Source organism: Monopterus albus, unplaced genomic scaffold (genome assembly GCF_001952655.1).
Source record: "Monopterus albus unplaced genomic scaffold, M_albus_1.0 scaffold76.1, whole genome shotgun sequence".
In the NCBI taxonomy this organism is placed as follows: Eukaryota; Metazoa; Chordata; class Actinopteri; order Synbranchiformes; family Synbranchidae; genus Monopterus; species Monopterus albus.
In genome coordinates this window covers 364,710-434,495 of record NW_018127956.1, presented here as the reverse complement: position 1 = coordinate 434,495, position 69,786 = coordinate 364,710, and the positions used below count along the sequence as shown (strand labels likewise).

Genomic DNA, 69,786 nt, shown 5'->3' with positions numbered 1-69,786 from the left:
TCCTTTTTGTCCAACACCTCATATTCCTCTACCTCTCATATTGTTATCCATAGTTGATGGATGTACCTGTGCCATCTGTGCACTTTGAACTGGCTTATGATTTGTACCTTCTCATCACATAATTAGAAACAAGTGTGAACAATTTTGAATCGTTGTGTGTAAACGATGACAACTGTGCTTTAGTTGTGTTTAGGTTCTGCTGTCCTCTGTTTAGTGTTTTGCGACATCACAGTGTGAATTGTGTTTTAGTGAGTGAGAATGTGTTTAGAGTTTAGCAAAAAGAGTGCATGAGATTTGCTAACAGAGTCTAAGTGCCTGAACTTGTTTAAGGTTTTACAGAAAGAGTGATTTATTCAACAAATTGGTTTAGGCTATTGAGAATTTGGTTCAGAGAATGGGGTTTATTGTTTTAGCAATTGTGAAAAACTGTATAATGTCCCATAGCAGGTAACTACTCTCCTAAAAATATGGGAGTCTCAGCTGTGGTAAATTAGAGCTTGTAAGGCTTCACAATTGTCCGTTTCTGCCCCACAGTGGTGTCACAGCTGTGCAGTCAAACTGTTAAAGGCTATTTCATTTTTGTTAGACCTCATTACAGGTGCAGTGCCATATTTAACCAGACTAACTGACCTTCAGCAGCTGTTTCATACATTTGGTTAAACTCACCGAACACTTGGAAAGATGTGCAAAATGACAGTGAGTGCTGTTGTGAGGAGTGAGGGAATCCTTGTTTGTCTTTGTTCTGTAGAGAAAGCGCCATAAAACTAGAGAGGGGACCTCTACAAACATTGTTATACTGATGTGAGTCTGTGGGGGGAGACAAAGACGGGTATTTTTACCCACAGGGTGAGTTTGGCTTATATCTCAACCAGCTGATAGACTGCTGTGGCTATAGTCATAGCAGCAAACAATCAAATGCCATTTTTGCAGAAGGTAGAATGAGTCATGAGATTGAAAAACTATTTTATACAGTTATTTTAACATGTTTTTTTTTTGTTTTTGCTGTTTTGTTGTGAAGTGTTTAATAGGGTTAAAGTCATTGTATATAGTGTGATAAAGTGTTGTATGTACACAGTAAGAAGTCATGGCTGACTGTTCTGACAAAATGATATGTGTGGGCAGGTAGTAGTTAATATCTTCTGCAAAACTCTCACCTGTTGAAGAAATCAATTTGTTTGCTGTTGGTAAAGTGATAAAAATCATAAATTGCACATTATTAGAGTCACTTTCAGACTGCCATCATGACACGTTGGAGCATAATGAAGAAGTGCTTTTGACTGGAGACAGGTTACCTGCTCAGTGAGTGTAAATTGTGTTTGCATTCCAGATCTAAAAAAGTTTCAGTACGTCCTCTGTCCCCTGTGCAATTCAGTTGTCCCCCCACAGATCCTGTCAGTCTATCATAATAAACAAATCAGTTTTGTCACACTAATAAACTTGAGTGCAGTCCTGCATCTTCTGTTTATTTCATAAACTCCTCTCCTTCATCCATGCTCCTTCATTGTCCCTATTTGTGTGCTCACATGTGACTTTGCTTATTGCTTTCTAGGATCAGCTTTCATGTCACCAGTCTAAACCTCTGACGCGCTTCATAGTGTCTTTAACAGTGGAAGGTGAAGAATGAAAGAGCAGCTCAAGCTGAAGTATGGTTTGAATGATTTATATGACATTGATGAATCTTTTATGCTATAAGCTGGTATTTATAAAACATGATTTATCGCCAGATGGTGCCACAAAGCAATGCTGCTCTGCAGAACTTTTTTTTATTTGTTCTCACTTAAATATATTTAGCATGCAAACTAGCATGGCTGTTTAGCAAGATGAAACTTGATCTGTTTCTTTTGCACGCAAAGGTCTTGATATATTTGGGATATTGCAGTTAGTTCTCAAGTGTCTCTGCACTGTGGAAAGCAGAGGGGGTTTGTAGATGTTGAAGTAGTTTCAATTTTAAGGGGCATGCGATAAATTGCAAAGATAATTAACGTATTTTCATCTTTAAAATATTCAAATAAGTTTATAAATTGGTTCCAGTGAGGTTCCGCAGGGTACACAGAACATAATTAATTGCGATGAAAGTTTCTGTAATTAATTATCAATCAATTATTTAATTGTTTCTGTAATAAGCAAGCAACACTACATTAACATATCTTTCCTCTGTGATACTATGAATTAAAACAAAAGCAAGACCACTGACATCTTTATTTTAATTAACTTCTATTAAAGGTTTTTTTTATTCATGCTGGCATTAAAACAAGATATAATTATATTGAAAGGATGTCACACAAAATTATATTTATTTAAAATGTGCACTTATTTTGCCAAAATATTCAGCACACAATGCTACTATTGCTTTTATATATGTCACCACTAATCACTATTCAGCACTGAGGGACTGATTTACTAAGAAAATGGTTTGGCGCAACTGTGCGCTGCGGTTTCCACTGACTTCGTGGCACAGTCTGAATGTATTCAGTGTCTGATTTATTGAGACAGCAGCTCATTACGCAGTCAGCTCCCGCACTGCGTCTGGAAGTGAATGAGAGCTGCACACTTAAAAGGTGGCATGTTAATATGATCACTAAGCTCAGAATAGTTGTCTGGATTAGAACATATTTACTTTGGCTGCGGTTCAACTCCACCTGAGAAAAACTGCTACTCAATATTAGGCCATTAATAAAATTACATTATAATATTTATTTGAAAAGCACTTGGAGGTAAATATTTTTAAAGTTAAAAAAGAGTTGATATATGGCAAATTGAAGACTCGTGAAGATACACAACAAAGATCATACAATCACAAGACGGACAAGGAGAGATTTCTGTGTGCAGTGATTGTATGTTGATTGTTAAAATCCAATTCAGGTTTGATGTACTCAAACCACAAATGCCCGTCCACTGTCCTTTTGTGTTCCAATAATTAGACATAGTGTTCATTAATAGTCTAATGGCTTAATTTGTGGTTGTAATAATAGGGGTTTGTAGTCCCATCTGGGCCGTGTTTAACCTACACCTCCTTTCACAATTGACCTCCAGCGGAATGTATAATCATCTACTAACTAGTATCCTATTATTTGCGTGGCCCTTCCTTAAATGCAATACACACTATGTGATGAGTGAGATGCAAACTGTGTTTGCTGCGACTGTTTTATATTGTACAGCTCATGTGTTTGGGGCAGAATATAGCCTTAGTAAATCTGGTCCCTCATTTTTGACAAAATAAACATATGCATACAAAAATAGCAGCTTCCAAAGATATACATTTCTATATAAACTACACGGATTCTTCAGATGTGACTTTAGAATAGAAATGTAAGAAAATGGAACTGAAAAACAAGCATAGGCCACTCTTTACCTTACTCCTGTTTAACTAACATGCATGATGACTTTTCTCCTACCCAGAAACCTGGCAACATTCTCCCCCTTAAAGGTCTTTTGTTGTGCTGCAGCAGTGTGACCTCCTTTCTGCTTTCACTCCCTTCACCATCCTTCACTTCTTCAACTCCATAAAAATTGATGACACCAGCAGGATGGTCTAGATACACACCTAGAGTAGTGCACTGAGGAATATTGCGAATTTTTGTGTTAATGCCATTGAACCACGCCTGGTAGTAGGATCCACCCCACCCAAGACCCCAGGACAGCTCGTTCTCTCCCAGTCCACAGGGCCCATCACATCCCTTCCTCCCTGCCTCTTCATCAGTGACTCCGACAGTCACCCAGCCAGAATATTTCACTTCCCAGTAAGCTCGGAAGCCTAGAATACCTTCTTTACAAAGAACCTCAAAAAAGAAGAGAAATTATATACAATATAAATAATATTATAAATTAAGCATAAATATTAAAATGCAGCCTCTAGATTTGTGATTTAAGTTTTAAACCTACCTGTGGGGAAAACTCGTATCTCTCTGGCCTGTCCAGGACAGGACAAGTGACATCATCAGTCATGTGCGATACCTTGGATTCATCCTCTGTGATCCACAGCATCTTATTGGCTGTCTTCTCATCCAGGGAAAGGTTAATCCAGTCTGCAGCATGTGAAAGTGAAAGAGTAGAGTTACAAGAAAGGAAATTTGAGGCACCATCATACAAGGCAATATAGATTGATGTTACTGTACATTTTAGAAGGTCAGCTCTGCATGTAGGCTCAGGGATGTTGGGCTCATAGTCCGGGATATTTTCTGAAAGATGAGAAAAGTCCTGTTAAAGAACGGTGGTGGTGATACACTGATGACATGCAACAGCACTGAAAATAGAAAGGTAAACTCTCAGAGGTCTGACAAAACTGCAGCATTACACATTAGCACAAGTTATTTGATTTTCTCACCGTGTCCACTGGTTGCAGGTATGATTCTTGTACTGGGAGCACTGGTTGGCATCTTTATCACTTCTTGCCTTGTTGAAGTTTCCTGAATTTTGGTGCCCATCAGCAGCATACTGCTGCGATGATGCAAATAACTTCTTTATATACCCCCAGGAAAGAGAGGGTATTAAAAGTTTTGGAAGGGCCCTTGGGGCTCCATAAGAGAATTTTTTTGGTAAGGTATGCAGAGATTATGGGCTCACTAGTCAGCCACAGAGCCTGCCAAACCAAGATATGGATGTCAGTGTCAACACCTGACCTGCTGACCGGTATGGATCTGGGTACTCTAGTAATGAATTTGTTTTTCCAATTACCCTGTCATATCTCTGATCCCATCTCAGGACTGTGGGCATACTGCACAGAACAGAGGGGTTGCATAAAAGTGGAAAAACAGAACTTAACTGTACTTTCAAACCCTTAAGAAATAGTAATGAAAAAAAAAAGAGAAACCAGTTTCAGTGGGGTTTCATTTGGAACAGACTTCAGTGAAACCGTGCATGTTTAAACATTACTTGAAGGCAAATATAGAACATTTTAAGGTTATACCAAATTTTCTCATGTCCTTTATCTCTTCTATTCTTACGGTAGACTTAAGTTTACACACTAAAGTACAGGATTGACATGCTGCTATCCAGGGGCGCCGCTAGCAGTTTTGGGCCCTATGAAAAAATTTGAAGTTGGGCCCTCTACCTCACCCATCTGTGGGCCCCCAAAGTTTGTGGGCCCTTAGAATCATCCTAACTTCCCCCCCTAACGGCACCCGTGCTGCTATCATTCCATGTAGTCTCTTTATATATTAATATACTGCATTTATGTACAGTATAGGCCTTCCCTGTGATTATAACAGTTGATCAGTGATTTATTAAAAACCAGTCAGTGGTTATTATTTGGTGACCAGTCAAGTTGCAGTTTATACACGTCTGTCCAGACTCGTATAATATATATAGTGAAGATTTTGAAGGAATATACAATATTGTTCAAAATAATAGCAGTACACTGTGACTAACCAGAATAATCCAGGTTTTTAGTATATTTTTTATTGCTACATGGCAAACAAGTTACCAGTAGGTGCAGTAGATTCTCAGAAAGCAAACAAGACCCAGCATTCATGATATGCACGCTCTTAAGGCTGTGCAACTGGGCAATTAGTTGAAAGGGGTGTGTTCAAAAAAATAGCAGTGTCTGCCGTTGACTGTACAAACACAAAACTATGTTGTACAAACGTTTTTGTTTCTAGGATTTAGCAATCCTGTGAATCACTAAACTAATATTTAGTTGTATGACCACAGTTTGTTATAACTGCTTCACATCTGTGTGGCATGGAGTCAACCAACTTGTGGCACCTTTCAGCTGTTATTACACTCCATGATTCTTTAACAACATTCCACAATTCATTTACATTTCTTGGTTTTGCTTCAGAAACAGCATTTTTGATATCACCCCACAAGTTCTCGATTGGATTAAGGTCCGGGGATTGGGCTGGCCACTCCATAACATTAATTTTGTTGGTTTGGAACCAACACTTTGCTCGTTTACTAGTGTGTTTGGGGTCATTGTCTTGTTGAAACAACCATTTCAAGGGCATGTCCTCTTCAGCATAAGGCAACATGACCTCTTCAAGTATTTTGACATATGCAAACTGATCCATGATCCCTGGTATGCGATAAATAGGCCCAACACCATAGTAGGAGAAACATGCCCATATCATGATGCTTGCACCACCATGCTTCACTGTCTTCACTGTGTACTGTGGCTTGAATTCAGAGTTTGGGGGTCATCTCACAAACTGTCTGTGGCCCTTGGACCCAAAAAGAACAATTTTACTCTCATCAGTCCACAAAATGTTCCTCCATTTCTCTTTAGGCCAGTTGATGTGTTCTTTGGCAAATTGTAACCTCTTCTGCACATGCCTTTTTTTTGCCCAATCCCCGGACCTTAATCCAATCGAGGACTTGTGGGGTGATATCAAAAATGCTGTTTCTGAAGCAAAACCAAGAAATGTAAATGAATTGTGGAATGTTGTTAAAGAATCATGGAGTGTAATAACAGCTGAAAGGTGCCACAAGTTGGTTGACTCCATGCCACACAGATGTGAAGCAGTTATAACAAACTGTGGTCATACAACTAAATATTAGTTTAGTGATTCACAGGATTGCTAAATCCTAGAAACAAAAACGTTTGTACAACATAGTTTTGTGTTTGTACAGTCAACGGCAGACACTGCTATTTTTTTGAACACACCCCTTTCAACTAATTGCCCAATTGCACAGCCTTAAGAGCGTGCATATCATGAATGCTGGGTCTTGTTTGCTTTCTGAGAATCTACTGCACCTACTGGTAACTTGTTTGCCATGTAGCAATAAAAAATATACTAAAAACCTGGATTATTGTGGTTAGTCACAGTGTACTGCTATTATTTTGAACAATACTGTAATAAAAGCAAAATGGAGGTTATCAATATATTGACATGTATGATTCTAGAAAATGATTTTCACTCAGAAATGTGCTGTCTTCACTGAGAGGCTATTTTTTACAGAGGGGTGCAGAGGATTGATAGAAAGCTTTGTCATATTATCCTTGAGTCCAAGTGGACATGTCTAGCTTAAAGAAGCTTGAGTCTCCTCAAGGCATTCCGGATATATCGTGTTAACAAGAATAGGATGGATAGATGGACAACCCAAAAACATAATTCAGCTGACCACGACTGTCGCCTGCACAGTGGCTTAAAAGAAACTTCCCCCTCACTGTAAAGTATTCTATAGACACTCTGAAGGGTTAAAAAGTGAAGTAATGTCCTTGGTCACCCAGAGCAACCACTGAACGTGGCCACAGCTGGGTTTTTGGCAGATATCACTTGTCTGTCAACAGTGTTTTAAAAGCCTGGTGCCGCTGGCTTATGACCAGCCTATGAGAGGACACCTTTTGGATCCCAGCCACATGCAAACCCCTTATCCACACTCCTCTCTTTTATTTCCAATAAATGCCATTGAGAGCAGTCTGGTAAAACACTATAGCTCCTGGTATGTACTGTTCAGTATGTCAGTTGCAGTGCCGTCAGTTTCAGTCATCTGTTTGGACAGTCATAAACTCAAGAAGGATAGGACTCCCTTGACTAGACATTTGACAGGTTTCCCAAAACAGTACGCCCCTTAGACATACAGCCTGCAGTGGAAAAGATACCACAAGAAAGGCTTTAGTATCAGTGACATGATGTTCTTTAACTCAGGCCTTGTGCAACAAGACATTTGTTACGGTATACGGTTGTTGTGATCTCAGTAGCATAACTGAACCTGGTGATGAAGCAAGGAAACTTTGGTCAAATGACTCATTGTCATCTAAGAGGCTTACTTATACATGGGGCTTTATATGGGTTTATTGTACACAGCAACCTCAGGAAGAAGGAATATGAGAATCTGGAGACCAAAATGGTCCCAGTGGTGGTATGAGCACTCAGGTCTCACTCCATAAGGGTGAGAAGGGAATTTCATATATGTCTATATACAGTATATGGAAACCCTCAATTTCCTTTTCAGTGTATGATTATTAGATGTTATAGAATATCATGTACTCAAGTGACAATCGATGTCCTGTTTGTTCTAATGGTTTTACATCACTAGATTCAAGTTAACTGTGTTTTGTATATACACAAATATGCTCTTCATTTATTGTGCAATTTGTTTAAATACTGCAAATTTAGCTAATAAAATTAAGCAAATTAAACTGTAGATGTGTAGACAGATTTTACTGTACTGCATGTGTGATCATTTAAATAATAGGTACCGGTAATGATTTCATGTTTCATTTCATGCTGTTTATTGTAAGACACACACTTTTCTTGATGGAATAATTAAGTATTTCAGTGTTCATATGTTCTTAGCTTAAAATATTTATAAGGCTGTGTCAGTGAAGAACAGGATAGGCTTTATACTGTAAATGTTTCAGCAAGAGAAATACTTCACTTTGATCATTTCTTTAATAGGGAGTGTATTTAGATATTTTACACTTTTAAAGAGTGAATGAAGTTTCATAATTATAGAATGTTATTGCACCTGTTGAACCTCATACTGCTTGACATCTAAAACCTGGAACTGTCCCGAGAAGATTTACAGCTTTGCAGCTGTGTGTATGTGTGTTTATACCATTCATCTCCTCTACCACCAATACCTCAGTGTTGTCACCGCAATGTGTCGAGATTGGTTGTAGAGAAAGGAGGGGGGTGGTTTAAGATAGGTAATAGGAGGTGTCCAACAAACATCTGAGCATCCAGCCAACCTTTTTAAGGAAAAGCATAGATACGCAGCTCCATCTACAAGCCTCCGGACTCCTCCCGTCCTATCAGTAGGTTTTATTTCATGTTCGCACTCTCTGACTCCTTTGCCTTAGTCCTGCATTAAAGGTGTATAGGAACTGCATTAAGTTGTCACACAGTGAAGCCAACGGACACTCATCATACTCAGAGAGATCAGTGACATCAGGTGGAGACGGGGTCGCCACAGGAACAGATACCAGCTCTTCGACCTCAAGCTGGTATCGCAATGCCTACTACAACAGGAAGTATTTCTGACACCTGGAAGTCAGATAAAGGTGAGCTTTAGTTTCTACATTTCACACAAATTAGAATCACCGATTACTGAAATGTAATACCTAAGTTATGTCCTGTATAATCTCATACATTTTTTAACAACTCTGACATAATTAGATTTTACAATTGTCCAGCTCTTGTGTGAAATTTTAAATAATATTGGAGCATATTAATTGGTGCAACTAATTGTATAACAACAATGCTTTCAATTTACTGATTTAATAGTGAGGTAAATCCTAAGTGCATGGGTCACTAGGGTTTATGTGTGTGTGTGTAAGAAAAATGTTATAATTCAACCCACTGATTTCATGCTTGTCCTTATGAGAGATGTTTTATTTTCTGGGAGCAAGGGTCTGTAAGTGTCGGCATGAAAAACGATTTAACACGCTGTACTGTGTGTTTAACATGCTGTATCATGCTGATTTTGGCATGCAGCTGTGTGCTACTGTGTCAGCGTGTTAAAAACCTGTACTGTTGCCATCTACAATCTTGCAACCACCATGCAATTGCTGCTGTAGAGATTTTCAGTATAGCTGTTTGCTTTTTAATAGTTATCCAGCACACTGTGGTACAAAGGACTGAGTGTCACACACTTCAAGTTTTTTGTTACTACTATTGAAACATGCAGTATGGAGTTCATCGTCCACAGTGAAAACACTCAAATCCAGTCAGAGTTTGACTTACTAGCCTGGGGCAGATTGCTACAGAGGGACTGTGGCTGTGTTCATAGCTTTACAGCCCTCTTTTAACAACAAGTGCACAGCAGTAGATTTTGGCACATGGACTATATGGATGGCTCCAAGCGAATGTGATAGTTAAGTGTAGGAACACAATGTGCAAAAAAGCTGGCTGAAGTGAAATAATAAAACTGAGGGTGTGGTTATTAATAAACTAATAGGCTACTTAGTAAGCCACGTCGCTGGACCCATGGTTCTAATGCTGCTGGTTACTGTGAGGCATGACAATAAGAACTCAACAAATTGCCTTTACTAGAAATTGCACTGTTGACTGGGTGGTGCAAAGTAGCATGACCTGGACACACAGCACCTCAAATCTGCAGTCAAAGGCAGATATATTACTATGAGATTAGAATTCTGTTCTGAAGACATATGTTTAACCAAAATACCAACAACTTCCTCTGCCCTATCACAAATTTATTAACCTGTTTGCACCTCTCCTCCAACCGAATGCACTGCGTGCTCGTGCCTGGCACCAAAATACAGACAGGCAAATCGGATTTCAAGATCAGGAATTAACCATACTGCCCAACTGCAGCTTGCACTGGTCGCAGCACAAAAATAGGGCCTTAAATGTTTTGTTATGTTGCCAGGTTGTAATGAGGCCAGAGGAAGCAGGTAGTTTCATTTCCTTGAAGATTACTATATCCAGACAGATGGTGTAATGTTCGCGCACGGACTTTTTCAGCATCCAGTCTGCAGAGACACAAAAATCAGTTCATTAAGATGTGACTTGCATGATAAAAAGAACCTTTAAGTTAAGAAAAATATGGTTATGATGACTGGTGGGTTTAAAGTGCTCTGAGCTTGATGTCTGTCTCAGAGCCTACAATGCCATATAAAACCAACTTTAATTGATTTGATTAGGATTCATGCAGTGTCAAATTTCATTCCTGTTCTCAGCTGGTTTTCTAGGTGTGAATGGAATATCTAGTTTATTTTAGAGGTGACATTGCCTGTCGATATAAATAAAACACATTACTTACTGTATGTTAGTACACACTGGCATCTTAATGCAGTGGGGATTAGGTGTCTCCTCTTCTTAATCTCTGTCCTTAGCAAATAACTGGAGATGACATGCTTTCACTTGACACCAAAGCATTCCATATGAAAAGGGCAGTAGGTTTAAGCCTTTTATGTAATCATAACTTATCAATTAATACTTCAAGGTAAATTATAACATAATGCTGCTGCCTGAAATCAAGTTGGAATCTAAATGCTGGTAGACTTTTAATTAGTCTGTATTCCTATAAGCACCTTTTATTAAAACACGTCGCCTATGCTATTCATTTTTGAAATAGAGTCACATGTGTTACATTTCATCATGTTCACATAAGTTCTGTTGTAGCACAGCTACATTTGCTTTGAGATCAGTTTTAAATTGTAATCTTACTTTTTGGATGACTCCCCTGGTTGTATTTTACATTACTAAAATAATGTTGGATCTTCTAACTTGTGCAAGCAATTCATGTCCTTCTTCTTATGCGCTAAAGTGCTCTGAGCTTCATGCTGTGTTCTTGCATGGCTGAACCCAAGCCTGCAGCATGTGAGGTGGCTTGGTAATTTCAACCATCAGGCATGAATCAACCACTGGCTCCAAAAAGCATGTGATGATCTGACAGAGGCAGATGGTTCTAAGTATACATAGTTTTACTGAGTCTCACTTTATCACCTGTTCAGACACACCTAACACATACAGTACTATATAGAGTAACTTACAAAATGTATAACTGCCACATATGTTTATCTTACCTTTTACTTTGCTATATGAAAACACAGTTTTGTTTTTCTTGTAGCAAAAACAGTCAAAATGGAAAACACACCCGCAGGTAAGAGAGTCATTTTACCACAAGCTTGATTACAGTATTTGGATTAAATATATTTTGTGCTATGGATTCTGCTCCAGCTATGGCTCTCCTGACCTGAAATTTGACTGTTACTTTACTCAGAGAACACTCCAGCCTATGAACCAGATATCCCTGAGCCCAGATTCAGAGCTGATCTCCTCAAATGTAAGAACAGCTCTTAACTTTTTTTTTACACATTTTCTCTTTTTTTATCCTCTAACAATTCAGTTCAAACATGACTTTTCATTAAATCATTGTTTCTTCTTGTTTTTTCAGACTGGATAAACCTTTCCTTGGATCACAACACAGCCAACAGGACACTGTGGCTGTCAAGAGACGGTGATAAAGTGGCCCGTAAAACTGATGATATCACTTGTCCTGTCCTGGATAGAGCAGAGAGATATGAGTATTTGCCACAGGTCTGAAATTACAGTATTTAAAATGTATTTCAGTTTCAAGATCGATGGTGTAAAATAATACGAGTGCCATGAGCTTGTCATCACCATGCTATAACCGGTGGAGTTTGATGTCACTGTAAGACACAGAACATAGTGTTATGATCCAGAGGGCTGAGCCAACTAGTGTGGAAAGACAGACTGATCTAATGTTTCCTCAGTAGCAGCTATATTATATCAAAGTTTATCTTAGATTACTGCTAACTTATTGCGTGCTGTTATTCTCATCCTTGTTCCCCAAGGTTCTTTGCAAACAAGGCATCCTGGGCTTTCGAGGCTACTGGGAGGTAAAAGTTTCTGGATGGGTTGTGGTCGGGGTCGCATACGAAGGGTCAGGAAGGAAGACCAGGGATGGACCCATCGGCCTGGGAGAGAATGAGGAGTCCTGGAGTTTTGGCTGGAGTGGCTCCAGCTATCATGCCTGGCACAAAGGCCGTGTAATGGAGATCAAGGGGATTCCCAAGTGCTCTAGAATTGGCGTATATCTTGATCAGCCTGCTGGTATTCTTAATTACTATGCTGTGGAGGAGGCTACTGAGGGTGCAGGAGTAAAGGAGGTCACACTTTTGAAGCAGTTTAAGAGCACTTTTACTGAGAAGATGGTGCCAGGGTTTTGGGTGGGGATACAATCTGAATGTGTGATTGTAAAGAAGGAGGAATAAACAATGGAATCCACATTATAAAATATGAAGGTCAGTGATCAAGAGCTGAACTCTGGCTGAGGGATGATTAAAATTGCTCTCATCCTATTATATTAAACTGGACAAAACCAGCATGTTATCATTTGTCAGGGATGTCAGAGGAATATTTACACATAACATAAACATATTTAAATCATTTGGACAATGCATGACAAATCATAACATTGGTGCACAGATTCATTACATCCAGTATCTCTACGATAGATATACAGTTGATAGTTTAGTACATCTCAATAAAGGGAGCAAAGTACAATCAGTAGGGTTTCAGTTGTTTTTCACATTTTATATATTTATATGTATTTTTATTCCTCCATTGTTATTGTTTGCTAAGAATGTATATGGTTGGCTAGTATGGTATAAATATATGTAGAATGTTATGTACACAAATGTTTAAATAAATAATAAAGCACTGAATAAGATATATTTTGTCCTTTTTTTATCTGAATAATACAGTAACATAAGAGTGACAGTAAAAATATGCAACCGATGATATAATACTGTAACCGACCAAATCAAACCTACACTAAGTCATACTATTGCTCACATGTTCTTCCTTCCTGCTACAGACTTGGAGTCAATTTTCTAGCCAAGCACCTGTTTACCCTTTTGGATCTCCCTACTAGTACGAGCTAAAGGGCTCCAAATGCACTGTAAAATAATTTCACAGTGTATTTTTGTAATTTTATTACCACTTCCTTGTATGTTGGAAATACAGGAACATTTGCCAAATAAACAGGAAGTCTGTAAAATAAACAGGAAAATTCTGTAAAATGATGAAATTTTTACAGTGTGATTTTGGTGATTTTTATGTTTAACTTGAGGACAAATGTGGAAGATGTTACAATAAACAATCTTATCTATTCTAATATGATTTTGTCCTTGAACAAAGGCTTGGTAACCTGGTGTTGGAACTAAACAATGGATGGACATTGTGGACCATAGATACCACATAGTTTACCACCTTCTTTGTTCAGCTTGATCAAGGTGATTATACGGTATGACCTGCATCAATGGCAAGACACCTGATTACACCTGATTACACATTCCTGATTCTACTTTCAGCTATGTTTCCAACCATCTTCTTGCTCTTTTGAACAGATTCCCAAGGTTTCATGAGCATCAGATGTCTATGTTAGCTTCACTCCAATCCATATGTCAAAGTCAAGTTCATACAAAGCCATAAGCCCCTACTGAGAACCCGTTCCCCTTACCCCAACACCTCCTCCAGACCAGACACTCCCTGCCTCATCTTTACTGAGGCTATACAAGCCAAGTTGAAGACGAAGACTGTAACTTTTCCATGGATGCATTAAAGATTTTTTTCTGGGCCTGGATTATTAGCACAGAACCTCAAGATGTCCACTAGACCCAACTCTACAATAATCCCCCCAGAGACCAGCAACTCAGGTACAATGCTAGGAATACAAAGTAATGGTAAGCCATTACAGTAAACATTAAAACATTAATGAATTTGCATTGTAACAAAGTGTAAGCCTCTTTTCTTAGGAGCATATTCTCTTCTCCTAAAACAGTTATTGCCAGCTGTGGCAGGTATTAATTTGTGCTTAGAATCAACAAATGTTTCCGTTTGTTCGCCTTATTATACTTTTAGAAACATGACTTTAAATGTATTTCTCTCTCATTTAATTGCATTGCATTGTATAATACTGTATTTCAGATTCTGCCAACTTGTGTTTTCATGAGGACTAGCAATCTTTTGTCATATATAATAAGACAATGAAAGGTATAATTGTAAGTGGTGGCATCCATGCAAAATACCAAACATATTATGAGAAGCATTTTTAAACCTTTATGTATTTATTGAATCTCTTTTAAAATGTCATATCATGGATTGAATCAATGAATCTTACACATTTCTACTTCATTATGTGTTGTATATTTTACAACAGTGAAAATGCATGACAGAGACCAAGCTGTTGTGATTTTGCTGCTGTTAGACATTTTATTGTTATATAACTTATGACATCAATGATACAATAATGGTTTCATGCATAATTAATCTAAAAAAAAATCTTGTTTCTTACATGTTTTAGGTACAATTTTTATATAAAAACACCATCTCAGTGCTAAATTACTCATTCAGTATATAATTTCCTAACAGGATTGTTAGAGGACTGTGTCATATGTTAGTGAGGAACAAGAAACACTTTGCGTCACTGCAGCTTAACTTTGAGCTTTACATTTTTAGCAAAGAATACTAAACCCACCAAGAATGAGACAACAATTGCAGGTAATGGATTTGATGCATGTTTTAGCATATTTATACTCTTTACAAATTGTGATGTAGTTTGTATTTAAGCCAGTTTTCTCTCCTTACAGAAAATGTTTCCACTCATGTGTCAGATATTCCAGAGCCAACAAGCAGAGCTGAGCTCATGAAGTGTATGAACAGGTTTTGTTTGTTTCTTTTATGTTCAGCTATATTTTTCTAGATTTAGAGTCATTCAACAAAATGAAAACCACCACTCATTGATTTTCCCCTGTAGACTGGATGAATTTAACTTTGGATGATAAGACTGCCAATAAGATGTTGTGGATTTCTGACAACGCATCCAAGGTGTTTCGGAGAACTAAGGAGGTTTGTCCTGTCCTGGACAGACCAGAAAGATATGAGTACTCTCCACAGGTAAGTTAGAAAATAATACAACTACAAACAACAACATGGGCTTATATGGTAAAGAAGCAATTGTTTTATGCTTTTCCCCTTCTTTTATAAATTCATTTTCTTCAAAGGTTGTGTGTAAAGAGGGCATTTGGAACATGCGGGCTTACTGGGAGGTGGAGTACACAGGGTGGGTGGTGATTGGAGCCACCTACGAAGGAGCAGGGAGGAGGGCAAATTCTGGGCCCAGCGGTCTCGAAGAAAATGAGGAGTCCTGGGGTCTGTGCTGGTCAGGAACATGTTACCAGATCCGGTTTAATGGTTTAAGCAAAGACATACATGGTATCCCATATTGCTCCACAATTGGAGTTTATATTGACCAACCTGCAGGGTTTATAAATTTTTATGCTGTATCTGGTGACGGAGCGGAGAGGGGGTGACATTGTTGTATAAATTTGAGACTACTATTGAGAAGAAGATTCTTCCAGGTTTCTGGAAGGGAATTCAGTCTTCATGCACAATACTGACGAAAACAAAATAGAAGCTCCAACTAATGTTTTATTCACATATCACTATAATTCCTATTTAATACCCACTATAATTTTTAATCACAGTTAATCCAACATGTAACAGTTTTATTCTTTTTTTTTTTTTTAAACAATGCAATCCACAGCACAGAGACTGTCAGTGTGGAAGACAAAGCACGTATTTCTGTATTGCTAACTGCATAATTAGCGTGATAAGGTCAAGCCAAAACGCACAGAGACTGTCAGCGTAGCATATCTTACACACGTCTAAAAATATACGGGTCAAACAACATTAGTCACTTACATAGGGTAAGTATTGTCCATTACATGACGGGGCGTCTGCCAGAGGTATAAATAAGGAAGCCAACAAATCACCAGAATACGCCTCAGGTGTGCGCACCGACCCACGAGTCACTAATTACCCGATGTGACACAGCTGAGGCGTTGATCCCGCAAAAAGGGAGAGAGGAGAGGGAAAAAAGAAAGAGAGGCAGGTCGCGTCGAGCGGACCTGACAATTTATTTCATACTATTGTATGTCTGGGTCTGTATATCAGATTAGTTATGTACTGAACGCAATATTTACTGAATGAATGTTGAGTGTCATGTGACCTTATAAAATAAAGTCTGTATTTTAGCCAATATATTATCTCTTATTTTGTTTTTACAATTTATGACTGTACAGATTTAGTTTTGTCATAGTTTCAATACAATTCTAACTTTGTCATAAATTAAAGCAACACATAGGTTTTCTGCTGATAGCCATTTAATTAAAATGAAATAATCACTTAATCCAATGCACTGCTTCTCGTTTTTCAGTCTGTGATCTTTCCCTGGTGGGTGAACGTCTTTGTGTGTCACTATGATACGGTTGCACATACTGTAAAGTGTTCACAGCATGGCTCCTCGCTGGATTTAGCAGTGCAAAGAAGGAGTGAATATCTTCCCTCGGGGTTAGAGGGTGTTTTTTTTTTTTTTTTTTTACATGTGAGTGGTTCCAGCATGAAGATCACTTTCCTGCTCTGACAGGTGGGCCTCAGTCTCTGCTGTCTTCACACCCGAAGTACTTGGGCTTTACACGAACTAAAAATGGGGCACACCAACAAACACAAAACATTCCCACTCCTGGAGCTCCAGTGTATCACGCAACCTCATTTATCAGGCATCAAGAGGAGCCCTGATGATCAACTATACATAAAAGATGGGCCAGTATTTCATCCATTTTAGCCGCAGCCATTTGTCTTACGCTGTACAGTGAAGGTCATGTCTGGCTAAGGCAAAAACAACAATTCATATCTGTACACTTTCAGAAGAATTGATGTTTTTGTTAATCATAAAGGCAATAGCTCTAATTTTACACAAAATAACTATTGATTGAATTCAATACCAGCTTTATTTAAAGTTTATAATGTTCATTTGTCATGATTCAACTTTTTTTTGTATTATGCCTCTAGACTGTAGGTTATGCTACTTACAGTTCTGTTTGGTTTGTTGCTGAACGATCAAGAAGAATCAGAACGTTAATTTTTAATGCATTTTTATGTTCTGCTGTTTTACTTGCAGTAAGACATATTTGAAAGTTAATCTAAGTCATGCATTATAGGTATCTGAGGCCCAGTCTCATAATACATATGACTGCAAATTCCCGGTGGGACAGCTGATGACTTCTTCACAGAGAAGTGGGAGGCTACTACAGCTCATCCCATAAAATTTAAAAATAATATAGGAACATCTATTTGTTTCACAATCAAAAACAAGTTGCATAACTGTATGCATTTTTAGACATCTAAGCATGATTTATGCTGTGGTTCCTACAGTGACTGGAAGTGATAATTTATTATCACTAAGATTGACAACTAAACCTACAGTATATGACAAACGTTCATCATAGAACAAAGCAAACAAAACCGGAGGCCCTCGTCCAAGAATAATTACACCCGAGTGCCAGCACCCACATATCTGGCTCTGGACGTGTGAGCTCACGTCAGGTGTGTGAATGAATGGTAACTCTATGCTCGTGTCATCACTAAAGAGGCATAAGCACCTTAAGTGACACATTGCATGCATGACAAAGAGGACAGAGGATAGTTATGTTGTGAGCACTGTTTTGTACTCAATGTACCTTCTGAAAACACATGAATAAAAACCTTAAATAGAAGTCTAATTATTTTCCAGCCAAACAAATCCATTTCTGGGCTTCTGATTAACCCAGTTTTGACCCTAAATTAAATAAATGATGAATACTTTATTAACAGCCTAATATGGTAAAAGGTAGTCATCCTCTGTTGCCCAGGTCTGTCACCACTCTACTGATGACATGCAGCACACATTTATTCTGACACTACTGGTCCCAGCAAATTTAGAGTCACGTAGCTACTGGCCCACGTTCAATCTGCCCCCAGTATATCATGGCCTGGTGAGAGCATTAGTTACCTGCTGTTTACAGCTTTTTCTAAAGAGCAGTAGACTAAAAAGCAGAGTCAAATATGTCATCTTTCACTGTTAAACAAAAACTGTTACACAACAAAGCCTCAAACCTATGCATTTTTAACTGCTAAAGACAACAGCATGAGTCTTTGTCAAGATGAAGCATTACAGTCCAGATGTGTTGCCACTGACTTCTGCTGTACACTCTACAATAACATCTAATGATCATGTACAAATACAGAGCTTTTATGACTTTCAGCCACAATATATAAAATTTGTTTATGTGAAGCAGTTTCGTAGCGCTGCCAAAAGATAAGATGTAGAAAATTGTTAAATACCGCCACCTGGTGGATTTCTATTGTCTGTACACCACAAAAGGCAAATAAATAAATAAATAAATAAAAAATAGAAAAAAAAAACAATAAATAAAATTGACAAATCACAATGATTTTCACATTGTCATGAACTCCAGCTCCACTTCCGGTAACTGGCTCTTATTTTTACTTGACACTTCCTGTTCCCTACTCTCACTCTCGGTCACTTTACCAGCATTACACCAATCATCCTCACCTTCGCCGATTGACTACACCTGTGCATACCCTCTTATAAGCAGCTTCATTTGTCAGAAAAGCTGCCAGATTGTACTGATGCACAGTCAGTACAGTCAGTGTTTGGCTTGCCAGCTGTTGTGCCCATGTATCTGTTGTGCCCATGTGAAACTGGACCAGACCTCTGGGTTTGAATCTTAATTACACTGTTGCCTTGCCCCTGTAATATTATGAGTTATATTATCAGCCTCTCTGGATTGCTGGACTCTCTCTGCTACTGTGGTTAGCAGCCACGCAGCTGTCGGTCAACACAGATGATCATGTAGTATGCTAAATGGGAGGAGCTGTAAATATCTGCAGGCAGACTGACTTGTCCCTCTGTGAGAACTGGACATCCTGGGCATGTGAGGTCATGACCTTCCTGGACTAAACCAAGTGGCCTAGACATGTGAGACAGTCATTTTAAGATGATCAGAATTGGAATCTGCTTTATTGGCCAGGTGTGTCAGACACACGAGGAATTTGACTCTGGTACATCGGCTCTCAATGTATATGTACATATCCCCATGCAAGGGGCAAGTAAACAGTAAACCAGCATAAGGTTGTGTAATATAACAAAATAAACAGTATTAACAAGCAATAACCAGGGCAAACAATGCAAAATAAGCAGTATAAACAGGCAGTAAACAATGCAGACAGACAAAGGAATGCTCATTGTGAATGAGATAAATAGGAATAAAAACAGAGTACTTAAAAATAGAGACCTGTACGAGTCTGTATAATCTGTACAATGTATATTTGCAGGTATTGCACTGAGGGTTATTGTCCAGTCATACTGTCATGGGTCAAGTGTTCATCAGAGTGATGGCCTGGGGGAAGAAACTGTCCTTGTGCCTGGTTGTCTTGGCATACAGTGACCTGTAACGCCGTCCAGAGCAGAGGAGCTCAAACAAATTGTTCAGGTTGTGAGGGGTCTGCAGTGCATGATGTGATTACAAGCCAAGTCCTGAGCTATGGCTTGAGTGTTTTGTGCCATGTTTGCAGTCCACTGTTTCAAGGATGCAGGATTTTGAACAGCAGAATTAACCATGTACCTTTAAATAATGCCAGCAACTAATCAGGCCTGTACACTGCTGTCCTGCGAGTATAATTTTAGACTTGACTTTTTTCCTATCTTTCCAGCTCTTATCACAGCACTTAAAACACCTCTGATATCTTCTTCTTGTACAGAAATAATGGCAGCCCTCCTGAGGCATGTGTACTGGCCCAGAGCTCGGTACCAGACTCATGTTTCCTTTGAGTGCTTTTCTCTGTCTCGGTTTTGATATTATTCATGACTAGAAATCTTCTTACTCACCTCACCTTAACCTTTGTGTTGTGTTCATTTCATGTTAAATAACTTTGTGTTCCCGGTCAAAAATGACCGTTACATTAAGACTCATTATAGAAAGTATAATAATACATATATTATCACTATTTATTATGTTAGAATTTTTTTATCAACTTAAGTTCTTGTGAACATTACAAGTTTTGAACTTCTATTTGTTATTTATGGGCTTTATGCCTCATTGATCTGAGCTTTTGCATACTGAATACAAGTTCCAAACTATAATTTCTGGATTATTTTGACTATAAAAAATAATCAGGTGAAACATAATGTACTGTTTAGCACAGACTACTTTGGGTCAAAGTTACCAAGGACATATGTTTTGAAACCATTTAAAATTTTTATGCCGTCACATAAAGTAACACCTGTTGTGTTCCTGGTCAAAAGTGACCGGGTGTGTTTTATTTGTGTACAAAGGAAATTATCCCAAAACTACACTTGACAATTTCACAATATTTCAAGATCAATATCTTAAAGCACTGAACACCTGTTTTCTTACAGCCAGGTTAGCTGAGTACCACAGTTCTCTTGTACTGCATGAGAGTTGAGTGTATTATGGGGTGCTTCAGTTTCTAGCCTGAGAATATTTGAAGAAGAGCTCCACAAGACACTGACTCAGTGCAGCAGAAAACCTAAGTAAAACCCTGGAATCTGTGGAAACCTTTAAAGTCTAGACTGACTAATTATAATGCGATGAAATTGTCTGGTATTTAAATGCTACATTAGATATCTTGACTATATATTTTTTGTGCACTTTGCAATAAAGTTTGTCAAGGATCTTTTTAGTTTTTTGTTCTTGCACTCGTAATAGATTTATGCCACATATAACTCTTCTTTTGCGTCAGTATTCACATGTTCTAAGTTCAGTGAATATGCTCAATTAAACTGGTCTATTATAGCTTCAATTTATTATATATTTTGAGCACCTAGGTTTAATTATTTCTTGCATTCCTCAAGTTCTGTTTATCAGTTTTCAAGTGAAGCAAGCTCCAGCCCTTTGCACTCAGTTGGTCATATTCTGAATGGCTGGGCCTTTACCAAGGGTGATAATTTAGGACTGGCATCTAAATCTTTGATTTTCATAAAGCTAGATCCAGATAGTTGAGAAATGAAATTCAAATAATGGAAAGGGCAGAGCATGGGAATGAGAGAGCAGCTGCTTTTTGGAAATTCCTAAGTCACAAACCCACACTCAGTAAAAGACAGAGAGGCTGTCCAGGGCAGGGTGAGAGGGAGGGACAGTGTAGAAGAAGTGGGGGGGGAGGAAGAAGGGGCTTACAGAGACAGCACTGTTGGAGGACAGAGAAGCAGACTGACTGTTTAACAGCCAGCGTAGGTAGATCACCAGATAAACACCGCTGCTACAAGTCAGAACAGAGTGAACGAGTGAGGGACAAAGAGGGAGATTCACAGGTATGAGGAGAGAAGCGGAAAGCAGAAGAGTGTGGTGACAGTTCGGGCAACAGGAGCTTGTGATAACCAAAAGGAGGGCAGCCAAGTTGGCGGAGATGCTGTGAGAGAGCATGCCAAGTGATGGAGCTTGAAACTGCCAGCAGGCAAACACAATTAGTCAGGTACAGCAATATGGCATCTTTATTATGCTTCATGTCTTATGTAATTCTTAGTTGAACATGTAGAAACAACTGTGGCATAAAGATGTTTTGTGGATTTTTGTACTTTTGTATTAATCTTTTAGTTTCATTTATTAACTGAAGCTAAATTCATTTTCCTGACATTTAGCAGCAAAAATACTATTGATTGTAGTTATGAAGTAGCTTGGCTGTGATGTGTTATCTGTGGCCAAGCTGTGATTGTGATGTCCCACCTGTATTTGCCAACTTTGATGCCCTCTGAAGCCCATCATTACTCTTTTTAGCAATATAGAATATGCTGCATAGAGCAATCGCATGGTTACAGTACATCACCGCTTTACTTAACAAGGTCAAACATATAGTGGTGATTTTGTTGACATTTAATAAATGTACGAGACACGCAAATGTTTTTGTTTATTGACAGTGAGGCTATTTTCCAGCCTGATGTATTCAGCATGTTCAGTGTCCAGTTTCTCATCATGCCTCAGAGACCCTGGGCTCTACAATGCGTACTCTGTGTGTTACACAAACCCACCGTTTGTCCTCCCCTCCACCCCGCTTTAGCATTTTAAGTTGTCTCCTCCCCAAGCAAGTGACGGCCACTGATTAAGGAGATTTTCTAAATATTTCACAACACCCACGGAGCCCCCAGTAGCTCTGAGGTTGTTAGTCTCTGCTCTTTTCTCTTACAAAGGCTTCGTTGTTTCCTCTTATTTACTTTGTTTCTCACTAGCAAAGGATTGTGGTTGATACTGACATAGACTGCGAATGCTAAACCATGTCAAACCTCGGGGTCGCCCCCAAGAGCTTGTGAAGGCTCAGTGAAAAATAGTTCTCATGAATTATCTTCAAATTCATCTGTATTGCAGTTTTATGAAGGTCAACGGTAACTGGACAGTTTAGATAAGCTGTAAAATGAAGATTTGCTAAGGCAGTATTTTTTTTATTATTAATGCAGGTGGAACTTAAGCTAGAATTGTTTTCACTAGTCAGCTGAATTTGTAATTGGACTGAATATGTTAACATATCTACATACATGCACACATACCTGTAAGTGTAAACTGCAAATACACACACAAATAGTATGGGATATATATATATATATATATATAAAGTGTGTATATACTCTTCATAAATTCATTTAACAAAAGTATTTTTAATGAATATAGCTTGTTCTATTAGTATGTAAGAATGTTTTATATAATTGAAATAGACAAGGTAAGTTTATATACTGTAGCATATATTCATACATAAAGGCAATTCAAAGTGCTTAACACAATGCAGACAAATAGAAAAAAAACATTAAAATGCATATATGGATAAAACATTAGAATGCAAATTAGATTAAAGCATTAAATGCAAATTAAAAGCAATAATTACATGACATCACAAAGTAACAACATGCAATGTGACATGTACTTCTAGTATAGCTGTGGCAGACTGTGGATTCTCACTTTACATTATCCTTTTACCCCTTTAGACACTGTTACAACATACATTTTTGGGTGATTGCAGAGCTTTTGACTGGTAGAGGTGGAAGAAGTTGTTTTAAAATACTCTGTTACAAGTAAAAGTCCTGCATTCAAAATGCTACTTAAGTAAATGTTCCAGTAAGTAAAAGTATTAACATAACATCTTTAAAGAACTAATAGTAAAAGTACTCATTATGCAGAATGGTACATTTAATAATGTATATCATATTAAATTAAAATTACTAATGCATTAATGTGTTCATTTAAAGGTTCAACTGGTAAAGGTGGCGCTAGTTATTTTACCTCATAGGCTTAGATTATAATTTGAAGTACTGCTAGGTAGCCAGTGAATGACCTCAAAGTCTAATGATTATACTGATTATGCTGTCTTTTTATTACTAATGTGATTCTGAAAAATGACCAATAACTAAACTTTTAAAATAAATGTAGTGGAGTAAAAAGTATAATATTTACCTCTAAAATGTAATGAAGTCAAAATATGAAGTAGCAGAAAATGAAAACAGTCAAGTAAAGATACCTCAAAATTGTACTTAATTACAATACTTGAGTAAATGTACTTAGTTACTTTCCACTACTGGTGTGTATTTAGCATAAAACCAAAACTGCACGTATACAAACTGTGCATATAACTATACATAGATTTATATTGCACAACTTCAAATATCGACCAAGCATCATGTGAATTAAACTCTGTTAAATGAAAAAATGTGAGTTATGTATAACAGAGTACAATTCACCATAAATATTTTCTTTGCAGTAATAACAGCTTATTTAAAAAAAAGTATACTGGATAGTTCAGCATGACTCTACATAAACACACACCCTCCCTACACATTTGTCCTTAACATACAAGTTGTCTTGCCCAGCAAACAGTTGTTGTTGTTTTTTTTGTTTGTTTGTTTGTTTGTTTTTTTCTTCTTTTTTTTTTTTTGGTTTTCTGTCCCCAGCAGTCCACGCAACCATTCAGCAGTTTAGGACACATTCCAAATCTTGTCTCTCATGTCAGCCTGTCCCTGCTGCCAGATTGGTTTTCACACAATCTCGGGCCCCTCCCTGTTACCACAGCGACGCAGCTGTCACCTGTCAGTTTCATAGTGGGGATGCACACCGGCCTGTTATGGCTCAGAATAGAACAGTGGGAGAGTTCCACTGAAAGTGGAAGAGCGCGACACCGAGTCTCTGAGAGAATGAACAGTTGACTAGGAAAAGCTCTCAACTATATGGGAATGTGGCATATGTGTGCCTGGAGGTTACAGGGTGCTGCTCATGGGAGTGACTGACTGCTTCTACAGAGAGAGGCTCTGGCTCAGGCTGTTTTGGTAAGGCCTCCTGTATGTTTTTGCCACACCAGCCAGTTTGAGTTAGTTCCTTCTAATGTGTAGGCAGAGCTGCAACACAGGAAATGGTTGTACTGCTTGAATATGTGTACACATGTATGTGTATTCATGTTTTGAGAGTTTTATGGAATTTAAGGCGGTGGTAAATTATCACTGTACAGATTAATAAAAACTTTTAGATTAATGTAAAGAGAAATGCCCCTGTAGCAGGACCTACTGTATGTCTTTCATTGGCCCAGATGTGTCATTTCTGATGTGATGTTTTTATCCAGCTATAACACACACATCTGATATTTGTTTGTGACCGGCTAGTGTGTATAATCTTCTTATGCTCATCTTTTGTTTTTACCTAATTTTTTCAGCTGTAGTCTATATATGAATTCAGTTGTTTCCCTGCAGAATGGAGGACCAGGACAGAGTAAGCCAAGCATCCAGTGTGGCCACCATTTCTTACTTTCCTGGCATAAAGGTTTGTTTTCCAATTTGCATGACTACTGTGTTATTATATGCACATGTGGACAGCTTATTGTGACACTATTAACACAAAATATGTGTAAACTAATGTTTTATTTTCTTTATGTCAACAGGAAAGTGATGGAAAGGTGCAAACATTTGGGAAAAGATGTCAGGCTGCCAAGAGAGACCCCAACTGTCCTGTGGTCATTCGAGGATGGCTCAACAAAAAAGTAATGTTCTGTACATGTTGTTGTTGTTGTTGTTATTGTTTCATGGCCTACTCTGCAATTTTTAAAAACCATATGTGGCTAAGTTAAGCAAAGAGCAGCTTCTATTTAATCTCCCTTCTGCAGGACAGCTCTGGTTTGAAGCTATGGAAGAGAAGATGGTTTGTCCTCTCTAACTACTGTCTGTTTTACTATAAAGGTAATGAGCACAGCTCATAGCCAGCACTTTGACTGGGTAAAACTCTTTCTTGTGCTCTGAAAGTACAACACTGAATCTTTCCTTTTGTTCACTTCTTTTCTGACCTTCACCAGACAGTAGAGAAGAATCTGTGCTTGGCAGCATCCCACTTCCAAGCTACAAAATCCTGTTCTGCACACCACGAGAATGCAAGAACAGAAAATTCACGTTTAAGGTATCTTCATTTTATTACTCATTTGGTTTAGGTATTTAGAAGAGTATCCTATATATAAATATAGATCACTCTCACGTTATGTCCTTTAAGTATGGGTTGTTACTAGATTTGTGTTGATTTGCTCATGAAAGTCTGTCCACACAACTGCTTCAGCACAGCTGGGGATGGTCAGGGAGCCCATGTACTATGAGGCCCACATTGCCAATCAGGTCGTCAATAGCGATTGTATGGATTAGCGTGTGCTCAGTGCCTGTGGAGAGTGCTAAGAAACACACAAAAAAAAGGCTGCAATCAGTTACTAGATTTGTGTTGATTTGCTCATGAAAGTCTGAAAAATCCTTTAATTTGGCCACACAGGGGTGAAGTCTTTTTGATGCCAGCTCCAGCTTTTGTGTGGTATCCAAACTAAATACATGCATCCTGCACTAGATCTCTGTCAGCTCAGCCCAACCTCGCTTGCTCTGATCAGTTTGTTTATATGACTTTACAAATTATAATAACTTGACCTTGAAAATAAAACCACACACTGAACCAGGAGGGCAATTTAACAGAAAAGCTGTCATTTAAAAGGCTAAGCTCATTAAAATTGGCCATGAAAATATCTGAGCGTGAGTGCCAAATTATAGTACTACCTCATTATTATATCACTATACATAATTAACATAAAATCTGTATTAAATTTAAAGCTATATAGATTAATTAAATTGGGTTTTTCTACAGAGAAACTTGAACTAATTTTATTGTCACTGACACATCAAAGGATTCTTTTTATATACTGTGTGATTAATGAAAATCATCCAGTCAGGCCAAATTTAAGCATTTGATAAAGAGTATGTGACCTATCCAGGGTGTGTACTGCCTCTCCCCCAATGTCAGCTGGGACTGGCTCCAGCCCCCCGTGACACTATTCAGGAATAAGAGGTATAGGTAATGGATAGATGATAAATACTTTCATTTACTTTAAACTTCTCTGAATTAGGGCTGAATATTTAGTCACTTGGTTTATTTGGTTCATTAACTTCAAGCTATTCTTACATAGACTTTACACATCACTAAAACATGATTCTTTTCATGACCCATCTGTGCATATGAAAACAAGGACCAATCAATGAGGGGAATGATTACAGTGTAACATTGTTAGTTATCATTGTAAATCTAGGTGGTGCATCAGGGGATGCGTTCTTATTTCTTCAGCGCTGACACTCAGGAAGATATGTTAGGCTGGGTGCGAGCCCTCAGCCAGTCTGCTGCAATGGAGGCAGACAACTCCATGAACAGGTATGACACTATTCACTGTGAACATGGGTTTTTATACAATGAATGTCAAATTTTGTCATGAGCTCTTTTTTTCTGATTATTTCAGGCGTTGCTCAAGTTATCAGGATTTCACACAGATAGGTGGCAGCAGTGAATCAGTGGACTCCCCTAAATCCCCCTCTGATGGAGAGGGTCCCTCCCAAAAACGCAGACATGTCAGCAGGACTCAGAGTGAACAGAGTCAGCTCACTGGTGGGAGGATGGGGACGTCGTACTCAGAGCTGAGGGGGAGGCAGAGTGTGCGTCAGAGAAACAGCAGGTTGTCAAGTCACCTCTGTGTGCACATACAGTATTTAAATCTCAGTGGTTTACTTAAAGGAGAAAAGCTCATCTGTGAAATGCTCTGGTTTTTGGCATTTTGTTCTCTTTTCACTCATGTTTTCACAGCCCTTCAAACAGAACACCTAGCCCTCCTGAATTCAACAGAAGAAGAGCTTGGGGTCCAAAACAAGAGGATTCACTTCCTGGGCAAAACACACCACCCACACAATCAGACATTATGGGAACAGCTGCTTTGACTTCCAAAGGTCAGCTGGGGTCACGACCGCATACTCCAGTGGGAAGGGTTGACATTCGACCTCACGACGACCCTGTCATGGTGCCACAGACCTTGTACTATGCACCTGTCTCACCTAAGATGGAGTTCAAATCCACGCCAACTACCCCAGTCACAGAAAGGTGGCAACACTTAAACAAGGTGAGAACATATTTACTCTATTTTAATTATTCAAAAAATTACAACAGTGATTACATTACACTGTAAGCTTGTGGTGATACACAAATGATAATAAAGAAAAGTAATATGAAAATAAATTGCAGATCAAATTCATAACATAAGACTGTAGTTATTTTAGTTTTATTTCAGTGTGTCCTTAAGTAGGACCTAAAAACATTAAAGCTTTGTTTCTAGCAGACAAACTTGCTAGCGTGTACTTGGAATTTTGCTAACAATAAAATCGAATTAATTTAAATAACACATTTTCTTGGCTGTCATTTAATTAAAACAGCCAAATAAAATATAATCAATTTGAAAGCTGAGTTGTGTATGTAACTTTATGTTCGCCAGGTTACTGTCATTCCACAGATTTCAACTATAGGCACAATATCAAAAAAGATCAATTAAGGTTTCATCTGTATTGTGACAAAGAACAAGAAGGACGATTATCTCAACTATACTTTACAGTAACAGAGTTAACAGGATAACTTGATCCTGATCCGGCTGAAGTAACGCGTGGCATTGTGGGACATTGAGTCCTACTTTAGAGACCAAGTTGCATTTGAGTTGGACGTTGCAGTGGTGTTTGTATTACCCGACTTAAAAACACGTTGAACTGGTGAATACTTGTTGTGTGTTCAGCTACCAAAGTCGTTCGCACGACCAGCGTGGAAAACGTCTCGCAAATGTTGTGCGATATTTCAGTTTCCCTGCTTGGAAGCACTACCAAGGAGCTCATATCGCTGAGCTAATGAGACGTGGCATTGGGTAGAGGCTATAGGACTACCAAACATCACCTTCAGCAAGATTCCCTGTCACACGGTCGTGTGTTCATGGCATTTTCACAGAGGTAAGTTATAATTGAAGCGCATTTAATTATTATGCCGCTGTTTAAGGCTAGCTTAGCTTAGCTTAGCTTAGCTTATTTGATGACTGTCATGTATTACACTCAAGTCACAGAGATAACGCTTCCGCTAACCTGGAGAATTGATACATGAAGAACGTCTTAACCCCGTACTGTCGTTTGACAAGACTCATACATATTCTGAAGATATTCCCAGAGCCCTCGTAGACTGTTCTAACGATGCGCAATCAAAACCTATCCAGTTCCATTGACTAAAAATATAATTTTAATCAGTTTCTCGGATATGCCGATGCTTCTTGTAAATAAAGATGGCGACGGGAAATGACGTCACCCCGGCTTTTCATGCACAAAAAAGGCTTGTTTGAGATGCACTGCGCCTCGCCTGGTAAGGCTTGGTTAAGACGGACTATTTAGGAGCTTTCCACCAGCTTTCGCCCTGTATAGGAAGTCACGGATGCATTCACATCGTGTTAGACCGGGTCCTGATTTAATAGAATGCCAGGGTCCAATAGTTGCTTTAATGACGATCCTCTACAGGAGGGGGAGAGCTACTAAAATATTTTGCATGAAAATGTATATGGGCTACATCTCCTGAGCAGTAAAACAGTCATATCAGTTTGATGTTGATGACATTGGTTTGATATAAAACTACATACCATAAATAAACTCAGAATATTAATCAGTAGATATTTTCATTGTTGATATATTTAGACAGACAGAATCTTCACATCCTGCTTCCAAAAGCTTTTTGTGTCTTTTAATACTTCAAGAATTAAATCAGTAATGTTTGTATTGTGGAGCAGAACTATCACAGACTGTCTGCAGTCTATGAGAATTATATGTAATATTGCCCTGACACTATTCACCTTCTCTGACTGGTTAAAAGTTGCCATCAATCACGCATTTATCCTGTTATAATTTTAAAAGAAATGATACAGTTTTATACAATATTATGTTGTTGATCCAATATCTGAACCAATCAGTTCTTAGATCAGGTAAGAGCCAGGCATTCCCTATCATGCCCTGAGCTTTTGCAGTTGGCGGAGTGAAATTGCCACGCCTGACTCCAAAAACTGCAGCCACCTCTATCCTGTGAAAATATCATTGCCTACATAGACATTATGTCACAACAAGTTGGGATCAAGTCTGACAGAAGACTAACCAGGATGCATTGTATCAATTCTGTGCAGATGAGTCTGTGGGTTCCAAAAATGCCTTCAGAATTGGGGTGCATCTCGTCAGTGACGGTATGGGGTTAAAACAGTCGGCATGTATCAGCTTTGCATGTTAGCTGAAGAGTTATCTCTGTGAGCTGAGTGTAAGTATTACATGACAGGCACAAGTTCAGACTACTACTAACTTCACATACATGCAGTAGGACTCCTGCTGCACAGCTAACTTTGCTCAGCTAGTTGGCTGTATAGCTACATAAAGAATCAAAGAAACTGTCTTTTTTTCAGGCAAACCAGCCTATGAAATGGCACAGAGTCATCCGGACTGGGTACTGACATTACACCTTGGTTGTCAAAGCAATGCACACCAAGCAGTCTTACCAGAGGCCAAAAACTCTGCCAGCTCTCTCAGAGAGCAACACTGCACCAGCAACAACACCGGATCCAGCTGCTCAGAAATCAAAGATGGATGAAGCTACACCACCAGATATAGCTGCACAGAGGTTACAGGTGGATGAAGGTGCACTGAAGTCAGAGGTGGATAAAGCTGCATCAGTGGACAGCAATGGAGAGCAGAAGGAATGCAGTTCATGTAGTCGCAGGCATGCTGCAATTAACCGCATGTTTGAAGAGAACAGGATACTCAAGGAAGAGCTGAGTTGTGTGCTTATGACACTAGACAGTTTACTGTGTCAGCATGTAGAGATAAACATGCCTTTGTGTAAATGCTGAACCAGATAACTTGTATCTTGTTTTGTATCTACTGGAGCATCTGTTTCCTCCATTTGTATGTGTGTATAAGAAGAGATGTAGCCCTCCATACTAGGAGCCTATCTCTTCAGACTGTTACTGTTAGCACTCTGTACAGAGACTGCCCCTTCCCTGTAGGGAATAAATGCACAGCAACTTTGAGATTTGGTATCAAGACTTTATTCCACACTCACCAAGCTTTAATAAGATCATTTTTGCCACATCAGTTTGTGGAAGCTTTTGGCAATCATGTTGCACTTATTGTGGATTGCTTTGAAATTAACATTGAGAGAGCACAGACATTTTCCCACTCCAAACACAAGCACACCCTAAAGTATTTCACTGGCAATATACCAGAGGGAACTCTCTCATTTCTAAAGGGTGGGGCGGATTTGACATCAGGGATGGTGCTGGACTAATGAGGACGCCACCAACTGGATGTAAAAGATGTGGAGGAGACACGACAGATAGCTCACCTCAGAGTTCATGTGGAGCGGGTGATTGGATGTGTACACACCCAGTACACCATACTAAGTGACACCACACCACTGACCATGGTGCTGCTATGTGAAGGCAAGGACATGATTTTCCTCGACAAGGTTGTGTCTGTGTGCTGTGCATTGATGAATGTGTTCCAGTGGTGTTAAAACAGAAACCATGTGTATCTGCATACAGCATGTGCTTTATTAATAGCCTTATTCGTGTTTGCATACCAAGTGTTACCATAATAAATGATGGAAAACTTCTTCAATTTTGAATCTTCTTTCACTCTCTATTATTATTATTATTACATTATTGATCTGTGCACCACTAAAGCAAATACGTGAAAACCTCACAGTCCCAAATACAACAGGTAAAGGAAGTTGCAGTGTAACCTTCAAGCACAGAAAACTGAGATTAAAAATGGCAGTAAATACAAAAGGCAAACAAACCTGCTCAAAAATCAAGAGACTAACTGAAATCCCATTTCACTGAAAAATTCAGAGTACCAATGTATTGCAAATAAAACAGGTCAAAGTAAAGTGTCATCCTGGTCCTCAGACCCTCTGCTAAGTGACACCACACGTGTCATCCTGGTCCTCAGACCCTCTGCAAAAGCACCACACTTTATGTTCTCTAGTGCCTGTTGTCCCAGCCTTCTTGTGCAAGATGGCTCTAACTTGATCAAAGGCCTAGTATGTGGTGTTGAGGAGGTTGCTCGGGGATATTAACAAGCTAGGGTAGACAAACCTGGAGGGAAAAAGAGTCCTGTGCCTTTGCTAGAAGTGTCGTTCAGAAGTCCACCTCTGTTAAAATTTGAACCACAACATAGTCTTTCTGCAACCACACTACAAATTCACAAAACTCTTACCCAGTCGCATAAATGTGTTTGTGCTCTGCTGCCTTACTTGTGTGTCCACTGCAAGTATAACTTCCCATCAGGTTGTTGAAGACAAATGCTGCTGTCATCTGCACAGGTTTGCAGGATGGAGTGGCTGTGGTACTTAGATGTACATTTGATTTCCAGACAGCCTTTCCCACAATATGTGTAGTGTACAAGCCCACCAGGTGATGCCCCAACTTCTGGAAGTAATGGATTTACTATAAACCCACATTACTCCACTTTCATTTTCTGTGCTGGGATGCTGTCAGCGTGACATAGGTCTGCCTTGCATTTTCGTCCTGTTCTATCCTCCATCTGGTGGTGATGGCTGTGGTTGCTGCCATCAGATGGTTGTGTTTGTTCCCCCCCCCCTCACAGTTGACAAGATCTGGCAACACTGGTGGACACAATGGCATGGGACCTAGAAACGTATTTTTCCTGCTCTTGATGTGAACCAGACAGAGGGTCAGAGTTGCTGTCTAGTCTGAGCTTCCACTGCAGCCACCTGTATTTCTGTTAACCACATGTGTAAAGCCTGTACAGTGCTGCGGCAGGACTGAGAGTTTGCATCCATCTTTTCCTGGGTCACAAAGGTGCAATAGAAATTTGTGGCTTAATAGTGTGTGCATAATGAAAAACAAACAGCCTTGCTGTGAGGCCAAAATTTAAAATAGTGGTGACAGGTCTGATAGTGTAGGATTGTGCCCAGATGGTAGTAGTTTTTAGTGCAGCAGTTTTTGATGATGATTTCAGGGTAAAGTCAAATTGGGCTTGACCCTAGAAAAGTTTTAACAAATGGCCTCTCACAAACTGAAGGTGTGGTACTGGAAAAAGGAGACATTTAGGAGCCATGTGTTCTCTAATAAAAAAGTTGCTCTTCATCCAACATATAGTAAAAGTCAGAATGTCTTACTGATTCAGCTTTGACCTCTCTTTTATTAAACCAGTTTCTTGTAAGTCATCCAAAGTTATAAATGTGCCCTTTAGCATCATTCTGTCACCAAATAACTCATCACTCAGACCTTATCTTTTGGTTTGTTTACAGCCTACACCTACATATGGTTCAGTCCATCACATCTCGGGTGGAAGAAGACCTTTGTCAAAGGTAATTAGAGTATGAACAATTTACAGCACAACATCCAGACTAGTGAGCAGCACACCACGACTTTTCTCACTTACTTTACTTAGCCCACACAGTAATACAAAATAATGCCATGATTTCTCTGCTTTTCTCACTTATCTACATGCTCTCTTCCCTTAGAGCTACTCTACAGGGGCACATGCAGACTTACTGCCCCCTTTGCCCCCCTCATCGAGAGCTGCACATCCTCCTCACCCCCCACAACACCACCACCACCACCACCACCATCACCGCAACCATTTATCTGTTTGTGTGCTACCGCCAGCTATGGTACTGCCACCCCGCTGTGCTCTCTGTTCTTATGCGTTTTGTGTGGTACATGTTTAAAATTGACCATGGTATTGTCATGTTTTATGTGTGTGTTATGTCCTCTAAAAACATTGTGTTGTGGTGTTTTCTGTGTAGACTTTTAACAGGCTCTAACAATAACAATATTTTTATGACTTTGTAATGTTGTCTTGTACTGTTCTACATATGTCCTGTCACTGTTTTGTATTGTCACTAATGCTTGCAGTGTCAATTTTTATTTGACTAATAATTCATGTATTGTGCTCCTATTAAGACATTAAATCTACATACAGTATGTTTCTGTATTTCTTGTCTGATTATAAATAGTGCTGTCATGATTGTGCTACATGTAATGAGCGTTACATGAAGTTGATGTTTGCAAACACATCTTATGTAAGTACATTTAAAATAACGTTCGCCCAAACTCATAAGTTACGGCTGTAGTGTTTGTCTCACCCTGACCGCTGAAGCTAGTGCCGCACTCTTCTGAAACACAACAGCTCAGTCATAACAGAAGCATTAACACTGAAGCAATCAAGCATCAGCCCACACCAAATCCCCTAAATATGCAACTCTAGTGAGTGCAATAGATTTCATTAAGACTGTTCAAATAATATCTCATAAATGTACTGTTCTATTTACAGTTACATATTGATCAACTCTGGTGAACTAGAAGCAAAAAGCTGTTTTAAATATAGCACTGTTTAACAAAATGATGACTCTGATGCTTTTCAGGCCCCAAAGTCTGATCCCAGGGAAGTCCCACCAATCAGACCCCTAGAAAGTGATGCGGATGTGAGTATTCACAGCTTTTCCACATGCTTTACCAGTCATCAGAGAACAGTGCAGATTTTTTAAAATAATCTTAATAGTTGTTTATGAGTAAACATAATTTAGAGTTGTTTTTTTTCCAGGCTGTCTTGACAAGGTTATGCGGATGTGACAAGCTGCTACAGTCTCTGTCTGTGGAACTGGCCCAGCTACAAATAGATAAGGTCTGTAATTACTCCTTATAATGGCCCATCCAACAGTTCATGAGTATCCTGAAAAGCCTGTTTTCTAGCACTACATTCTGTTTAATAAAGGTAAACCCCTGCATATTATATATTATATATAATTATAAAGACTTTTGTCCCTATTGCAGGACGGTGTTCAGTGTGCATTAGAAGTATCCAGACTGCAGCTGGAGGAGTGGCAGAGCCAGGGACCCCGGGCCCAGGAAGAAGCACTGACGGAGAAGGCTTTGCTCCAGGAAGAACTGGTCACAATCCGGGCCCGAATGTGTGACGTATCGTTGGTATGTAATGACCCAGCTGGCAGTGGACCCAAATAAATCAAGCCAGTCTTAAATAATACATAATTTCATAAAATCAGGGATATTTGCGGGTTTTATGTCAATAACATATTAAATGTTGCTTACGACTCTGTTTCTATATTTTTATTTAGGAAATGGAGAGGGTGTGGAGTCAGTATGAGAGAATGGAGAGTGAACTGTCTGTTATCCGCTCACACCTTCAGCACATCTGTAACTTTGGAATGCCACAGGTATTTTATAAATTCATTCATTTTCATTCATTTTCTACCGCTTAGTCCCTGAACGGGGTCACGGGTGGGGCCGGAGCCAATCCCGGCCGGCAATCGGGCGAAGGCGGGGTACACCCTGGACAGGTCGCCAATCCATCTCAGGGCTAACACATAGACGAACAACTACACATACACGCACTCCTATGGGCAATTTTAGAGACACCAATCAACCTAAGCTGCACGTCTTTGGTCAGTGGGAGGAAGCCCACTTTAAACTTTAATTTATAGTACAGTATCATATGACTATCTATATTTATATCTGACTATATCTGTCACAAAGCCTCTCTGCTTTTGTGAATGCTCACAAATGCTTACAAGGAGATGTAAAAGTTCAATCATGTGGTCCATTTAAGGGTATGTTCATTTCTGCGCATGTTTATCCACTGAGCATGAAGTCAAAAGTGTCCATAAAGCTCACACTTGAAGATATTTTCTGTGTATAATTTGTTTGTTTGTTTCCTCATCAGGAGCAGTCTCAGGCTCAGAGACAGCTGTGGATGATGGAGGACATCCTTGCTGGGCTGAAGGTCAACAGGGACCACTTCCACTTCCTGCTGGGGCTACAGACGCACCACAGTGAGCCTCAGCTACTCAGACTTTTTCATTGTTTTATATTGGTGGTGGTCAGTGAAAATACAGTGATGTGCCTTACTGTACATTTTAGTTGCATTAATCAAGCTGCAACAAAGCAATACTTTATATGAATATATAGTCATCTTATCAGCCTAAATAATAAGGCTTTAACACAGAAGAGCCTCTAAGTTAAGCTCAGCAAAAAAGTCATGCCACACACAGGAGGTGATCAACCAGAACTGAACTACATCTGAACATTTCTGTCTGCTCCACAAGTCAGTAAGAGTCTGTTGATGTCACGTTACATTCATTTCAAACACTTAGCCTACTTGCTTCTATTTACAGCTGCCAATGGGCAAAGTTTTCTGGTTCTTGATAATGCACATGCAGACTGACAATAGAGGAACAGTGTCAGCACTGTAACCTTTTCTGTCTCTCTCTCAGTGTTCCAGCCAGCGGTCCCGCACCCTGGATCCCCTGGCTCACCCACAGAGAGGCTGCAGGCTGGACTGCCAATGGTATGCCTCCTCCTGTCTATTGTTCCTTTGTCAGTTACCCCTGACATTTGCTCTCTGCTTATGCACAAACATGGAATTGTTGTCCACTGGAAGCTGGGTCCGTCTGCTGGCATCTGCTCACAAGATCTTTGAGTCCTGTCTGTTGTGATGTGTTTTCTTTAAGTTAACATCTGTGATATGTCTTTGGAGCATGTCCTGGTATTAGGCTGTACAGACTAGGAAATCCAGTAACATTGTCTGCCTTCAGATAGTGTTGATATCATGTCACTGATTGCTTCTGATTCTCTAAAATATGTTGAGATGTGCACCTTTGTGACAATGATCCCTGCAGGATGTGGAACAAGAGCCACCGGTCCGCCCACCATTACCCCAGGAGCTACAGGAAAGCCACCACAGCAGGGATCAGGGCTGTGGCTACACACAGTCATATGAGGTGTGAAATATTAACAGTATCAATGCAAACATTATCTAGTTTGAAATGTTTTTAAAAAATTCTGTTTATGTTTCAGGGAATCTACAACCACACTCATCCTGCACACAGAAGAGGAAGCAGCCAGCCTGACCTCCTTAATGTGAAAGCACAGAAAGATGCATCTGGTTGGCATCGATATACTCAGTACAGATAGAATAAAAGGAAAGAGCAATATTAATACATTGATCACTAGATTCCTGTTTTCTAACACATCTAGTGTTAAATTTAATGTGTTTTATTCAAATGCTAAATTACGTTTTCAGTCCCCAGTGGCTGTTTCCTTCTCCACCCTCGTATTTCCTGTTTCAACACCATTTCTCCACCTTGTTGTCCATCTCTCCTCCTACCCATCCTTTCTCCCTCCTTCGATTCCTCTCTTCTCTCCTTCTCTTTCCTGCATTTTCATCTTTAGAATCTCAGCCAAAGTGGATCCCACCTGAAACAATAAACCAATCAACCAAGGTTTGAAACTTCATTATTTCCTGTTTGCTGGTTAACAAAACATCAGTGTGTGCAAATGTGATCCAAATATAGAAGCAGTTCAAGCTGATTATTACAATCACAGCCAAATTCCAGTTCTTTGATTCTCTCATCTTCCCTCCAAATAGGGCATGTTGTAATGTCCTTTTGTAGGTGAAAGGGGGAAGCAGAGGCTCATGTCTCGGTACAGCAGCTCACTCTTCTCACTTCTGCCACCCAGCCCTGCTTTCTCACATGCTCACACACAGACATTCAGATGCAGCTCTGCACAGACGGATGTAAACACAGTCATAATAATCATATATTTGCTTGCTTAGACGCTTTTTGATCAGCAAATCTTGGATTCCGTTTCATGCTTGACCTTTTCTATATGCATATTGCTGAGGTGCAACAACCTGTCTTTTCTAGAAGATGAAGATGAGTGAAGAAGAGCAGATTGAGAGGATGAAAAAGAACCAGGAGAGGTTGACTAATAAGAACAAACCTTGTTTACCCACTCCAAGTGCCCAAACCCACACTCAAAGTTCAGACACCCAAGAGGAGGTTTGCCAAATCATTGATCAGTATAAGTGACTGAATCACTACATTATATACTTACTGTGCTAACCCTAATTACTGACCTCTCTTGATACTTCCTCAGCCCCCCTTTCCTTTAAGGGTGACACGAGTTGTTACAGCTGTACTGCCATCCTCTCTTGTGGCAAGACGGGTTTCTGTTGAGGATCCCCCAGATGAGCTTGATACTCCTCTGCCCGAGCAGATCCCACCTGAGGTGCAGCAAAGATTTGCTGAACAAAGTAAAGTGATGAACAAGCCAACTAGACGGCTGGTGCTGGAAAGCCCAGATCAAAACCGGTCCTCGGCAGAAAGGCGCCAGGATCAACTCATTAAAAAGACAAGCAGACAGCTGCATCAGGGGGTACTGAGGCCCTCCATGATGTCACGACCAGAAGTGAGCAGAGCTGAGCCAACTGAAACCTCCAGGAACCAAGTTCGAGACCAAACGGGTTTAGGAGATGGAAGTGCAAGCTTCAACATCAGGGTAAGAAAGAATGAAATGAAATGAAAAAGAATAAAAGGCTCACTTGACTGTATCACAGCATAGGAGAGTTGTTCTTGTCCGGTATGGCTGATATTAACTCATCTTATTCTGACTGCCCAGTGACAAATATATAAAATGTTTCTTATTGTTGGAGGTACCACAGATGCAACAACCGGTGCATATGTAAAATAACACTAGTAATTCAAAATGCAAATGTAAATCCATTGTATTTAACCATGATTTACAGCTGGGGTATCTGAGACCCCAAACAGAAGTAATGGGAACTTCTTCTGCCCCAGACTTCTGAAAACTTTAAGTCTGTCTGTCCACAGGTCTTAGAGGGTAAGGCCGGTGATTTTTTATATTTTAGTTATTGTTAACAAATCCCATAAAGAGTCTGAAAACAACAATGAATTCCATGTACTAACCATAAGGCCTATGAATCCAGAACCTCATTTAGCTTATTCTTAGTCTGTGCCATAGACCTCTCTTGTTGTCTGAAAACTATTAAAAACACATCAGTGAGCCACGCTGTTACACTGGGTGACCTTGTTCTTCATTACAAAAAAATATGGGCATGGCAATTTGTCTATAAACAGCTCCACAGACTAATTACAGTCATCACTTCCAAAGCCTCTAGAGGTCAGTGTGCATTTTTGTGAATGTTGTTCATATTGTAAACAGTCACAGGTATTTTTCTTTACCTTTCCAGCCTGTACAAAGTTAACATTAGATAATGACCTGGTTCTGGAAATGTCAGATCCTGGTCACTCCCATCTTGCAGCTCCTGCAGTATCTGCATCAAGCTGTCCCATTTGTTGTAACTTAGCATCTAATTTGTGTATCTGAGCTCTGCACCACCGCCCACTTGTAGCTCTGTTTGAGGTGCTTCGCGCCTGTCAGTCGGGGGAAACGTTAATCAGCTGTCGCCTTCAGTTTCCCTTTCAGCACGTCTCTGTTGTATTTTCTTTTGTGAGTACTCTGGCTCATAGAAGCACACTTCTATGAATCCATCACGTTTCAATCTCTTCTTGTGCACCAGACTCTGTTCCAGACATTGTGAATATGTCAACTAACTTCAGTCCAAAGTCTGGAGCTTGTAGTAACACAGAAAGCTAGTAAATGTAAACAGAAAGGTGTCCAAGCACATGCAGTGGCCTCTGCCTTACAACAGTTATGGCCAATATCGGCCTTTGAAGCTTTTGTTTATAGATAAACTACCATATTTTAAATAATGAATAAACAAGTCACTCAGTGTAAAAATGTAACAGTGGTTCACTAATGTGTTTTTAATAGTTATTGAACAACCATGCAGGCTTATGGCACAGACAAATCAGTAAAATCAGTTTCTGGAATCACAGACGGTTCACTGTTGGTTTTAGTCTCTTTATAGTATTTGTTAATAACAATAAAAGTATAGAAAATCACCTGCGTTATCTATCTCTTAACAGAACGTTAGGGTTAACTGTTATTGCATCAGTAATAATGTTAATTCCTTCAAATTATTTACTATATTTAAAAACCATATTGATATAGTTCTCTAATAAGGTACAGTAGGTTCATCATGATATTGTGTGCGTTCTAATGTGAAGCTGCCTGAACAGACAGGGGAACAAACCTCTGTCCCCTTGACCCCTGGCATGGACCCTGACCTCTGTCTGACCCCTGAGCAGCGAGAGGCCAAACTCCGCCGTGTGGAACGAATACGGGAGAGAGTCATACGGAGGTGAGGTTCTTTGTTTCATTTTTAAATCTAAATGTTTGTATATGTAGATGAGGGGCTTCTATCTATCTATCTATCTATCCATCTATCAGTGCAGTCAGAGAGAGTGCTACTACACACAATCAACTCCCAGTCATGGAGGAAAGGCAGGAAGCTCACCAGCTCCCCCGTGACACAGGTATGTACTGTATTTCCCTAAATCATTAAAGTTAAGGCTACAATTTCTGTAATCATTGTTAGTTTCAGTAGCAATATTACGTACATGAAAACTAGCCTTTAATGGCCATTAGCCATTACCATAAAATGTCAATAGAAGTTGCTGGCCAATTCTGTTCTATTACTGTTTTTAGAGCACGACTCTTACGATGGCAATGGGAACTGTGAGGATAACATTAGAAGTCCTGCAGAACTGCAGGTGTCTAGAGCAACATCTCACGACAAAGATGAAAGTAATGGGCATGTGAAAAAATCTCAAAGCCAAGTCAAGTTTGAGAACAAAATACAACACAAAGACCACAGTGGAAGAACAGGGGTCACCAAAACTAAAATCAAACGTCCAGCTTCGCCATATCATAGTTCTTCTATGACTGTTTATCAGAAAGATGGAGGCAAGGGATTCACAAGATGCCAAGACAAAGAGGAGAAAGGGCTTGAAGAATGTGCTGCTAATGATAATGAAAATAATTTGTCATCATCTGATATGAGAGCCAAGTGGTTTCTCTCCACCAACCAGTGGCAAGGGTTTATACCTTTACAGATCCCTGGCCTAGACTCACTGTGCAATGAGGAGATATCAGACACCGACAACCAACCAGCTTGCACTGATGACATGACTGATTCCACTGAAATGTCTTCAAGAGTGAGTGAAAGTTTAGAGAAAATGAAAGACAATCATTCACTCTTTTATAAGATAGCATGCGACATCAGTATTTCAGACACAGATATAACAAATAATGATGGAAATACAAATGCCCAGACATCACCTAGGCCAGAAGAGGAAGAACTGCTAATCATTGAATCTGCGCCAGATAACGTGACCAGTGTTCTTACATCTCCTAACCAAGAGAGGAAGGGTTCCAGCCTAAACTTGCCATCAGATGTTGATAAAAACAGCCTCCCAACTTATAACAAACTTCAACTTTCATCACTGGAAGCCCAGGGCAAAGCAGCGTTAAATTCCTCAGCCAGTCCTGCAAAAGAGGCACATGTTTATGGAGAGATCCCTCAAAAAAGAAGTGAAGTTGTCTTAAGTCAAGCGAGCCAATTGAAAGTCAAAGAAACTAACTATGAAGCTCCTGCTCAAGATGTTGAATCTGATCAGGCCCTGGATGAATGTGCAAACGCCAGAGAAGAACACAGTGGGACAAAAGAGTCAGAAGACAGGACGGTGGACCAAGACAAATCGGAGGATCTGAACAAATCTAGTGGTCTCAGTGAGAAGAACAAAGAGACTGTCCCAGAGCGAGGCAACTCCATCACTCCATCCAGCTCTGTGTTTGAGAGTGGAAGTGTGATTCAGAGTTCTTCTTTTGGGAAGGCACGAGTAACAGTATTAAGGACAAGTTTGTAGAAGCAGGAAGAGTAAAGCCTACAGATACGGGAAGAACAAGAACACAGAGATGTGATTTTTGGTACTGTAAAAGAAATACCTGAAGAGGACCGACAGAGGGAATTTGGACCTAACTTTAAATTAGAAAATGGTCAAATGGGAACATAGAATTTCAGAAATAGACATAATTGTTGGTAAACATGAACATTTCCATTATTCATTACATGTAGTTTGTGATGGATGCAGATAAAGCAGAAAAACCCAAGTCATCAAAACAAAATGGAAGTATATTGTTGTTTTTGCAGCTGGTAAATGCCAGATATCTTGTGTATGGTTGCAGTCAAATATATGCCCAATATTTGACATTAACACTTTCATCCCTCTCCAAATACGCATCTAGCATAACACCAGCATTTATAGTTGATGACTGCTGGTAACTTAACCCTGTTATTGTCACTGTAGCAAAATGTGTTTTGCATCTCAGACTTCCTGACTAATAAATATTCTGCATGCCACATCAAGGTGCAGTTTCCAGCCTTTATATGTGCAAGAAGCACATTTAGGTTTTGCTCTCGTTTCATACACCATTTTTCTTTCTCTCAGCGAAGGTGCCTGGGGTCCTTGGGGTGCTGCTCTCTAACAAGACCGATGCAGAATTACATGGAGCTGCTGAAAATGCCTTTGTCACTTTAAATCCTTGCGGTGTCTCAGTCGATGACATCATTGTCTGAAAACACATTACATCACCCCTTCCTAGGCTCCCTCTCTTAAAGACAGCACCACCTTATGTTTACTGGGTTACAAACTCATATATATACACATGCACACACAGATACCTGCTTATCTGTTTACAAATGCATATGAGTATCAAGGGGTATATTGATAAACGACTTTATAAGATTAAATTTTGTGCATGGGCTGGTTCAGTTTATATTGTGTGGTTGTTCATTTTATAGTATTAAGGCTAGTGTCCATAGTGATGGCAAAGTCAGCACATGTATTGAAAAGCTACAAGTTAGATGTAATAACTATCATTTAAACCACTTTCCTGCCATGACTGAATGTTACTGGCACACTTTCCTTACCACATTTTGAGCAGTAAATGTATTCCTGAATACATTTTAATAAGAGCTTGTCTTTTTTGACATTAACTACTCATATCTCAGTATGCAGGAGAACTGGAAACGTGATTCCCAGATGTGATCTTCATAAAATGAATTCGTATAAAGTTGGATGACAGACATAGTTTAACAGTTATGGCTCCGGATATTCAATATTTTCTCTACCAACTTTGCCTTTTTTAATAGTATGAAGTTGGGTCTGCAGAGCATCATGCCACACATCTGCGGTGTTCTTTTGCAAGAATGCACTGCAGCTATAGGCTACTGGCTATTTACAAAGTAATGCAAGCTGCAGTTATAATGGCAAAATGGGATAGTTGCAAGTACAATGTGGCACTTAGTTTACACTTGTCTCTAATATACATAGGCACTGTATAATTAATCAGGTGTTTGATTGGCTTCAGAGTACTTGTGAGTGCGTGGTGCGCGCGTAAATCACAGATGCGGAGAATGCTGAGAGAATGTTTCTTTAAGACCCATTACCTTCCAGTCCGACAGAGGGGGAGTCTGTGGTAAGGTGGCGTATCGTCTCTCCTCGCGTCCCCCTCCAAGCCATTTACATGTGGAAAAGAGAGGAAATAAAAAAGATAACGGACACAATAAGCTTTACTCCGGCTTCGGATGAGGGGCACTGACACCGAGGCATGATCCGCGAAGATGGACCTAAGGAATATTTAACATCAAACATGGTCACTAGCTACAGGCTCCCTGCGATGACTGTGGTAAGGATGCAACTTCACACCGCCCCATCGCAACCCATTTTCCATTGAGAGGGAAAACCGTATTAATGTGGAAAACAGAGGAGGAGATGGCATGCACTAATGTAATGATAAATGCTTGTGTATGCATACATGTCTGTGATAACAAGTAGGGTACTTAATATCGTGTTGTCAAGGTTTGTGTGTGTGTGTGTGTGTGTAAGGGGAGGGTGGGGGGTACTATTTGCATAGAAGCAAATAGGCTTATATTAGACTGTGCAGCGCTTGGTTCCTATGTCTGTGTCGGGCTTTTGACAGGTGTGTTGGGCAGCACACAGCACGATTCGTTTAGGGCGCGCTTGCTTGCTCCTGTTTGCAAACAGTTAGGTGAGGTTATAGCAACTTGAGAGAGAGATTATAGGATGCCACTGTATATTGGCTTACTACAAGCTCTTTCTTGGGAGCTCTGTAGTCAAATCTCCCAGTTCGTGTCACTGCTGTCACTGAGCCCATGGAGTTGTCTGGAGAAGGCAGGCCGATTACTGAAAATGTGCATTTTTGTGCCACTCTCCTGGAGTGATGCTTTCCACAGTCTCGCTCCACTAAAGAGCAGATGTGGATTCATCTTCCTGTGTGCTTTAACTGTCATCCTAACACATCACGGGTCAATTTTCACATCACTCCAATGCACGGTTCTTACTATGAGAATGTAGATCTGCGCGAGCGTGCTCGTGCGCGCTCGTGCGTTTATGGCCGGGTCTTTCCTCCACAGATCCAGAAATGGTGGTAGCCACAGCCGAGTCGACCTGTCATGTGGAGAGCCTCGTCATTTCCCCATTAGCCCGCTATGCAGTGTGGATGCCAGCGCAAATAAAAAGCGCGTTAGTCCGGATCCTGGTGCTTTCATTCCCTCTACCCAGCTGCCGACAATCACTTATCGATTCCAATGATGCGTTTCTTGCCCAGGGGGTACCGTTTTCATGGTATTAGGAAGGAAGGAGGAGGAGGAGGAGGAGGGAGATGCGTTCATTATTAGTCGCTATGCTCTGCTTTTATTGAAATGCCAAGTATGTCTCCGACCTGCATGTATTCTTCACTGAACATTTAACTCGATGTAAAACCTATCGCTCTTTCTTTAGTTTTCATTGTCGGCGACTGTGGGAGCCTGCAAACCTCTCTCCCCGCCCCAGTGTCTGGTGGAGGAGAGCTGTTTTTACTGCTCTCTCTCTCTCTTCCTCTCTCTCCATCACACACAATGCCCGTTTTTGGAGGCAGGAGATATTTAGTAGTATGATACACCGCCTAATTGGGGACCTTGTCCTAATTGGTCGTCTGGCAATCAGAAAGTAAAAAAAAAAGTCTCTCCAAAAGCAGGACTGTGTGACTGTGTATGATGATGACATGATGATGGTGGTGATGAGAATGTGGGCAATCATAATATGAACATATACAGAGACATTTGATCACACACACTTGATCAGTTTCAGTGTAGGGACACTGACATGAGTTCATCCATTACACTGATACAGCTACTTGATGATAATGTGGCTGCACTGTAGCTCTACATTATAGAAAAACATCATCAGCTCATTGTTTTCATTCTCCCCGCAAGTCCCTGTGCTCTCATTTCCATGGCAGTAAGAATAGCAACTATTCAGAGAAAAGATCTCAGTGATGCTCATAAAGCTGTAATGTTATGGAAGGATAAGTCTACAGTGCCGCTGTAATGCAGCAGGCATGGAGTTCTCTCATGTTTTTTAGTTGTCTTCCTCTCTCTCTCTCTTCCACATACACACACCTGAAACCCAGTGACCTCACAACCAGGGCTTCAGTCAAACCTGCAGGCTGCACAGTTATGTTCTGCTTGGACTGAGTCAGGACTCCAGCGATGAGTCCTTTCCAGCACAGACTCCTATGACACAGTACGAATGCAGTGACCTATTACTGTGAACTGTGCAGTGATTGTTACAATCTATTACAATAGTCTGCAGTAAGTACACTACCCTTTATTCTGTTGCTCCTGCTGTGCTAATGACGTGCCATTGGTGATGATTACGAGTAATTCCTAGATTATTTCACAATGTCTCAAGGTCCTGTACCAACTCAGTTTTATTTCAGGAGGATATTTTGGGTAGATCAGATTGCAAAGTAGCAATCAGAAGCTTCTGTAGTTTTTGTTTTTCAAAAAGCCCCTTTGGAAACAGACTAAGAAAACATCTACTCTACTGTATTTGAAGCTATAGATCATGAAATACTGTAGCTTTGGACAATCCACAATCCCAAAAAGATAATGCCCTTTTGTTATGTTTCCAAGCAGTTGACATCAAAGCTATTCTTGGTCTTTCTGGCCATGGCAAGAAGTATGTAATAATACATTATTGACATGTTATCCTTTTGGTTAAAGCAAAGCTTTTGAGAACAGTAATAACAGAAAAACAAGCCAAAGAAATAAAAAATCACCTACTACCATCATCAGTTGACTTAGTGCTAAGCAGAGCTTTAGCATGATCTAATTCAGGCGTCTTCAATATTCAGGTTTCATACCTCCAGATTATTTTTTCTTTTCAACACTTTGAAGCAGCTTATCAGTATGATTTAAGCCTCTGAGTTAAAAGTTACCCTCTGACATTGTGTGGTACCACGAGCCTTTTCAAATCTGTCCCTTTGTTACTCTGTATAAAGTGATGGTGACTCGACTACTACTACTACTACTGCATGGCAGAGAAGTTCAAAACAGTTCTTAAATCTGATTCATTCCATTTTGAACTCTAGAAGTGTATTTTAAGGAAATGCAGTCAATGCCAGTGCAGCCTCGCATCAGTGATTATCCATCAGTGGAGCAGGAAAGGAAGCAAGTTGTTTTTTAGTGGGACACAGTGAGGCTGCCAAATGCTCTAGCCAGCTCATCAGCATGAGGAGCTGATGCAGAGCTGTTTCAGGCCTCTAGTTCCCAGCTTGTAGTCCCCATCTTTGGTCCTGGATGTAAGTGTAGTAATAATAATAATAATAATAATAATAAGACCACTGGCACAGACTTATTTTCATTGGTGCTGAGGCTCGTTTGTGCTGAATGTGTTTGATTCACAAAACAGATGATGATGGTTCAGCTGGACAAAGAATTTCTTTATTGCACTGCCCAGTCTTACTGATGTAAAAAAAGCCTGCATGGGGCACTAAATCAGTCCAAACCACTTAAAAATATAAACGCCAGTGCAAGCTTGTTAGTATTGTAGACTAGACAGTGAAGAATGTGGGAGGAAGAAAAGGAGAGAGGGACACAAGGCACTATAATAAAGTTGATTGGTTGGATCTATAGCATTCTGGCCCACAGTTTACAAGCTGAGAAAGAGGTTTTATTCTTTTAAAAAAACAGAGGTAATTAAAGATACGCAGACAATTTGCAACGCAAAGTAAAGTTGATAAAGTGGAATCATGTTTTTGAATCACAATTGCTTAAATGTTTTTTAGAAAAACAGAATGTGAACATATTGTAAATGTTAAAAATATTAAGAGTAGTAAAGTAACACCTTTATGAAGGTCATATTGATCTCATCAAGAGATCATAGTGGTGGTTGCCTTCAAGCAGTAGATTATCATTTTGGGAAATGTGCTTATATTTGCTTTCTTGCCAAGCATTAGATGAGAATACTGATATCTTTCTTATTTCTGTTTAGCCATAAGCCTGCAGTCAGCAGCTGATTAGCTTAGCATGAAAACTAGGAACACTGGCTTTCTTTGAAGAAGATTCACCTACCGGCACTTTTAAAGCTCACTAATTAATCTGTGGGGGAAAAAACACAGTTTGTCATGATTCACAATTTAATCTGGAAAAATAAAAAGAAGAAAATTACAGGTTTAGGCAGACTTTGAACAAAGCTACATGAGTCTTTCTGTTTCTAGTCTTTCCATTTACTGATCATAGCTTCTTAATTCATGGGTAAAAAAAAAGTGAAAAAGCCTTTTCCAAAATGTCAAACTACAGCTTTAACACATCAAATTTCAGGCAGCATTGTGTGTTATTTGAACTATCACTGATTTGAGTAGTAACAATTTTATTCCTTTCTCCTCAAGATATGTCAATTTGCATGACTCATTGTGTATGCTGCTTAAATACATTAATGCGCACTAGCTCACCGTGTTTTTTATTTTGGAAGAATACTAATTGTAAACCCATCAGCTGGCATTACTGTCATATTTCCATTACATTAATGTGTGTTGTCTCAAACTGCAGCTCATGCTTGCAGTACCTTTTCTAGTGAAGCTTACTGAGGAGGATCTAATGCAGTGCCTGCTCTCTTTTTCAGCTTTTACCCCTGGTGCTGTGAGGAGCTTTGCCTCGTGGACACAATTTAGGAGCATCAAACCTCCTTTATCCCTTTCTTCCTCATAACCTCCCTCCCTTCCTCACCCTCGACCAATCCTAACCGCCCACAGGAAGGCCTTCCCACAGATACTTCTTCCTCTTGCATAACACAGAAATAACATAAGCATGAATATTGGAACTTTATGAAGAAAGAAAAGTGAGCTAAGCTGTACATAAGCAAATGCTGTGGAAAAACAAAGGCAATAAACACAGGAAGATTTATAGGCATGACCAAAGGAATGATATTTTTGGAAAACTAAAAATGTAACGATTTATATTTTATACATTAGGCTTTTAGTACAAGCTCGTTAAAACCTAAGGCACGACAACAGACATTTTGCACGCACAATCCCCTGGTTAACTTTCTTTCTTAATCTGACATACACGCTACGGTCTCATGATGATGTGCGAGGTGATGCCCACCATTTCTGAGGATGGGCGAAGTGGGAGTGGTGGGGGCCCCCCCTCACCTGCCGGGGCAGGAGTCGGGGGCCCCGGAGGTGCGATGGGAGGAGGAGGCTTCAGCGGGAGGGAGCCCAGAGGTGGAGGAGATGAAGGAGGCAGCACGGGGAACCTGGAGTCACTAATGGTCAACATGCTGACAGAAAGGGAGAGGCTGCTGGAGAACCTGAGGGAGACACAGGAGAGCCTGGGCACAGCTCAGCTCCGCCTCCGTGAGCTTGGCCACGAAAAGGAGTCACTTCAGAGGCAGCTGTCTATTGCTCTGCCACAGGTACAGCTGTGTGTGTGTGTGTGTGTGTGTGTGTAGTTGCAATCTGTGCATATGAAATGCTATATGGAGGAGTCAGTCTAGCTTGAAAGCAATGTGTTTCGGCGAGTGTGTTAAGGAACACTTTTCCTTGTGAAGTAAAATTATATATCCTCTGTGCTATCACAGAGTGTGAGTTTTTCAGAGTGTGTGTCATTGTGAAGCGAGCTCATGGGACAATGAGCCTTTGCAATGATAGTTCATGCAGAAAGATGCAGCTGGAAGGTGGATATTAAATACTTGAGAGTTTTCCTCACTATGAGTTTATGTTCCTGTCCTCTTCTGGCTGTTTAGTAGAGGTGGAAAGTAACTAAGTACTTTTTCTCAAGTACTGTACTTCAGTACAATTTAAAGGCATCTATACTCATATATACATTTTTTGCTTCTTCATAACTTTTACTCCGGTGTATTTATTTGATAACTTTAGTTACTCGTTACTTTTCAGAATCACATCAATAAAACAAAATACAGTATAATCAGACTTTATTGATCCGAAATGGACAAAATAATGCATCAATATTATATAATACAATATTATAATACAATACTATGGTAAAGGCCTACATCAGTGAGAAATGTGGCATTCTGCACTATTAGTACTTTTACCTTTGCTACTTAAAATATATTTTCATGCTATTACTTTAGTACTTTTACTTAAGTAACATTTTGAATGCAGGACCTTTACTTGTAACAGAGTATTTTTTTACTGTGGTATTTTTTCTTCCACCACTACTGTTTTGCCTATATTGCAGCCCTGCAATGTTCCCTTTAATGCCCATTATCATTAAATATGATAATAGCTTGAATTTCCTGTAAAGAAATAATTAAATTTTCTAAGACTTTGCTTTACTTTGCTGAGCAAAATTTCTTATTAATTATAATTGGAATTTAAATATTTTCTCCTACAACTACAAAATATGCTGCACAAGACTCCAGGAAAAGACGGTTAAAAATTTTTGTTTCCAATTTGTACCTTCCATGTACAGAACAGCAGAATCATTTAAATGAATGGAAGCCAAAGCTCATAAAGACTGAGTTTAAATGGAAAAGAAATGACAAGGGGACAAGGGATGCCAACAGAGAAGCTGACCCCTATCCAAACAAGAAACAATCCCATAAGGCTAGGATCCAATGGACCCACTGTGTGACCATCTGTATCTCTCTCTGGCTGGTTCTCTTTTCCATCCATGCAAACCCAGTCTCATTTCATTTGTCTATTTTCAACTGTTTTTGAATCATAAAGCAGGTAATGCAGACTGTAAACATCTGAATATTGCTATTCTCATAAACAGCTGAAGCCTTGGATGTGCTTTATGGAGACATAAAGAAATCATTGTTTTGCTCGACGTGTTATTTTTCAGGCAAATCATGTCAGACACGCTCTCCTCTTTGCACTCTGTTTCAGCACAGTGCAGGAGTTGCAGATGCATTCCCAGCGGTGTTGTGAATTGCATATCAGTGCTGTGTTTTTGGGGTCTCGCTTGTGCATTCCAGTGGAGAGCTATTGTGTAACAGTGTGATGTAATCCATCCATGAATGCAAGTTCACAGAGGAGGATGAACAAGAGAGAGTGGTAGTGGAAACTGTGTCAGTGATTTACATGATTATTATGCAGGTTTACATCATGTGTCTTCCTACATCTATGGTCTTATAGGTTTCATAAAGCATCTTTCTGCAGCGCTTTGGTTATGTATATTTTTAGCGTAATGTGTGCATTTATGTGTGTATGCTAAGAGTAGCCAATTCTATTTATATTTCAGGGTCACTAGATTTGGCTGTGTCTGGCCTGAATTGTTATTTTTGTTATGGGTTTCATTAAACCTCATTAAACATTGCAGCTCAAGCGGCTGCGTGGAGACCACTTAAACTATTAAAACCATACATTTAAATTGTTTGTTTTCTTTGCTCCTGAATGCTGCCTTTGTGTGTTCCGCAGGAGTTTGCCGTGTTGACTAAAGAGCTGAATGTTTGCCGGGAGCAGCTTCTGGAGAGGGAGGAGGAGATTGCTGAGCTCAAGGCAGAGAGAAACAACACACGTGTAAGATGTTTAGCGGCCATTTTGCCTATTAGCACTGTAACAGCCTCTGTGTTATCTTCCTCACCCATTGTGGGTGTGTGGGCGTGACACTGTTTCATTTGCTTATCTTCCTTTTTTCTCCTCCATATTCTTTTTTTTTTCTACTCTTTTTATTGTCTGTATCTGCTATCCTTATTTCTCCCACTCACTCATTGTCCCTTTCTGCTACCCGGTGCTCTTCTCACCACTCAATTTCATCTCATCATTCTTAAAACCCTTCACCCCTCTGCATCATCTCTGAGTGTTATCTCTTTCACTTCCTCTCCTCCATCCCCTATCCTACTCTTTCTGTTTTTTCTCTTTATCTGTTTCCTTCCTCATTCTTTGTGTCCCTGGCCTTGAAACTCTTTTTTTTAACTTTGTCTGTTTACCCCTCTGCATTCTCCTGCCACCTCCCCATCTCCTTCGTCTTCAACCTACTCGCTCCTGTAGTTGTTGCTGGAACACCTGGAGTGTCTGGTATCTCGCCATGAGCGCAGTCTGAGGATGACTGTGGTGAAAAGACAAGCCCAGTCCCCTGCAGGAGTCTCTAGTGAGGTGGAAGTCCTGAAGGCCCTCAAGTCTCTGTTTGAGCACCATAAAGCCCTAGATGAGAAGGTGGGTCAAACTGTTGTCCTGTGCTTCGATGGTGGCTGGTACTTATCAAACAGCAAAAAGCATCATTTTAAAATAAAAGTGCTTCATCTTTACTTCCTACTCAACTGAAAGTGGCTATGAACAGTCTTTTCTCTTTACATTAAGCCTGCAATGCATGGTTAAAAGAGGATGAATACTGTATATATTTGAGCCTTGTTGAATGTCTTATCAGGATGATCTCACCCAAACTGCTGGTGTGGGATCAAATGAATGGCAGTGAAGTGCTCAGAATTACCTGATGCACTGACTGTGGAGAAATTCTGATGTGGTGTGTGAATGTTTTGGCCTGTCACGAAATGTTTGATTGGCCTTTTGCCACAAACCTTTTCTGGTTGTTTCAAATTTTGTCAGGAATGTCAAAAAGATGTAGTTACTTTAGGGAGAGTAAAAATGGCAAATCCATCCTAGCAATACAAATGCAGCTTGAATCTTAATTTGCAAACACCATGATGGTCAGTCAGCTGACTACTGTTTTCACCCCACAGGTGCGAGAGAGGCTCCGTGTGGCCCTCGAGAGGGTGTCCATGTTAGAAGATCAACTTGCATCATCTTCTCAAGAGGTAAAGTCCAGTATGAATGATTTTTAGTGTCTCTTGGATAGTGTAGCTCGGTGTTTAAAAAAAGTGAAGAAAGCATCAGTTTGCTCTTTTTGTCCCTCTGTTTCCAGGTAATCTCTTTAAGAGACCAAATTAAAAGACGGCAACAAGGGGTGGACGGCGGGAAAGATGTAAGGGAGGGTTTTATGCATGTTGGTTCCAGTAGTTTTTGTGTATTTGTTAGCATCCAGAAAGTCAGTAGATACTAGTTGTACAGTATGGGTATTATGGTGTGTCAGTGTGATTTTTATCCCATCTCATTTATATTTAGCTGCAACTTTAACTGGTTATTTTTTATCATCACTCATCTATTTCTATATTGTCATCATTCAGCGACTGCCCAATGGTCCCTCCTCTGGCCTGGAGGATGGCGAGCTGGACAGACAGAGAGAAGGAGAGATTGAGCGACAGAGAGCTGAACTCTCCCAGCTGAGGGAGAGGCTGGCCCTCATGTGCAGACAGGTTAGTGTGTGTGATCCTGTATATTTAACATGGTGAGGACCAGTATGAAGCTTCAGAGAGCGGATGTCATTGAAAAGTAAGAACATTTTCACCACAGTTCACATCTAACCACACTGTTTAAACCTGAAAGGTTTCTGTCAATACAACTGACTATTCAAGAATTAATTGACAATCAAAGTTTAAAAAAAGAACCTCCCATAGGTATTAGGTAATTATTAAAATCAAAAACTAAGATAATCTGCTTTATCATGACTGTCTTGTTGTGGTTTGATTGACAGCAGCATTAGCAAACTCATGCAACTCTCATCATGTTTTGATTCCAGCATTGCTAAACTGATTGACAGCACTAATACTGTTTCATTTTATCACTTCATGTTCTTAAAATCATGTCCCCTTGCTGACATTTTCCCAGCAACACTGAGGTAAAACAGCTTAACAAAAGGAACTCTGTAGTCTGAGCATGCAGAAAGTTACAACAGCAGGGTGGTCAAAAGCACTTACATCAAGGAACTGACCGTTTATACAGTTAGATTTGGTGGAAGAAGTTCTACTCAGAGTGAATAACAAGGACTCTGCAGCAGTAACTAATGTTCCCAAAACACATACAGCTACATTTCATCTTCTGAAAATATGAACATACAGTATTAAAAGTGTAATAGTTAATGGTGTCAGATTATGACCACAGTGCACACTTGCTTGATTATGGTTAGATGTTACTGTGTTAACTGTTAGCCAAAACTGGCTCTGTCTGAACTAATGCTATGCTCCATTTTTTAAGGATTAGGTTACGTTTAAGATTAGGGGTGAAAGAGGGGTTGAGGAAAGTGCTGATTGTCAAGGTTATAGGGTAGATTTGCTTTATGATCTGGAGGATCCTCACAAGCATGGGAATACAATTGACAGGTGTATTTGTACTGTATCAGTGCAGCTGCATTTCTCTTTTGAACACTGGCTATTATAATATTATAAATTCCTTCAGTGTTCTCCATTAACTAGTGCCAACTATATATCCCAAGAAAGAGGGGCTTAATGTACAGTGTTCCGACTGGTCTCCCTCTCCCCTCTTGTGGCCTGTTAGATTATTGCAGCTGCTTTGAAAAGCCATAATTATATTTTGTATTGCACAATAAGATACCATTTAAATTTAATCAGACATACTGGATGTAGCACTGTGTGACACGGTCTTGAGTAATGGATCATAAATATTGATTTGAAAATGCCTGAATGACAGGCTTTGTAAGAGTCTTACACTGGCTAGATCAGACTTGTAATAAATCACTGCTGCGTCTATTTACATTTGGTGCTGTGGCAGTTAACACTGATGCACGTAGGTTCAGTCTGTGTCACCTTGTGTCCCTTTGTGGTTTAACGTCAGGTCGGGGAAATAGAGGAACAGCTTGCGGCTGCCAGGAGGGAGGTGACCAAGTCGGAGGAGGCCAATCAGAAGCTCCAAAGGGAAGTGAAAGAGGTCTGTTTCTTCCTGTCCAAGACCCTAAACTCCTTTGACTCCCAGGGCTCCAAATGTATATCGGAACACAATAGGCAGGCATATGTTGTAAAAGTACTAATATGTAATATTGCTTTGGGGTTAATGAGAGGGAATTAAGACAAATAAAACAGCAGTGAGGTGGATTTTTGCTCTGTGGTGTTACTGTAGGTAGTGAAGTGTAAAATAAATTCAGACTGACTCCGACAGCATTCGCTACTTAAGATATCTATTACCTGGCCATCAGTTATCACGTAATTGCCTGATACAAAGTGCTATTTCATGTATATTATAAAGGTTTTGTCTGTATTGTATATCTTGTTTTGTGATATCACTGTCTCCTTCAGGCTCTTTGCCAAAGAGAAGACATGGAGGAAAGGATTACGACACTAGAGCGCAGGTAACCATGTTATGTTTTTTTAACCAGCCTTTCATACACCAACTGTAATGAACATACTGTAGCAGATGCCCCATGTGGTTCAATTGTTGGCTGGGATTGGGTTGCAAAGGTGTCCTGACACTTCTTTATACAATCTAAGGTTTCACAATACATTTACATTACATTCTTACTAGGAATGCAGCTTTGTACAAAAGGCGATAAGCTAACTGCCTGGCGCACAGTTCACTGCCCCTCCAGTCAAAATTTGAAGATGAGATAATTGTCAGCATACTGTAGACTATACTTTAAGAAGCTGAGATTAGTGCCTGTCTCAATTTTCTTTTATAGTAACTGATGTAAAATGCAAACATGTCTAAATCTGTCACACATTTGTCTTAACTTGTTCACCTTTGCAACAACTAGGAGTTATATTTTTGACTTTTAGATGAATCATGTTTCTTATGTCCTAGACAACCTCAGTAAATTACACCTTAGCATATATGATCTTTTTTTTATTAAGATCTGCAGCATCAATCTTATATTTGATGGTGACTTTATGTTGCTTGCAGGTACCTCAGCGCCCAGAGGGAGGCGACTTCTCTCCATGATATCAAAGACAAGCTCGAAAATGAGCTGGCCAGCAAAGAGTCTCTGTACAGACAGGTACAGACTGTCTCAACAATGTCATATTTGGCTAAAATTCAAATTTCCAGCCTTTGCTGTGCTTGATGAAGTGGTAGTATGTAAAAAATATGAAAATGTGTGTTTGTAGGTGTGTAAAGTGTCATCTCAAGTGTTTTTATTTGTGTGTCCAGAGTGAAGAGAAGAACAGACAACTACAGGAGAGACTGGATGAAGCCAAGCAGAAGCTCCAGCAGACCCTGCAGAGGGCAGAGACACTGCCTGAGATCGAGGCCCAGCTTGCCCAAAGAGTTGCTGCACTTAACAAGGTACTTTGAGTCAGGGGCAATAAAATGAATGAACATTTAAAGGTTATTTTAAAGTGGCCTCCTGTCATATTTGCTAGTAGTTCAGACGATCAGATAATCATGCCTCTTTTGAATAAAAATCCTGTAGTTTTTGTGTGGCTCTGTAGGCTTAAAACAGACTCTCTGGAGCATTTGTAAATATTCTTTTGTTTTCTCTTATTAGGCAGAAGAGCGGCATGGAAACTTTGAAGAGCGACTACGGCAAATGGAAGCCCAACTGGAGGAGAAGAATCAAGAACTACAGAGGGTAACACCATTTATCTTGCTCCACTTTTCCACATTAGCAAAATGAATGAATTTATTTATATATCTTGAGCACCTTTCTTGTGGCTTTGCTTCATTTTAGGCAAGGCAGAGGGAGAAGATGAATGACGAACACAACAAACGCCTCTCAGATACAGTGGACAAGCTTCTGTCTGAGTCCAATGAGAGACTGCAGCTCCACCTGAAAGAGAGGATGGCAGCACTGGAGGAGAAGGTAAGGAGAAGACTTACTAGGTGGTGGTGCGGTATATTCTGAGACAGAGTGGTAAATGAGAACGGGTTTAACGGCGTATTTGCTCCTCTGCTCTGTTAGAATGCTCTTTCAGAGGAACTAGCCAATATGAAGAAAATCCAAGATGATCTTCTGGCTAATAAGGTATTTATTCACCTCTCCATGTATTCTCGTCATTTTCACTTGTTTTCCTGTGGGGAAAAAAGCAAATTATAGCCGTTCTCCTTTGTACTTCAGGAGCAGCTCCTTGCTGAGCTGGAGCGAATCCAACTGGAGCTGGATCAGCTGAGAGGCAGGCCTGGCTCATCTTATTCCAGGTTTGCCACAGTCAACCTTTAAGGGAATTTATTTACACAGTATGTCCTATATTTTGTGGATGCCCAAATAAAAGCTCTACCTCCCAAGGGAAACACTGCCCGTTCTGGAAACAAATGTTTGTTTTCTCACCTGCTTAGTACAATGCATTTCTAGAAAAATCTATTTTAAAAAGTAACTATTTATACTGTACCTAGAGGGTGTTGTTCTGGCTGACAAATATAAATAATATTATTCTACATCATTAATTCATTTGGAGGGTGATTTGCTTTTCCAGACAAACAGGTTTGCTGTGATTTCACTCCCAGAAAACAGGGGGCATTGTCATTTTCACGTTCGGTGGTATAACAAATGAATTCTGGATCTCACTATAGGGCGGGCAGCGTGAGCTCACTTCCCTCCACCCTTTTTCGAAGATCTCTTCCAGGGAGTGCCTCAGAGCTACGGTACCCCCAGGGTGGAGGTTCACTCCCAGCTGGCTATGGCAGCTCCTCTGGTGGGGTGGTGGTCAGGCGGGCGCACCGCGGTCGGTGGGGGACTCCTAGAGATGACAGTAACAAGGTGTTGATGTCAAGTTGAGCTAATATTGAGGGTTGTGATGATGATGTTGAGTTTATCATTAGGACGACGTTATTTTCTGGACCCTACTCACCATTTTTCCCTCTGTCTAGTATGGAGAGTGGGACAGTGGCACTATGCTGGGTCCTGGGTTTGAGGGGGGTGTGGAGGGAGGCTGCTCTGATGATGAGGACGACAGGGAGACGCTGTTTGGATCAGAGCTTCTCTCTCCCAGCGGACAGACAGATGTACAGACTTTGGCCATCATGCTACAGGAGCAACTGGAGGCCATTAACAAGGAGATCAAGTAGGTTCTGCATCAGTTGCTGTTTTGCTTTTCTCTGTTTGCCTCAGTTACAGAGTGTACAGAAATGTTTGTCTTACAGAAGCACTCTGGGCAAATAATTTAAAAGATATGTGACCCTGAGATATTAGAATCATATGCCCCAAACTATTTACCAATCTTTTTCTTCTTCTCTTGTCATTTACACTTCTCTCAGGCTGATTCAAGAGGAAAAGGAGAGCACAGAGCTAAGGGCAGAGGAGATTGAGAGCCGGGTCAGCAGTGTGGCCCTTGATGCCCCACCTCTTCCACCCTCCTCACTGGGAGGTCGAGACAGTGCTGGGAGGGGCTACATGACTCCCTCCATCACCTCCTCCACATTAGCATCTCCCTCACCGCCCAGTTCTGGACATTCCACCCCCCGCCTGCCACATTCCCCTGCCAGGGAGACTGACAGACAGGTACTGTGTTGAAGGGGTCAAAGATAAAATATAAGCTCCAAATGCCCTTTAAATGAGGGTAATTTAAAGAAGCCCAATCACAAATCAAACTGACGCATGCTATGTAAATCTATCGAATTCTTTCCATGCTACAGAATAGCAAAGATGGTGAAGAATGCAGAGCACTTGCCCTGATTGACTCCACGCCTCCCCCTGTTCCTCGAGCCTTACGATTAGACCGGATGACACACACTCACCCAGGGGCAGGACTTGATGACCACCGTGAATTTCGCAGGTCCTCCCAAGAACAGTTTCTCATTATGACCTTATTTGTCTTACAGACGAGCCCTCATATGTACTAAGAATCTTTGTTCATCCTGCTTTTTCTCTGCCTGTCCCTCTAGTCTCTCGGCTGATGGCGCCACCACTGCTAGCCAGGATTCCCTCCACAAAGCCAGCAAAAAGAAAAGCATTAAGTCATCCATTGGTCGTCTCTTTGGCAAAAAGGAAAAGGGGAGGATTGGTGCACCTGGGCGCGAATCTGCCTCACTGGGTCTGTGAATATGTTGCTGTTATTATGCAACTGCTGATTATTTTTGGCAGTAAGAAAATTATCAACAATGAGATGGATTCATAAAATAATTACAACATTTAACCTTTAACCTTTCCAGCCTCAACACCTTCTGATGAGCTCGGCTCAGGTGACCCACTAGGCCTGACTAAACTCGGGACTGGAACAGTGGAAAAAGACCGGCGCAGTAAAAAGAAGTGAGATCAGTCATCTTCCCACACACTTTTCATGTTATATGGCTATCTCTGAACCCTCCTGTAGGATATAGCATGTCAATAAATCGTACAGTCAGGTGCCACTGGCAGAGCATGACACCAACCGGACCTGGGCTAGGGCTTTGAGTCCCCTGGCGGTGTTCATTTAAAAACTACATGCAGTAATCTAATGTCACAGTATTTAACATCCCAAGTTCAATGTGATTTTCTATTTATTAATAGACAGCAGTGAGTTGAGAAGTGAAGAACTAATGTTTTCCACTCTCCTTGCCAGGCACGACCTGCTAGAAGAAGCCTGTCGTCAGGGTCTGCCTTTCGCCTCATGGGATGGCCCGACGGTTGTTACATGGCTTGAGGTAAGTCTGTTAAATGTGATGATTAACTGAGTTCAGTGTTTCAGGCATTCCTAAATATGTGAGAAAGAGATACAGAATATATGTATATCCAGCATCTCTACTAGGATAACACTATCATTTTGGATTAATTGTGGTAATAGAGTCAGAATAAGTTTAGGATTACACAGTCAGCTCACACCAAATAAATAAGTGACACCTGGTTTTTGTCATATGATAATTTGGGAAATATCACCACAAATGTCTTCTTCATTCGGTTTACGCAGCTGTGGGTTGGGATGCCAGCATGGTATGTGGCAGCGTGTCGTGCCAATGTGAAGAGCGGCGCCATCATGGCTAACCTCTCAGACACAGAAATCCAGAGGGAGATTGGCATCAGCAACCCTCTACACAGGCTCAAACTTCGCCTGGCTATCCAGGAGATGGTCTCGCTCACTAGTCCGTCGGCACCTGCAAGCACTCGCTCTGTAAGGCTCAGTAAAAGGCTTGTTGTAACTCTAAACATTGGTGTGCAGAAAGCATGTGTTTACAGCTGAACTAACCCATTCAAGGAAGGAGACTGATGATATTGTGTTTGTTCACTGTCATTACAGTCAACCAGTAATATCTGGATGACACATGCTGAGATGGAGTCTCTCACTGCTGCCACCAAGCCAGTAAGATGAAATATCATATTACATATACAGTAGAAAGGCAGGGCATTGATTTACTTTATGTTTAAGGCTGTTATTCCATTTACAGAAATACTCAGACACTGATATAAACCATAATACAGTATGAGCAATATGAAAAATGTCTCACATTGATAAGCTGTTTTCTTTTTCTTTGTCTCTGATTAGGCATGTTTGGCTACACCTTTCCCTTGCTGTTCCCTCAAAATCTGTTTAGATATAGTGTGTTTCTGACTAATTTTCACTCACTAACAAAACGTTTCCTCCTTCTGCCTTCTTCCTGTCATTCCTGTCTTGACACCGATTCACCATAACACACACACACACACAAACACACTCCCCCCAATCTTTCCCTGATCTTTGCAACTGTCTGTCCCTTCTTTTTCTTTCACTTCTCTGTCCGAACCATAAGGAGCAGAAGGAGTTCAGCTGGGACCAGGTGAGTTTCTGTCTGTATACAAATAATCATCACATGCTATACAGCATAATGTGATATTTACTATTGAAAGGCTTAACCAATCCAATGTTAGGGCAAGAGAGAAACATATGTATTACTCAGGATAACACTTTGGGAAATGACCTGAGATATTTTTCATCACAAACATAACACTTCCACAAGAATTAGTAAAGGTAATAAACATTTGTGCCACCAGGTTGTGGAAAAGCTTCCTCCAGCATGACACTTTATTTGTCTTTTGAGCTTGTGCTTTTACCTGGAAGTCCCCTCAGATGGCCAGTATTGGTTGATGTTAACAAGCCATCTTTTTCATTTTAATCTACAATTTTCATGTTTTCTTCTAACCAGTGAGGCATCATCATTAGGGATATTTAGTATGGCCTGCAGTGTATATGCAGAGCTGCAGTCTACACGGGGCACCCAGGGGGAGGAGAAGCAGCTGTAGGCTGTCGCACCTTGTTTTTTGTGCTGCAAGACGTGTAACAATTTTGGTTTTTTGAGCAGCTTATCTGAGACTGTACACACCACTTGTCTGCCACATTAAAGGGCATCAAAATTTATAAAAAATGCTAAAAAAAAAAAACATTCATGAGTGACAAAGTACCCATCCATCCATCCATTTTCCTCCGCTTATCCGGGACCAGGTCGCGGGGTACCTACAGTACAAATATTTTACTTCTTAATATCAGACTCAGGACCATTTATCAAGACCTCGTCTCTGTCCTCTATTCATCTCTATTACCACCTCCATCTTCCAGATCCTGGCCTATGGAGACATGAACCATGAGTGGGTGGGGAACGAATGGCTGCCCAGCCTGGGTCTGCCCCAGTACCGCTCCTACTTCATGGAGTCACTGGTGGATGCCCGCATGCTCGATCACCTCACCAAGAAAGAACTGAGGGGTCAGCTGAAAATGGTGGACAGTTTCCACAGGTTTGAAAGAAAGATTAGTGGGTTATTTGTGATGCGTGTCCACATCCTCTGATATATGTGATTCAACTCTCTACTTCTTCTTATCACCCACTTCTTAGGTGTATGTTGCACATCTATGAGCTTTATTGAAAAGTACAGCAATATGTCCTTTTCACTTACAGAGTGAGTCTTCACTATGGCATCATGTGTTTGAAGCGTTTGAACTACGACAGGAAAGAGCTGGAAAGAAGAAGGGATGAGAGTCAGCATCAGTGCCAAGGTGAGCCCTGTGGTTAATAAGCCAGTTTTCTCTTCAGACATGATATCAGAGCATGCTATGCATATTTTTGGGACTACATTGGAGCTGGTGATAATACTCTGTGTTCTTCACAGACGTGATGGTGTGGTCCAATGAACGAGTGATGTGTTGGGTGCAATCAATCGGTCTGAAAGAGTTTGCCGACAACCTATTAGAGAGCGGGGTGCACGGGGCCCTCCTGGCACTAGATGACACCTTTGACTACACTGACTTGGCCCTCCTCCTCCAGATACCCAATCAGAACACACAGGTACTCCACAGTACACCAACACTGCTGTCAACTTGAAGAAGCAGAATGTAGAAAACAGAGTTCTTATCTTACCACTGCTGGCATAGATTCACCTCACCACACCTCCTGTTGGCCTCATGCCAAGATAACCCTACTCTTCATCTCTTAAATTGTCTTAACTATGATCTTAAAACTCTGTTCATCTATCTTTTGTAGGCGAGGCAGCTCCTAGAGAAGGAGTACAATGCTCTCATCTCCATGGGAACAGAGAGGAGGCCAGATGAGGTATGACAAAGCAGACTGTCACTAGAAAATCAATCAAGATAATCACTCCTGCCAGGAGGCGGGAGTGTGTGTTGATTGGAACCGCCATGCCTGAGACTATTTTACTTGACAACAGGGGCTTTGATCCAACCTAATAATTTTTTGCCCTTTGTTAACTCTGTGTCATGACAGGGTAATTTCCTATCAGTGGTAAAATAGCAGACCGCGATATCTCTTTTTCTTATAAAGACCGCCTTTATGGCATCAGTCTGGTACTTTACCACTACTGGCAAATTGTTGGTACGCCAAAGTGGTTCAGCTGTGTTTACACCAGTGCTAATTGCTTAGTTACAGCATGTAGGACTAAAAACTGTGTAACTGTGGTATACTGTCACAACAAAGCCAGCTTTGTCAAATACTACTTTGTTAAACCCCACTAATGCATAATGAATAAGACCCCTGAAAGAAATAGCCTCTGCTCTGACTGTCTCTACAGGATGGCACGAAAACATTTACACGTTCACCATCATGGAGGAAGATGTTCAGAGAGAAGGACCTCCGCAGCGTGACCTCTGACTCCTCAGAAACATTACCTGCCAACTTCCGTGCCTCTGCCATCTCGACCCCCTCTGTCACCCTGAGAAAGGTCCAGAGTGAAGGTGAGGGGATGCAGCTCAATGAGTGTGACAGCATCACTGCCAGGAATCAGGCACATGTTTCTTCTAGTTTAAACATGTGTGAGAAAAATGTCTATAATGAAATGTTGAACTAGTAAAAAAGTAATTACCAGTACTGCCCTTCACAACGTCTGAACCCCCCCGCCCTTTTTTTATTTACGGTAAAGTATTTTCATTTAAAACTTCAGCTTTTACAGTTTCACTTGTTTCAGTTTGTGCTACTGCTCCAGTTCTGTTTGTCTCATAGAAGCACTAATTCACTTCTTCTCTCTGTCAGTGAATTCTGGCCCAAGAGGAGAGTCGGGGTCCGTGAGGACATATTCCTGCTAAAACATAAGCACACCAGGTGAGATAAACACCTTCAATGGAAACAGTTTCTGTAGCTAAAATAGTCTGTGTGAAAAACAATCAAACATCACATCTCAGCAGGAGCAATTACAGTTCTTCAAGTGTGTTTTATTCCATTTTTGCAGAGCCTGGCTCTATCGTAATCCAAGGAAAAAAAAAACACATTTTTGAAGAAAAAAACTGAAGATCAAAATTTAAAAATGGACACTAGAAGATGACCAACAGCATACAAGCCTGATGCCTCAAAAAAAAATCAAAGAAACTGAATGAATGATTTCTGAAAAGATGAAATAATGAGTGAATGCCTGTTTATTCATCTATCTCTCTCCCTCTCCCTCTATTTTGATCCATAATTGTGGCATGATGCTGTTTGATTCTGTAGAAAGTGGCCATTGCCTATCGTGAGTTCATCTTCTGTTTTTTGAGTGTGGGATGGCAATACTGACACAAAGAATTTCTAGTTTTTTTAAATTGAAGAATGCATTCCTGTTATGAGAATGACACCCTGACACATATCCTTTCAGGTGATCTTACTATGATTTAGACTGATAATAGAACATACTCTGCCTAGTAATATCATAGTAGAGTCTGGGGAGAATGAGGTTCAAAGGGAGAATATAACTTTATAAAGGGGAAATGAAATGTATGTTCTTAAGCCATAACAGTCATGAGATGCACAAATGTGGAAAGGATAATTAGCAAAGTGCTCCTGTTCAAACTGGGGGAAACAATTAGTTAAGAATTTGTGTTAATATGCATGCCAAAATCTACCATCTTAGAGTGAACGTCATGATATCAATCATCTAATGGTGTGAAAGCTTGGGTCAGGACTTTGTAAAATGTGTTTATTTTATTTTTATCATTTTTTTATGATAACTGCTATTGTATGTATGTATGTATTTATGTACAGTATGTATGTGTGTGTATTAAACTGTATGTTTATTTCATACTTAGTTTTAAGACTGACTGTAATTTCATTTTAGGTTGAAAAAAAGAAATGTTTGAAATTATGGACCTTTAAGATATGCTACTTGTATGTGTACATTTCCAGAAGAAAAAAAAAACATTGTGTTATGATTTAAATTCATATTATTGGAGAGTAGTAATGATAACTGAATATAATATGATGATAATAATGATTGTAAAAGCTGTAATTAAAAAACATACCTGTAAAATGCTACTGAAGGAGTGGTTTTGCAGTTTCCCCTCACACTGACCAGACAGCAAAGATCACAGGTAAGTGGCTGTCAGTTTTACCGTAGCTCGAGTACATTGCAGTCAGCTCCATAAGTAAGACCTGTAAAACTACCAAAAGACAGTAAAATGTGAGGTGGGCTGAGGGACTTAGATGGGTCGTATATCACTGTCTTCGCCTTTCATTTGGTCCCATAATAGATCAAATGCTGTAGCTTAAGCTGCATACTATGCCTGTATTATGCTACAGTTCAGTATTTCTTTTTCACTTGCTGTAATTTTTCATACTGTATCTAGGCTCATATACAACCCAACCCATATACAAATGTATGGACTCATACTGCAGTAAGAAAAACTAGCAGTTCCTTAAACCTAAAATAATCTGAGTGTAAGTGTAAGATGGCATTTTCTTCCAAGTATTTTTGGCATGAGCCTTGTACAAATGTATTTTCAGTGGTGGCAGCAATGCTGGAAATTCCTGTGGAAAGGTGATCAGGAAGGCTTAAAAAGTAAACAGGATAGCGCCATCTCCTGGGTGAATTCCATCTCTAACACTGTCTATCACAGAATGTAGTTGACTTTATAAGCAGAATAAGTTGGCCATGTGTCATACACAATAGTCAATCATAATTATATTGTACAGTATAATCGTAAAGGAATCAGTGTTTACAACTGTTTATATTTCACTTTCAACATCAGGAAAGTTGTCTGAGCAGATTTACCAAACACAAATGTACAGTTCTGTAGATGTCATAGATGATCCAGCCATTGTGTCTCAGTGCTTTCAAGTTAGACTGTTAACAGTTTGGAAGATCCTTCATAATTTTAAAATTCTCCTGACAGTGCCATGAATCATTTATTTGACCTCTTGAATAATGAATTTAATATATCCTTCAGATTTTGTTATTATAGACAAGCGAGTACGTGAGAAGCTATAATGCACCAATTCAGATGTACAATTCAGCAGCATCACAATGATGATGCACATGGTGATGCACTGTGTTTCTTAACCAGGGAATTTACAAGCTGGCGTGCTGTACGGTGTCTCTGGGGACCGCACAGCTGCAGTTCTGTAAACACTTGTCTTCTGCTTATACTGTAAATCAGTTTCACCCACCGTTTCCCTGGCTCTCCCTCTCACGACACAACACACACGAACCAAAAAAAAAGATAAACACCATAAACTCAAAACAACGAGTCATTTCTGCCCGTAATTGCTTGTTGTAATTTACTTACTAGATGATGCAGATCGATGTGTTTTTCATACCTGGAAGCCTGGATGGGAAAGAAAAACATGACGGCTTACTGTCAGCAAAAGGTAACATAACAACACATATTCACTGATAATTCTCAATGTGAACAAATCACAAGTCACAATGTGACGCTTTCACTTTCAATTCAGATAAAACTAAAATGTAATTGGTAGTAATGTTCAGTAGCAGGACAGATATTGACATGATACATTTAACAATAATAATAATAATAATAACCACTACACAAAAGCACCCCAACCACAGTGTTTATGTACAGTCAAAAGAAGACAAATACTAGGAAATCAGTATTTGTTATTGTTTGTTATGTGCTATTTGGCTAAGAAGAAATCAAGCCAGCTGACTTAATCAGTCCTAAATAAAAAACAACTGTACAAGCAACTGTTACTGTAAATAACCCGGAAAAAGTCCATACATAGTGTGAGGACATGGGTCTTCCTGTCCGCTGTTTAATTATGTAGAAATGTCTGACTCATATGTGGCCCTTGTGAACTAGGACCTCCTTCTCTTAACTCCTTTATAAGGGCACAAAACTTGCTCCTGTTTAGAATTTCTTCAAAAAGAACTTGCTCGTACAGAGCTGCAAATTGGCAATTTATTTATTTTTTTAAATCTTTATTAAGCTATTTATTTATTTTTATTTATTCCTCGATTACCTTCTGTCCAGGCTTCCTTAATCTTTTTCCCAATGTTTTTATTTCCACACATCTTTTTCTCTTATTTGTCTTCTTTTCTTTTAATTATTCTACTTCCTTTCTCTTTGTCATTTTATCTCACTGATTCCAACCCACTTTTATCCTTTAATAATCAGGTCAGAGAAGTGCATCTCTACACAGGTATATACAATCTTTTTCATATTATTAATTTAGCAATGGGTTGAACACATTATAAGTAATATTACTGAGATAATATTACCCTTAAACATCTTACATTTGTCATCCTGCTGACTCCTTTTGTTTCCTTCTCATTGCAGATAACCACAGAAGAGGGATGTATCTGCAAATGACTTTGGATGGGACAGTGTCAGGAAGTGATGTTCAGACCCCTTACAGTAAGTATTTGGCAAATAGATCAGTAGCAAGCAGCATCTTGAGGCCCAATTTAGCATCAGTATTTTTTTTTCTTTCACAATTTGAAGCCCAGAAAGTTGAGGCCAGCAGGAGATTTATAAAGAAGACATTTATTTATGTGCCTGTGTTTCCAGGTGTGCTGGAGCTGAAAGCAGTTAAACCAGGCCACATAGTCATCAAGGGACAGTTATCATCTTTGTTTCTCTGTGTGGACAACACGGGCCATTTGAGGGGCCAGGTACAGTTAGCAAAGAAAACTTCTTTGCCATCCTAAACTCTTCATCCTTTTTCTCATTCACTGATAGTTGTCTGTTATCACTTTCAGAGTCACTACACAGAGGCCGACTGCAGCTTCAAAGAACTGCTGCTGGTGGATGGATACACACGTTTTCTTTCCTCATCCCATGGATTTCCTGTGTCTCTGGCAACAAAACAGTCACCAGAGCAACACTCAGTCCCCTTCATTCGATTCTTACCACTTAGGAATACCCTGATAGTGGAGGGTGTATCTGAACAACCACCAGACAATCAGAAATATTTCAGCGTGGACTCTGATGACCTTCTCGGAATGATTCATAGGCCTATGGTCAGTCCTCAGTTTTCAATGGACAAGTAGAGAAAATGAATTGCACAGATCTCTAACTGTATATTTATCTTGAAAATGTTACTTTTCTCAACGTTTTTATGAATATTATGGTAACTTATTTATTTATTGTGTGTGTGGAGAGTATCTAATGCTTATTTAAATAATTGTGACTGTTCATACTGTAGTTTGAGAGTTATGTTTATTAGAAGTAAAAAATGTTCCATGTTGCAAACTCATGTTGATTTTAATGCATAAGGATTTATGTGTTTTTTTCAAAACTGTATGCGACAGGAAAAGTCTAACAAGTTTCTATTTATACAACTCGGACTGAAAAGATGTTCTGAATGAAAACAAACGGTATAAATTTCACCTTTGTTTGTCGAAATCTATCAGGCAATGATACCGTGATTTAATGAAACAATTAACAAATGAGTGGAACTCCTTGGGACAAATGAAAGGCTGTGACTTTCTGGTGTAAGAGTGAGGAAATAGGCTGATTATTATCAGAGCAGGAGCACGCTCTAGTGGGCAAAATACATAATGAGGGGAAAGTAGGCAGCATTCCCTGAACTGCTATACTTTGTTCATGGGCCTTAGAGATTGATGATCATTTGAGTTTTTTGTTTTTGGGTTGTGCTACCTAGAAGGTTTTATCAGATTGTATGCAGTACAGTATATTTCCAATATAGTTTATATTCATTTAACCAGTGGATTGTACTGCAGTGCATTTTATGGTCTCTACAGTACTGGACATCTTATTGCTTATTCAAAACGATTTCAGCAATGTATAGTTAGTCAAGAGCATAGAGCTGCAACTCAACAAAAAAAGTTTTTTTTTTTTGGTCTAAAGACAGAGGGATTTGTACATGCTGAACAGATTTGGGAGTTATGATTGTGGGTTATATGAATAAAGTTGACTGAACTTGGCATCTAGATCTTTGAACTGGAGTTGACTTATGTCCAAAACTGTTGCTTCACTCGAGGCTGCCACATAACTGCCTAATTCTGTTCAATCTAAACTGTTACTGTAACTCTTACTGGTCTTTACTTTATTTTTCCATAGTAATGTTTGGAAAGAGATCAGAAAGATATTTCTGTGACTGATACTGTTTCTGATTTCTGATATAAAATCAAGGCTATCAAATTCAAATAGTATCATTATGCACATCATTTTACTGTAACTCACTTCATAGAGAAAAAAAAATCAGGACGTTTACTTGTAATGTTGTAATGTTCAAAATTCCAGATAATTTGTTTGTTTTTTCTCTCAGTGTTGCTTCACTGACTGACAATCTGTGCCAGAAGCCACAGATCACATTTTTGCTCCACAGAAAATTTATTTCAATTTACTTTCCCTTTCCTGACTGTTAAACTGACATCAGTAACACAAACTAAAACACATTACTAAAGCAGTTTACACTAGCAGTGTATTAGCACACATACCTTCCACGGATGATCACTGTGATGTTGTGTTTAGTCTTACAGTATGAGCTCCTGTGAAACCGACAGCAGTGTCACTGTGAGCTACTGCTTAGTAGCTGTGGGAAAGGTCAGTCACAGCCATACAAACATCAAACAGATTCAGTCTGGCAGACCTCACTGATTAAATATTGCACTTAAAATTGCAGCAGCCTAAGCAATAGGCAAATATTATCTTTTCAATGGCACCTGTGTAAGGTGAAACCTTTTCTCAGAATAATCACTCAATACCACAGATCACCAGATCTAATACAGCTTCATTTAGGAAAATTAATAAAATACAATCTTTATTAAAAACATAACTTAAGCAGATGAGTATAGAACCTTTGCCAGAGCAATGAAAATCTTTGTCTTTAACACAAATACAACAGGTAACACTGTGTCATTAAGTAACACTACAGTGTTGTATTACAGCATGATAAAGGTCACGTCAGCCGCTTGAGGTCACATAAGCCAGAACTTTGTACATTACTTACAGAAGAATGTTGAGAATGTGGGGCTGGTTATAGGACAGTTTGTCTGCAGTGACAGGTTTGCTGGTGTTTGGGTGAACTTTGATGAGACATGACATTTATATTGCCGAGAATCTATTCAAATATTTAGGCACAAAGTGACAGAACTAAGACATTGAAGTTTCAAGGCAAAGAACAGACATTCAGGAAGTCAGTTTCATCTCAAACTCAAACTGGCAGAATTAATAAATAACAGCTCGTATGATATTTATATCACAACCCTGAGAAATAAAACTTGCTCACAATCTTTTTAATGCTTTTGAAAATTATACAACAAAATATATTATTATATTATATTATGTTACTCTACATATGGCTTGCAAGTTTCTTTTCTTAGTTTCTCTCTTCAGGACCTGCAAAACTATTAACTCATCTTTATTCACTTTCATGACCAAAAACACTCTGCCTCCCTAAACCTGAGTGACCAGAGGTTCTCTCAGATACATATTTCCTCCTCTGAACTCTGTGCCCTGCCCTGTACACAGTCCACCCAGCAGAGTGCCATTCAGAGGGTTACAGATACCTTCAATAGCATAATATTCTCCCTGTGGATTCCTTTCACCTTCATCTTTTTCCTCCCCATCTGGTTCCTCGCCCTCCCAAAGGGTTGTCTGCACATGGGTGTACTCGGCTTGATCTTCACACTCAGTCTCCCGATGGTAGAAGTAGCTAAAATTGGACACTATCACAGGCACTGGCAGCGAGATCGTAAGCACACCGGCAATGGCGCACATTGAGCCTACTAGCTTTCCCCACACTGTTTCCGGGTACATGTCACCATAGCCCACTGTGGTCATGGTGACAACTGCCCACCAAAAAGCATGTGGTATACTGATAAAGGCTGTGTTGGTGTGGTCAGCCTCAGCAAAGTAGATAGCGCTGGAGAAGAGGATGACACCAATAAACAGGAAGAAGATTAGCAGGCCCAGCTCACGCATGCTGGCCTTCAGAGTCTGACCCAGGATCTGGAGGCCCTTCGAGTGGCGCGACAATTTGAAGATCCTGAACACCCTCACTAACCTGATGACTCTGATGATGGCCAAGGATGTGGCTGGGCTGGCTTCAGTGTTCTTGGCCAGCTCTGTTCCCAGTGTGACAAAATAGGGCAGGATGGCACCAAAATCAATAATGTTCATGACATCCTTGAAGAAGTGCATCTTGCTGGGGGAGCAAGAGAAGCGCATGATGAGCTCGAAGGAGAACCAGCATATACACATGGTCTCCACAATGAAGAAGGGGTCGTGGAAAACACTGTGTGGAGGAGGCATGTTGTCAGATACATTTTTTGCCTGGGAGTGGTACTTGTAAAAATTTTCCTGAAGAGGAGGAGACAGAAAACAAAATTATGCATATTTGTGAATTATAAAAAAAGTAGCATCATAACAAGAATGAAAATACAAGAATGAAGGGGTTCTGTTTAAAAGTAACAAAATCTACCTGTTACTTCTAAAGCTCATGAATTAACACAATACACTTTGCTTGTTTATTCTGCCACAAAAAGCAAAAGTGTAAAAATATCACAAACAAAACCTTATTACTCATTAGTAAACTAGCACATACCCCTCCATAAAAGGGTGAATTTCTCTCTTTTTACAGATCTAAAAACCATAAATCACATGTAAATTAGTTTTAAAGGTGCTGGTAAGTGGATTTTGATACTTTTTGACAGAGCTCGGCCAACTGTTTCCACTTGTGGTCGGTTCTCATGCTAAGCTAAATAGCTAGC

At 39.9% G+C, this 69,786-nt stretch overlaps 5 protein-coding genes and 2 pseudogenes across 12 annotated transcripts; 5 read left to right on the top strand and 2 right to left on the bottom strand.

The window, feature by feature from the left end:
* The first annotated feature begins 1,575 nt into the window (after positions 1-1,575).
* Positions 1,576-12,874, top strand: LOC109963633 (stonustoxin subunit beta-like). Of its 2 annotated transcripts, none has more exons than XM_020606319.1 (5): positions 1,576-1,643; positions 11,476-11,508; positions 11,629-11,691; positions 11,803-11,945; positions 12,224-12,874. In XM_020606319.1, the coding sequence occupies exons 2-5, from the start codon at positions 11,490-11,492 to the stop codon at positions 12,641-12,643; spliced, it is 645 nt and encodes a 214-aa protein (XP_020461975.1). In that variant the 5' UTR covers positions 1,576-1,643; positions 11,476-11,489; the 3' UTR covers positions 12,644-12,874. The 2 variants fall into 2 exon arrangements, with proteins under 2 accessions (XP_020461975.1, XP_020461974.1); XM_020606318.1 differs by lacking the exon at positions 1,576-1,643 and adding an exon at positions 8,613-8,944.
* Positions 2,825-4,376, bottom strand: LOC109963520 (tripartite motif-containing protein 16-like protein). The gene is made up of 4 exons (XM_020606096.1): positions 4,325-4,376; positions 4,116-4,178; positions 3,883-4,025; positions 2,825-3,779 (listed from the first exon to the last, which is right to left on the bottom strand). Exons 1-4 carry the CDS (start codon positions 4,374-4,376, stop codon positions 3,354-3,356), a joined length of 684 nt encoding a protein of 227 aa, XP_020461752.1. The 3' UTR covers positions 2,825-3,353.
* Positions 12,875-15,174: 2,300 nt separating the features above from the next.
* On the top strand, positions 15,175-15,893 carry LOC109963512 (stonustoxin subunit beta-like; annotated as a pseudogene).
* A 5,598-nt stretch (positions 15,894-21,491) lies between these two features.
* On the top strand, positions 21,492-41,774 carry plekha4 (pleckstrin homology domain containing A4). Of its 4 annotated transcripts, none has more exons than XM_020606164.1 (24): positions 21,492-21,767; positions 25,015-25,084; positions 25,203-25,301; positions 25,425-25,497; positions 25,611-25,711; positions 26,871-26,989; positions 27,075-27,287; positions 27,416-27,725; positions 32,939-32,998; positions 33,155-33,304; positions 34,058-34,117; positions 34,237-34,317; positions 34,467-34,619; positions 34,769-34,867; positions 35,374-35,482; positions 35,924-35,997; positions 36,329-36,430; positions 36,507-36,594; positions 36,882-36,931; positions 37,358-37,492; positions 37,590-37,991; positions 39,596-39,717; positions 39,807-39,892; positions 40,065-41,774. In XM_020606164.1, the coding sequence occupies exons 1-24, from the start codon at positions 21,727-21,729 to the stop codon at positions 41,282-41,284; spliced, it is 4,017 nt and encodes a 1,338-aa protein (XP_020461820.1). In that variant the 5' UTR covers positions 21,492-21,726; the 3' UTR covers positions 41,285-41,774. The 4 variants fall into 4 exon arrangements, with proteins under 4 accessions (XP_020461820.1, XP_020461818.1, XP_020461822.1 ...); XM_020606162.1 differs by having other exon boundaries at positions 39,584-39,717; XM_020606166.1 differs by having other exon boundaries at positions 39,584-39,717; positions 39,812-39,892; positions 40,065-40,152.
* Positions 41,775-42,877: 1,103 nt separating this feature from the next.
* On the top strand, positions 42,878-62,108 carry LOC109963554 (liprin-alpha-3-like). Of its 4 annotated transcripts, none has more exons than XM_020606168.1 (32): positions 42,878-43,106; positions 47,387-48,178; positions 50,151-50,252; positions 50,724-50,888; positions 51,413-51,487; positions 51,595-51,654; positions 51,857-51,985; positions 53,361-53,453; positions 53,819-53,871; positions 54,420-54,513; positions 54,666-54,800; positions 55,003-55,086; positions 55,186-55,317; positions 55,417-55,479; positions 55,573-55,652; positions 56,067-56,211; positions 56,322-56,515; positions 56,709-56,952; positions 57,087-57,226; positions 57,336-57,484; positions 57,603-57,699; positions 57,992-58,073; positions 58,337-58,537; positions 58,664-58,726; positions 59,154-59,180; positions 59,957-60,132; positions 60,294-60,391; positions 60,505-60,680; positions 60,876-60,944; positions 61,420-61,582; positions 61,878-61,946; positions 62,074-62,108. In XM_020606168.1, the coding sequence occupies exons 2-31, from the start codon at positions 47,843-47,845 to the stop codon at positions 61,928-61,930; spliced, it is 3,678 nt and encodes a 1,225-aa protein (XP_020461824.1). In that variant the 5' UTR covers positions 42,878-43,106; positions 47,387-47,842; the 3' UTR covers positions 61,931-61,946; positions 62,074-62,108. The 4 variants fall into 4 exon arrangements, with proteins under 4 accessions (XP_020461824.1, XP_020461823.1, XP_020461825.1 ...); XM_020606167.1 differs by having other exon boundaries at positions 56,025-56,211; XM_020606169.1 differs by lacking the exon at positions 51,595-51,654 and having other exon boundaries at positions 56,025-56,211.
* Positions 62,109-64,194: 2,086 nt separating this feature from the next.
* LOC109963646 (fibroblast growth factor 21-like) lies at positions 64,195-66,225 on the top strand. Its single transcript, XM_020606337.1, has 5 exons — positions 64,195-64,460; positions 65,225-65,249; positions 65,387-65,464; positions 65,618-65,721; positions 65,809-66,225. Exons 1-5 carry the CDS (start codon positions 64,395-64,397, stop codon positions 66,097-66,099), a joined length of 564 nt encoding a protein of 187 aa, XP_020461993.1. The 5' UTR covers positions 64,195-64,394; the 3' UTR covers positions 66,100-66,225.
* A 2,152-nt stretch (positions 66,226-68,377) lies between these two features.
* The window catches only part of LOC109963613 (potassium voltage-gated channel subfamily A member 7-like), a 5,657-nt pseudogene continuing 4,248 nt past the window's right edge, over positions 68,378-69,786 (bottom strand).

What these genes read in the sequence shown, in the direction of transcription:
- LOC109963520 (XM_020606096.1), bottom strand. Translation starts at nt 4,376, where the DNA reads ATGCCAACCAGTGCTCCCAGTACAAGAATCATACCTGCAACCAGTGGA. An exon ending in ACCTGCAACCAGTGGACACG is followed by an intron (nt 4,179 to 4,324) that starts GTGAGAAAATCA and finishes CTCATCTTTCAG; the next exon opens with AAAATATCCCGGACTATGAG. An exon ending in CAGAGCTGACCTTCTAAAAT is followed by an intron (nt 4,026 to 4,115) that starts GTACAGTAACAT and finishes CACATGCTGCAG; the next exon opens with ACTGGATTAACCTTTCCCTG.
- LOC109963633 (XM_020606318.1), top strand. Translation starts at nt 8,896, where the DNA reads ATGCCTACTACAACAGGAAGTATTTCTGACACCTGGAAGTCAGATAAA. An exon ending in CACCTGGAAGTCAGATAAAG is followed by an intron (nt 8,945 to 11,475) that starts GTGAGCTTTAGT and finishes TTTTTCTTGTAG; the next exon opens with CAAAAACAGTCAAAATGGAA. An exon ending in CAGAGCTGATCTCCTCAAAT is followed by an intron (nt 11,692 to 11,802) that starts GTAAGAACAGCT and finishes TTGTTTTTTCAG; the next exon opens with ACTGGATAAACCTTTCCTTG.
- plekha4 (XM_020606162.1), top strand. Translation starts at nt 21,727, where the DNA reads ATGGAGCTTGAAACTGCCAGCAGGCAAACACAATTAGTCAG. An exon ending in ACAGAAAATTCACGTTTAAG is followed by an intron (nt 25,712 to 26,870) that starts GTATCTTCATTT and finishes TTGTAAATCTAG; the next exon opens with GTGGTGCATCAGGGGATGCG. An exon ending in GTAACTTTGGAATGCCACAG is followed by an intron (nt 34,868 to 35,373) that starts GTATTTTATAAA and finishes TTTCCTCATCAG; the next exon opens with GAGCAGTCTCAGGCTCAGAG.
- LOC109963554 (XM_020606167.1), top strand. Translation starts at nt 47,843, where the DNA reads ATGATGATGTGCGAGGTGATGCCCACCATTTCTGAGGATGGGCGAAGT. An exon ending in CAGAGAGAAACAACACACGT is followed by an intron (nt 50,253 to 50,723) that starts GTAAGATGTTTA and finishes TCGCTCCTGTAG; the next exon opens with TTGTTGCTGGAACACCTGGA. An exon ending in CCAGGGAGACTGACAGACAG is followed by an intron (nt 56,953 to 57,086) that starts GTACTGTGTTGA and finishes TCCATGCTACAG; the next exon opens with AATAGCAAAGATGGTGAAGA.
- LOC109963646 (XM_020606337.1), top strand. Translation starts at nt 64,395, where the DNA reads ATGTGTTTTTCATACCTGGAAGCCTGGATGGGAAAGAAAAACATGACG. An exon ending in AGAAGTGCATCTCTACACAG is followed by an intron (nt 65,250 to 65,386) that starts GTATATACAATC and finishes TTCTCATTGCAG; the next exon opens with ATAACCACAGAAGAGGGATG. An exon ending in CGGGCCATTTGAGGGGCCAG is followed by an intron (nt 65,722 to 65,808) that starts GTACAGTTAGCA and finishes TATCACTTTCAG; the next exon opens with AGTCACTACACAGAGGCCGA.